This window comes from Podarcis erhardii (genome assembly GCF_964252035.2).
Source record: "Podarcis erhardii genome assembly, chromosome: 7".
NCBI lineage: Eukaryota > Metazoa > Chordata > Lepidosauria > Squamata > Lacertidae > Podarcis > Podarcis erhardii.
The window spans coordinates 25,515,207-25,578,651 of record NC_138511.1 but is presented as its reverse complement, the minus strand read 5'-3'; the positions used below and the strand labels follow the sequence as shown (position 1 = coordinate 25,578,651).

Here is a 63,445-nt window from a genome sequence, read left to right as displayed (position 1 = left end):
CTGATAGCCCGGGAAGTAGCATCTGGTTGGCTTGTGGCAGGAACAGGAGGTGGGGTTCATTACTTGCTGCCTTGAGATTTGTCGCTCCTCGGGGTATTGATCTGAATTGTTGTTGCTGTTGTTGTTGTTAATAATATAGCTCCCTTCATCACAATCTTTTAGGGCAGTTCACAAGATAACTTCTTATAGAAATTGGTTGTACCACTTGTATTGGAAAAGGAAAGAACACCTTTGGCGGTTGGTTTCCCTTGGGACTAATAGGCAGAAGGAGGAAGGAAGCCCAACGGTGGACAAAGGCATTGCCACCCCCTGATTGGTTGGTTATAAGTAAGAAGATACTTTGCTTGGCTCTGACAGAAGACAGTAGGAGATGAGTGGGGCATTGCCCCATTCACCCCAATGGCTCTCCCTTCACTGCTTGTCATCCTCTTGCCCCCTCCAAACACTTGTTTAGAGCTTTGTTTCCAGAAGAACTGTGAGTAGGCAAAGAAGTCTGGGTTGCCCCCAACAGCGTTTTGCCCAGAGCAGACCCACTGCAGTTAATAGACAGAAGTGAGCCATAGCCATTCATTTCAATGGGTATACTCTGAGTAGGAGCAGCAGTGGGTACACCCCTCTGTGTTTGCCAGCAGTTTCCTTCTTCCAGCCCTGAAAACCCTTCACAAGAGAACCGCTTCCAAAATATCTCCCAAAGTGGGGTTACTGGCTTTTGAGGGTTGAGAATAAAATATTGAAGGGGGTGGGGTGTTCCTAGGTGCTAATGTCACCCACTTTGGGGCTTCATTTGCTGAGAAGTTATTGTGTGGTATTTTTACCTGAGCTTTCTGCTCAGTTAAATCTTTGGTGTGTGTTAAATGAATGGTTCATTGTGGGTGTCTTCCAGTGTTAAGTTGACACTGTCCAGCCATTTGATTCAGTTTATGAATTACTTCCTACAAAACAGCACAAAGCAATTTAATAATAAACACACACACACACACACACACACAGAGAGAGAGAGAGAGTCATGTATAAAAACACAATGAAAACAAACAATTTCACACACACACACACACACACACACAAATCAAGTTTAGATATATAATGGATTTGGGGGGGTTTTTAAGAAAATAAAATCTCCACTTAAAAGGCTTGTTGAAAAAGTAGCCATGTGAAAATAAATTACACTCAGAGTAGGCCCATCGAAATTGATGAACTTAAGTTAGTCATGTCCATTAACATCCATTAACATCAGTGAGCCTACTCTAAGTAGAAATAGTATTGGATGGAACCCAGGTCTTCAACAGGTGACATTTATTGAACTCTTTATTATGTTTTATTGTTGTTTTTTTACTGCTTTGAGACTTCCTTGAAATTGTGAACTACTTTGAACACAACAAATTTCAATAGGGACAAATTTGAGGTTCTACACTTGGGCAGAAATAACCAGATGCCTAAATACAGGGTGAAGGACACCTGGCTTGACAGTAGTACATGGGGAAAGGATCTGGGGTTTTAGCAGACCACAAGTGTAACAGAGTCAACAGTGGATTCAGCAGCCAAAAAAAAAAAAAAAATTCCAATTCTAAGCTGCATCAGCAGAAATACAGTGTCCAGATCACGAGAACTAATAGTGCCACTCTATTCTGCCTTGGTCAGACCCCGCCTGGAGTCTGGTGTCCAGTTCTTCTATTCTTCTGTTATTGTAGCTAGGTGGTTGAAACAGGGGTGCAGACCCACCTCTCGCCATACCAAGTAACCCAAGCTGAGCAGAATTCATATCTGTTTGCGTTTCCAAGTGCTGGCAGCAGATTGATGTATTACTCTTTGTAGCAGTCGTGAGTCTGCAAATGTTCACTTCTAGCACTTTATGGAACACGACAGGGGCTGCTCCCCACCCCTTTATAATTGCAATGCATTAGCACAGCATTTCATAGCAATACAGTATATGGGAAGCAGCCTGGGAACTTCAGCTGCTACTTTGGTTTGCACACACCATATAGTTTGCACATTCAGGGTTACTATTTGATTGTTCTTGCCTGTGAGGAGTGGAATGTGTTCCTGTCTGCAGCGCTGGCATAGAATGCTCTATCAGCAGGAAGCTGCCTTGTACTGAGTCAGGCCATTGGTCCATCTAGCAGAGGTGGAGCTAGCTGATCCAGCACCCAGGGGCGGGGCTAGTCACCCACAGGGGTGGGGCAAGCATCCCAGGGGGCGCCACCCACGGTGAGCGTCCCAGGGTGGTTGGGTGGCAATGTCAACCCCCTCAGGGATGACACCCGGGGTAGACCACACCCACTGCACCACCCTTCATCTGCCAGTGCCATCTAGCTCAGTACTGTATGCACTGACTGGCAGGGGCTCTCCAAGATTTCTAGCAGGGAGTTTGTCCCAGCTTTGTATGGAAATGCAGGGGACTAAAGCTGGGACCTTATGCACACCAAGCAGGGTGTGTTTCCGAGCACAATTCAAAGTGTGGAGCACCTTTCAAGCCCTAAACGGCCTCAGCCCAGTATACCTGAAGGAGCATCTCCATCCCTATCGCTCAGCCTGAACGCTGAGGTCCTCCTCTGATGGTCTCCTGCTGGTTCCCTCACTTCAAGAAGTGAAGTTACAAGGAACCAGGCAGAGGGCCTTCTCGCTAGTGGCACCTGCCCTGTGGAACACCCTCCCGTCAGATGTCAAGGAAATAAATTTAGTATAACTTTTAGAAGACATCTGAGGGCATCCATACATAGGGAAGTTTTACATGTTTGATGTTTTACTGTGCTTTATGTTTTTAATTTGTTGGAAGCAACCAGACTGGCAGGGGCAACCCAGTCAGATGGGCAGCATAAAAATATTACTATTAGTATTGTAGTGTGAGCTCTCTGACAACCCATTCACGGCCTATGTTGTCTAAGCATGCTCAATCAGCTTTAGTTCACAAAACCAATCTTTGCGGTGGGAGTGGGGGGGGGGCGGGTTGGCTGGGCCACTGAAAGCAGCATAATTCCTTGACAGTGTGAACAAACTGCTAAGCGTCTGACGACAGCAGTTGACATTTGTCCATTGCAAAGGCAGAGTTTCACCTCTTTCGCTGCCACACGCCCTCCAAGACTTTGCAGGGGTAGCCCCCTTCTTGCACAGTCAAGGAAGAGTGCCCAAGGCTCCCCCATGGCATCCTTACGCACTGCTGAAGGCTCCGCTCTGCTTGCTTTTATCCACTTGCTCCGCAATCTCCTCTCCTCTGGCAAATCGAAAGCCAAGAGAGTCTAATTGTTTCTCTGGCTTAAAGACATACTACAAGCAGACAGACAGGCAGACAGGCACAACATGTCTGATTCCAAACAAACAAACAAACAAACATAATATGCCTCAGCATATGTTTCTCACAGTTCAGAATGAAACACACCAGCTCCGGGGGTGTTCATTCTTGTGCATTTCTATGCGCATCTTGCTAAAGACAAGATGTGTTTCAGAGAGAGAGAGGATGCTCCTTCAGATTATCGGTTCTTAAGCATTTATCCTGATTTGCTTACCATACTTTAAGACTAGAAAATCCAGACTAGAATGTATAAGACTAGAAATCCAGACCATGGGGAGCCCCAAGAAATTAATAAATAAAATTTGGACTGTAATTTGATCTTTTTTATTTCAGTTTTTTATTTTTTAATTGAAGTATTATGATTGGATATTTAATTGGAAAAATCAATAAAAATGTTTTTTTCAAAAAAAGACTAGAACTTTTTTTATTTAAAAATTATGTTCAGAATTGTGGGTCATCTTATACACGGATACAATATCCCCCCATTTTCTCAATTTGGAGTCCTCAAAAATAAGAGGCGTCTTATACATGGGGGCATGTTATACACAGAAAAATACAGCATGTGGTGGTTAGACCATGGGGTTGTAGCCAGTACCAGTCCTACTCAAGGAAGCCCCACTGAAATGAATGACTATGACTAGTTTGATAGACCCACTGAAATCATGGAACCACAGGATTATAGAACTGTTGAGATGGAAGGATGACCCTGAGGATCATTTAGTCCAGTATTTCGTAAACTTGGGTCTCCAGCTGCTTTTAGATTACAACTCCCATCCTCCCTAGCTAGCAAGACCAGTGGTCAGTACAGGAATAGGCAGCTGACCCATACGGGGCTCGAACCTGCAACCTTGGCGTTATCAGCACCTATTTGGCGATCACTCATAGCCGAGTAAAATTGTCTTCCATAAACACAGTTTGCTCTTAGCAAACTGAGCTGTGAAATGAACGAACCTAGGTTTGTCATGGTCATTCAGTTTCAGTGGGTCTACCCTGAGTAAGGTTAAAATTGGCTACAACCCCCGTGGTCTAAGAACCGCATAAGCTTTGTGCAAGCAAATCAGGATGAACGCACAAGCTTGTTTTCGGCAGTTTCGGAGGGTAGAAACCAGATGAATGGATTCAAATTACAAGTAAGGAGATTCAGAGCTAATACTGGGAAGAGCTTTCTGATGGCAAGGGCTGTTGGGCAGTGGAATGGGCTCCTTCGGAAGGTGATAAACTCTCCATCACTGGAGGTGTCTAAAGAGAAGCTGGATGGCCATCTATCAGGGGGTTTTTTGGCTCTGATTTCTGCATTGTGGGGATTGAACTAGATGACCCTTGGTGCAGCTTTCACCTCTAAAATTCAATGATTCTTTGACCTGTGGTCAAATAATCAAGAAAGCTTTGAGTAAGCAAATTAGAATGAATGCTCATTAAAGACCGGGCATAGGATTGTATTCAACAAAGGTTTACTCAGAATAGATCCAGTGAAATATTTGAACTTGTGTTGTAATGGAAGAATCTGTCCATTTTGGCCCTCTCACAATTTCTCACCCCCCCCATATTAAATTCAGTTATCTTTTTTAAAAAATAAAATAAAATAAACATAATTTTATCAGTCTAGATTTCCAAGGTAGCCTACAAAAGAGAACCATAAAACAAATATAAAACAGATCAAAAACATCAGAAACAAAAGCAGTTAATGTAGCAACAGTAAAAATACAAAAAGCAATAGATATAAAATCAGTTAAATTCAGTTATCCACATTTTGCAGCATAACCCCCCCCCCATGAAAATCCATTAGCGTTTTTGTGTGAATTTCTACTATTAAACACATATTTGTATGCACTTTTGATGTGTGATGCATTTTTGCACATTATTATTTTTACCAACATGCTCAATTTTGTGCACATTCTTCCGAATTTATGCCTTTAATTGTTTGGTTGGCGAACTGCATAGCAGAATTTGAATTTTTGCTGTGCAAATTTTGCGTTATAGCTGTGTTTCAGTTTACATATTCTTCTGAAAAGTGTGGATTTGATAGATTTGGCTTTAACTGAGTCCTGAATTGGATTTCATCCCTACCTCTGAGTAAAACTTAGATACAGTGGTACCTCGGGTTAAGTACTTAATCTGTTCTGGAGGTCTGTTCTTAACCTGAAACTGTTCTTAAGCTGAAGCACCACTTAACTAATGGGGCCTCCTGCTGCTATCGCGCTGCCGGAGCCCGATTTCTGTTCTTATCCTGAAGCAAAGTTCTTAACCTGAAGCACTATTTTTGGGTTAGCGGAGTGTGTAACCTGAAGCGTATGTAACCTGAAGCGTATGTAACCTGAAGCGTATGTAACCCAAGGTACCACTGTATAACTAAATCTTCATTCAGTTAGATACCAAGTCCAGTCTTCAATCAGCATCCATCCTAATTCAATTGTGGGGTGTTACTTCTTGTTAATTATTCTCTGAACCCACATTTTCCATTGCATTTTTTTTATTATTATTATTATTATTATTATTATTATTATTATTATTATTATTATTATTATTGATATTACATGCATGCCAAAAAATGAATACAGTTATACAGATAATACAAATTAGTGAATACCAAAAAACACGTAATAATAAGAAAAAAATACAAAAAAATACATATCGAAAAAGAAGGGGGGGAGGGAGAATTAGAAAAAAATTAAAAAGTCCAAAGAAAAATAGAAAAAGTTGACTTCAACCACTTTACAGTTTATATGATCTCATATCTTTAGTTGTCTGTAATCATTTTGCACTTAATGGAGAGACAATTTGTTTACCTGCGGGCTTTGGGGGAGGAAAGTGGTAGGGACTTTTTAGTCTAAACTAAGCCATTTATAATTTTGGGAACCGAGCAATGGGCTTAGTTTAGACTAAAAAGTCCCTACCGCTTTCCTCCCCCAGAGCCCACTTTTAAAAATGAACTCTTCCCAGACCACACCCCTCACCTGCCCTGCTCTGCAATGACCCCTGAGCATTTCTGCCTAGCTGGAATGTGTCCTTGAACCCTGATAGACTCTTGCTTGGCTGGAAAAGTGACATTTGTTTTCATTGCCCCGCCCACCTTTGCCTTTGATCCTGCCCATCATTGGCATGTGGCTCTTGAGAGGTTTTCCAGAAGGGAATCTGGCCCTCAGGCTGAAAGGGGTTCCCCACTCCTGGGCTGGAATATTTTGACCTGGTCTAAGGCAATATCCTATATATTCAGCTTGTACCGTATCTCCATCCTACAGGATTTCACGGGCCATTTCTCTCATTCCCTCCCGCAACCTCAAGGAGCAAACAGAATCACCTCTTCACGCAGAGGCCATCAATAATTACTGCACTGACATCTTTAGGCACCTGCATTCACCCCCCCCTGTGAACGGTGCAAACTTGCCTGGAGCTTGGATCCAGTTCTGAGTGAGTGCACACAGCAAATCTTTTCAGCCAGAGGGAACTGTCTTAAGGAATTCCTCCTGCCTCACCCTGCATTCAATTGCCCAGAGGAAACTTACACAGAGACATGCACACATACACACCAAGAGAGAGGAAGGGGAAGGGGGGGGCAGAATGGTGTTTGGTGACAGATCTCAACTTAGCAGTGACCGGCAGCTGCTGCTTCTCAGCTGCTGTCAAGAACGTATGGAAACGAGGAATCTGCCTGACACCGAGTCAGATCATTCCAACATTCACAGTCCTGCATGAAGATGTTGAGAATTGAACAACCTCCCATGGGAGGTTGTGGACTCTCCTTCTTTGAAGGTTTTTGGGCCACCTGTCATGGATGCTGTAGCTGAGATTCCTGCTTTGCAGGGGGTTGGATTAGATGGCACTCGTGTTCCCTTCCAACCCTACAAGTCTGCAAATCCATTGGCCTATCCAACTCAGCAATTCAGGCAAGGAAAATCCCCAGTGGAGATGCCAGGGATTGAACCGGGGACCTTCTGCATGCAAAGCAGATGCTCTACCACTGAGTTACTCCAGGTAGGGCTGGGAATGCCCAAAACACTGGAGTAGGTCAGCATATTTTGTCTGCTAGGTGCATGTTTTGGGGTGCACACTTCCCTCTAATTATATGCAATTTGGTGCATCTTATCTGGCTGGAAAAATGCACTGCAAAAATCAGAGGACCGTGGATTTCAAAGAATAGATGCATTTCAGTTCTTGCATTGTTTCTTTTCTTTTTCTTTGAAATAATTTTTATTTATTTTCTATTCTCAAAACAAATATCCAATATCATTGCTAAACATACACTTTCCAATTTTCCCCCTCCCTGTTGACTTCCCTCAACTACCATTTCTGGTTTATTACATCAGATGATACATTCTGCTGTTTATATATAATATTATGCTATCATGTTGTTGTACTTCTTGTTCTCTGTAAATAAAATGGTAAATGTTTATTCAAATCCTGCCAGCGAGACCACTTCTTTCTGTTGTTTCTGCAAATATATTGCAAAGGGTTCCCATTCTTTTTTCAAAGTTGCTATTGTCCTTTTCATGCAGTTTGTCCGTTAACTTTGCTAACTCTGCATGGTTCATCCACTTTTCTTGCCATTGTGCTTTCAATGGACTTCTCCGGTCTTCCAGTTTTGAGCTATTAAGATTCTTGTTCTCGCATTGTTTCGGGAAGTCCCAGCTGGGTTGGTTCACCTTAAATTGTGAACCAGATCCTCCATCCTGAGCCCTGGATCACTAAACACGCCACTCACCCTGCTGGTTCTCAGAGAAATGCACAGTTACCTTTTTATATCCAGTCTTTCTTATCATGCATCCCCAAGTGGCCTATATTCGTGTCCCATCCACTCTCTGCCCCTGGCTTTGGCAAGGTTGCTGTGATGTTTCCCTCTAGACTGTGGGAGTAGGAGTGCTGGACCTTGGGATCTTCACATGTCCAGGTAATGCTGGCAGTGTTTCATGTGGGATGGAGTCCTCTCTCTTCTGCAGGTCATCAGTTTGTCACTTCTGCCCTCTTGCCTCACTTCAGATGGACGGTGACTGAATGCAGCCTGACAGGTGAGCTACTCATCCATTCAGCCTGATGGATGGCATGCCATGTCTCCATCCCTAAGCTCACCTGCACAGCAGCAGGGCTGCTGGATGAGGAGGATTTCACAAAGCTGAATCAGGAGGGAGAGGTGGCCAGGCCAAAAGGTGAGGGGCAACATGTCAGATCCTGCAGTGGTCCAGGAAGAAAGGAAGGAAGAAAAATCCACATCAAAGCTGCCACCGCCTCCCTCACCTCCAGCATCTTTTCTGAAAATCCAGGTGTGTCAGACCCACCTCCTCTGACATGCCAGGCTTAGCACTTCCAGAACCTGTTGGATGGAATTAGAATTATTCTCATTGAAGTTTCTCTGCTTAAAACCACCGGTCATCATCACCACCGTCATGAAAGCAGAGCACATCCTTCTTTTAAGTCCCTTGCTCCCTGAGCATACATAAACAGCATGAAGATCTCCAAAATGAAAAGATCTCCAGAAGGAGATACAACCCCCGGGCTGTGGAAATTTATGCCTGAGTTTGTGGATTTGTGTGTGTGTTTGCTGATGTTGCATTTTCAAAAGCCGTTTTATACGTTTTGTTTCATCTTGATCTGCTAAAGGAAAACAGATCTCATCAAAATAATTCCTGTCAGCAATCCTTTCCAGACTTTTAGCCAAAAACCTATTCCTGGTGGGGGTGGGGGAGGGAACAGAATGGGCAACACAGTCTCTTTCTCTCTCTCTCTCTCTCTCTCTCTCTCTCTCTCTCTCTCTCTCTCTCTCTCTCCATTGATCTATGGTATAACTCCATCTGCTGCCATTACCTTATCTAAATATCTCATGGGCAATCTTTGGAAGATGAGATTCCCCTACCCCTTAATATTGAAAAACCCACCTCTTCTTTATGAGATTCCCAAGGATGCTTTCTCCATTTGTGATGAGGGATGAGGGAAGAATTTCAATTCAGTTCACACTTAATGGAGCATCTACCCAAATCACACTTTCGGAAGCAATATGTGAACTGAATTGTAGTTGTCCTTCCAAATTCAGGCCTCTCCCAATTTTGCAATGACGTTGTCCAGACAAGTCACCCATGCAAAAATGCATTCGCCAGCTAAAATGCATACATTATTGGGAATGGCATATGGAAATTCATTAGATAAATGAAAACTGCTTTGCATAAATACGTCTAAAATAATTTGTATATTAGGAGAACTTAGCACTAAAATGACCTTTTTTAAAAAAAGAAGAATTTGCTAATTGATGTTAAAATGTGAAGGCTGGGGGAAAGGACAAACTGAGTGCTTTTGCTTTTGCCACATCAACTCTTTAGTGCTAAATCAGAGCAAACACCAATCCAGAGAAAACCCGATTGATGTTTGCTCCAATTCAGCAGTAAGCAGCAGGTTTTCCCAGGCCAGGGAGATTCAGCAGGGCAAGCGGAAGTGTGGCTGTGTCTTTAGAGGCAGGATGCCTCTGAATATTGGTTTCTGGGAATCACAGGTAGGGAGAGTTGCTGTTTTACTCAGCTGCTGTTTGCTGGCTCCTCTTGAGCATCTGCTTGGTCCCTGTGAGAACCAGATGCTGGACTAGATGGGCCACTGGCCAGATCCTGCATGACTCTTCATCTGTGCCAAAACTGAGTTGTTATTTTTTTGCCTAACAATGGAGTAGTGAATTAGAACCTGGCCTATCAAACAGCCAAATTGGGGGAGAATGTGGCCAAGACAAGATAGATGAGCATCCCAAAGGTGAGGCATGCTAGATGTCATGCCCAACTTTCCAAGATCTCTGGCCAAAAAGCGCTCCATGGTCTGTTAAGAGCTGAGATCTTGTAAACTGGAGAGACCAGGAACTGAGCCATGGAGCCATGAGCCACACTAGGGTCCTCTCATGTTCTGACAGCTGTGCTCCATTCTCACTCAGGAGTGCGGAGCTCGTGGTCTTGCAGGTGCTGTTGAGCCACAGCTCCAACAACTCCTGGTCCCAGCAGGGCTCTTCTTATGATCTACCCTGGGCTGCAATGGGCTGCCAGCTTCCAGTGTGCCTTTCACTTATTCCCCTCCTTCCCCTCCAACTCTCTGCTCTCTCAGCCTGTTAAAACAACCACTTCCCTCCATGACTCGGCCTCCTCCCAGCCTGGCTTTCATTACCACAATGTTTGCTTATCTAATGCCACGACTGAACAGAGACACAGGAACTCACACACTTGCGGAGTCGCCTTGAAATTACTCGATTGCTTCCTGGCAAGCAATCCAGGACATCCTCTGCAAGCTACAGAGTCACCACGAAGGTGTGTTCCCCAGCCCAGCCTTGCTGAGCAGGGGGTGGAATGAACATCCTTAGGATAAGAACACCAGAAGAGCATGGCTAAAGGATCAGACCATTTTGTACAGAATCCTATTGTCTCAGTGGCCAAGCAGATGCTCATGGGGAGTCTGTAAGCAGCACCTGAGGCCAACAGTCCACTTGTAAATCCTTCTGCATGTAGTGCCATTTCACTGAGCCATGGCCATTACCCCCCTTCATGGAGAATCAGGCTATCAGTGGCTACTTGCCACTCTTTCCCTCAGGGATATATTGCCTCTGACATTGGAGGGAAAGCGTGGCAAGTAGCCACAGGTAGCCTGATTCTCCATGAAGGAGGATAATGGTCATGGCTCAGTGAAATGGCACTTCATGCAGAAGGTCCATTAATCATCATCCACTAATTTGTCTAAGGTCCGTATAGTTAAAGCTATGGTTTTCAAAGTAGTGGTGTATGGAAGTGAGAGCTGGACCATAAAGAAGGCTGATCGCCAAAGAATTGATGCTTTTGAATTATGGTGTTGGAGGAGACTCTTGAGAGTCCCATGGACTGCAAGAAGATCAAACCTATCCATTCTGAAGGAAATCAGCCCTGTGTGCTCACTGGAAGGATAGATCCTGAAGCTGAGGCTCCAGTACCTCATGAGAAGAGAAGACTCCCTGGAAAAGACCCTGATGTTGGGAAAGATGGAGGGCACAAGGAGAAGGATGAGATGGTTGGACAGGGTTCTTGAAGCTACCAGCATGAGTTTGACCAAACTGCGGAAGGCAGTGGAAGACAGGAGTGCCTGGTGTGCTCTGGTCCATGGGGTCACAAAGAGTCGGACACGACTAAACAACAACAACAAATTTGTCTAATCCCTCTCACAGAGCTACACTTCTCAAAGTGGCTTCACCCCTCTTCCAAGGGAACACTATCTAAGGGAGGCTGGAGTCGTAGTCCAAAACAGCCTCCGGAGGGTCACAGGATAACTACCCAAGCAACAGCCAAGTCAAGATCCTTGGCAATATTTCAAAAACTTGTGTTGGAGCCTTCTGAATTTGTAGCTGCTTTCCTGATTTGTTTGTTTGTGAGCTGGGGGTGAGGTGTGTGTGTGTGTGTGTGTAAACATTTCACTAGTTTTCTTTGAAGGAGTGTGAATGCTGTGGAGGTGTTTCTGGGCGCGCTTGTTGTTTCTGTAGCCCACCAGAACATTAAGCTGGTTGTTCGCTACGTTCAGTGCTTCTCTTCTAGAAAAAAATTAAGGTGCCAGTACTCACCATGAAGTTGCTACAGTAAATGAAACACATTTTTGCCAAATCATCTTTTTTTATTTTCCCAATTTTATCAAATCACGCCACTAATAAAAACAAATTTAATACAATTTTTCCAAAAAAATATATGGCTTCCTGCCCTCTCTTTTCGATATGCCCATAATTCCATCTTGTTGCTGCATGGTTTTCCCAATTATTTCTAATTCACATTCTGCTCCCTATAGGGAATATAATTAACCTTATATTGCAATCGTTTTCCGCTATTAAATGCCACCTTTTTAACCAGGGTTTTTCTTCTAGGGCAGTGTTTCTCAACCTGTGGGTCCCCAAATATTGTTGGACTACAACTCCCATCATCCCCGAGCTCTCGCCTTGCTAGCTAGGGGTGATGGGAGTTGTAGTTCAACAACATCTGGGGACCCAAGGTTGAGAAAGCCTGTTCGGGGGGGGGGGAGGTGCTGGTACTGCATACACTTGAGTACCCCCAGAAAAAAGCACTAGCTAACTTGATCTCGAGTTGTGGGGTGCATGTTTGGGGGCAGCACCTCAGCTGTCCTCTACGACCAACCCAGTCTGGCAGTGTCCGCCGCTTGGGCTTTGAGAAATAATAAAATAAAATAAAATAAAATAAAATAAAATAAAATAAAATAAAATAAAATAAAATAAAATAAAATAAAATAAAATAAAATAAAATAAAATAATAAAATAAAATAAAATAAAATAAAATAAAATAAAATAAAATAAAATAAAATAATAATAATAATACGGTGGTACCTCGGGTTAAGTACTTAATTCATTCCGGAAGTCCATTCTTAACCTGAAACTGCTCTTAACCTGAAGCACCACTTTAGCTAATGGGGCCTCCCGCTGCCGCTGCTGCGTGAGTTCTGTTCTGAAGCAAAGTTCTTAACCCGAGGTACTATTTCTGGGTTAGCGGAGTCTGTAACCTGAAACGTCTGTAACCTGAAGTGTATGTAACCCGAGGTACCACTGTAAAATAAAATAAATAAAATAAAATAAAATAATAAAATAGTTTCTGCATCTGTTGGAAGGAGCATTTCTGTGCATGAGAGATTTACTGGGTTCCTGGCCATCTTTGTGAGCAAAAGGTGCAAAGAGACCCCCACCCTACCCTGAGCGGAGAAGAGTGAAAAGCAATTTACACTCCAGGACCTATCTCTTCCCCCTCCCCCTGCTTCCCTCAAAGGAACTGGGACTATTATGCCCCCACCCCCCTCCTCCCCCCCACACCTTCCCCACCCCCTGGGAGAACTGTATTTATTATTTACCCCTGGGATCAGCAGGGTGACGTGGGGTGCCCATTCTTCTTCTTCCAGCCCGCTTCAGTTCTTTGAATGCCCTGGGCTTGTTTTTTTGTTTCCCGTGGACTGGGGAGGCGAACTCCATTGCGCTGCTTCCCCCTCGCCCGGGACTCTCTCCCTCTCCCTCTCCCTCGCCCAGCAGATGGGCCGCAACAAGAATACGCATACAGTCAGACCCCTAAGAGGATTTGCTTCAGGCCCCTTTTGAGCGCAAACGGGGCCTTTTGTGAGGCTCTCGGCGGCCGTGGGATGCCGCCGGAGCCGCGGGCTTTTCACTCTCCCATCTTCCACTCCGAGAAGAAAAGAACGCTCCCATAAAGGCCGTGTTTGTTCAGCTTGTTTAAGGGGAGCTGTATGGCCGGGCTGAGGGACCAGGCTTGACAGGATCGCCCCCTTTTGAGAAAGGAGATGGAGAGGGCCCTCCCGGGAGAGAGGGGGAGAGAGAGAGAGTCTGTGGCTGAGCCGAGCAGCTTAGCTTGCTTGTGGGAAATAAGAAAAGGGTTTCAGTTGCCATTACAATGCTCACTGATCCCTGAATCCCAGCTACTGTCCCGGCATGCTAACCTCGCAGTGTGGGCTGGGGGCTCGAAATCTCCTGGGAGAAGGGAGAAGGGGCCGCAGTAAGCAGAGGTTGCCAAGTGTGTAAGGCCAGGTAAACATTGACACTTCGGCTTACTTCTGAGTAAACACACACACTTGTGAGCTCTGGCCCTTAAGGGGTGATGTGCTGGGAGCCCAGTGCAATGGTAGATGAGAAGTTCAATTCAGTTGGCGTTGCAAAAAATTCCCCAACCTGCACTCCTCCAAAATGCAGCCATCCTTCAGTGTTCGCAATCATCTGAATTTTGCAATTCAGGTCTCAAGCCAAAGGAACATATACAGAAATGTGCAAGGTTGAAAAAGGCTGCATGGGCTCATAAAAATGGCATGCAAAAATGAATTCTATGGGGAGGGTGGGATGATTTTTCAAGAAAAGGTATTAGAAGAAATGGCGTAGAAATGTACATGTTGGGAGAAATTTGCACAAACCACTGGTGAATCTTCGGATGGACTTTTTAAAAATGGAATGTACAAACTGACGTGGAAATGTGGAGAAATGAACTTTTAATTGGAAAAACAAGAAAGTGAGAGAGACCAAAAATTGCCTCTCTCTAGCCCAGAATTGAAGGGAAGCACACTTGGGCCTTGCTCTTACCAATACTGGAACTCATCCATTGAAGATGGATGCTGGGAGATTCAAGACAGATGAAAGGAAGTGGTTTTCCACACAGTGGAATACTCTCCCACAGGAGGCAATGATGACCACCAACTTGGTTGACTTCAGAAGTGGATTTGACAAATTCAAGGAAGAGTTGGCTATCAGCAGCTACTTACAATGATAGCCACGTTCTCCCTCTGCTGTTAAAGGCAGGATGCATGTGAATACTGAATCCCAGTTTGGGCGAACATGTTACACTCAGGTGCTGCTTCTAGTCAACCACTGTGAGAACAGGATGTTGGACTTGATGGTTCTCCTTTACAAGATCTTGTAGACAGGCTTTCATTATGTTCTTACTGGTGTGCCAACTTGAGAAAACATATTGTGGGGGCCCAGGTAAGCTCCGCCCCACATAATTGATCATATGACACAGTGCGCAAGCACCATTTGAATGTGTGTGCCCATCAACTTTATTTGGGTGGGGCTCAGCCCCTCAAATATTTTATTGTGGGGGGCTTAGCCCCCACGGCTCCTAGGAGTTGGCTCCTATGTGTTCTTATCAAAGAGGAGAGCAACAGTCAGTGGGATAATATACTACCTACCTCCTAGGGTGAACATCATGGGAAGGAGGAGATCATCCATCTGCTAAAGCAGGGGTAGCCCTCTACATTTTGCTGAACTTCGACTCCCATCATTCCTGAGCACTGGCCACAATGGACAGGGCTGTTGATAGTTGGAGCTCAAAATTAAGGTTACCAGATTTTTTTCAATGAATCTGGGGACACTTATAACTTCAAAGGCTTTTGTATGGGGACTGATTGGTAAGTACGGGGACTGTCCCCAGGAAACAGGGACGTCTAGTAACCTTACTCAAAATCCAAAGGAAGCCGAAAAGACTTTTTATGTATGTGACTACGGCTGCATGGATGTTATTGGCCCAGAGATGGAAAAAAGATAAAGTCGCCACCAGACAAGAATGGCAGATCAAATTGATGGATTATGCCGAAATGGCTAAAATGACCCGAAGAATCAGAAATCAGGGAGACCAAAATTTTAATAAGGAATGGAGGGAATTTATAATCTATCTTAAAAACCATTGTAAGCAGTTAAAATCATTAGCATGATTGGAATTTCACTTGTAGCTAAATGGTGAATTTTGGACACAAGTGAGATGTAAAAGATTTGGATTATCATGAAAGATGCAGGAGGAAATGATTAACAATAGGACTCACAAAGGGGAGGGGGGAAGTCCAGGAGATTCCTTGGAATCTTGTTTTTATGTTGTATGTTCGATATGTGACGGTAAACTTTTAATCTGAAAAACCAAATAAATAAATTTATATATATTATAAAAAAGATAGTTGGAGCTCAACTGGAAGGCACCACACTGGTGGCGGCCTTGGGCTACAAAAGGAACAGTTGCAACATAGGATCAAAGGAAACTACATTATACTGAGTCAGACCACAGGACAATCTAGCTCAGTATTATCAATGCTAACCGGCAGAAACTATGCAGGATTTCAGGCAGGGCACATTTTCAGTCCTAACTGGAGATGCCAGGGATTTAACCTGGAACCTTTTCCATGAAAAGCAGATGCTCTACCATTCCTCCACTGGCGTTTCTGCAGGGAGTTTGCTTCCTCCTTCCTTCCTGCTCCAAGTATCAGATACCTGGAACTTCAGAGGTGAAGGGGGACAATGCTCAGGTCCCCAACCAGTCAGAGGGACAAATGGGTGTAAACAACCATCAGCATCGTAGTGCAGATTTCTCCTAACATACATACAGTACTGTTGTATGCAGTTTTGCCTAATGAGCACATTTTTGCAAAGCACATCCCCGCACCCCCCCCCACAGAATGCAATTTTCACAAATATATGCGTTTTTATGCAAACTTCTCCCTAGCACATGCAACACTTGGCTGGAGAAAGGCACTGGGAAATGCAGAGAAGTGCGAATTTCAAAGGATGGCTGTGTTTCGTTTTGCGTATTGTTTTGAAAAGTGTGAATTAGCTGTCAGGTTTGCCTTCAAGCTGTGAATCAAATTCCTGCCCCATCCCTAGTGACTAGGAAGAGGAAGTGGTAGCCCTGCTACAGATTCAGGAAGTTCCTTCATTAACAATATGTAGGTGCCAGATAAAAACTTTTATATTTACTAAGGTTTTTAAGCAATGGTTTTGCCGCTTATTATTCAGGGATCAGTCAATTCATCTTCTTCTTGACTGTTTCCTCCTGTTAGTTGTTTTGAAATTGAATAATTGATATTCAGGGCTTTTAAAAACAAACAAACAAACAACACTTTGTTTTAGTGTTGTGGTTATACATCACTCTAGGTCAGTGGAGCTGGTAAATTGTTTCCATAAATAGAAATGATTGCCTTTGTCTAGAAAAAAAAGCCTCCACCAGCATTTCTGGGCGCCTTCTATTAAAACAGAATCATACCATTGGAAGGTACATCAAAAATAATCTAACCTAACCCCCTTTAAATACAGGAAATCTGCTGCTAAAATATCCCTGATAAAGCTTCTGGTTCTATTCACACAGGTACAAGCTGCCTCTTAACATGTGCAAGTGATTGTGTAAATGTGTGCGCACTTACTTGTTTGCATGGCTCAGCTCCTCTGTAAGCATGTACACAGACTGTACACTCCTTGACCGCTACATATGAATAACTGTATGAGTGTACATCTGCTCAAGTATTTGTTTGTGTACACAAACACACAGGTTGTGCACTTGTTGAATGCAACATGTGAACACCCCTCTTAAAAGCCTCCAATGGGGGAGCTCACACTACTTTCTGGGACAATCTGTCCCCATTATTGTTCCAGCAGGAAGTTCTAATGCTTGGCTCCTTTATAAGTGGGATTTTTAAAACTGTATTTCAGTGTTTGATTTTTCATTTGTAATGGGTGTGTGTGTGTATATATATATATATATATCACAGACTATGTTGCTTTTCTGTTAATTGTGCTTCTTCACAAGCGAATCTTTACTGTATTTGATTTTCATTTGTAATGGGTTTTTTATATTCTGCAAAGTTACGTTTGATGTTTCAAGGATAGGGGGTTTACAACTTTCTTTCATTTTAATGTGAAGCACTGTTAGAAACAATTTAAATCAGGCATGGATTAGCTGGATCTGGCTGGCTGCCTCCTTCCTTTCCCCACCCTTCAGGGCCAGCTTTGACAGGTGAGAGTGGTCAGTCAGCTGATAACTTGGATTGGGCTGGCTTTCAAAGTTGGTTTGCAAGCAGTTTCAAAACAAGCCACTTGCAAACAGGCTTCAAAGCAATGGCAGCCACGCCTTCACCTGCCTCACACCTGATGTCATTGGGGCAGGTGGGTGGGGTTCAGTGAAAGTAGCCGAGCAGGCTAGATTAAGACCCCTGCTGGGCTGAATTACTTTTGTGGGCTTTCCTGCTTTTGGTCTTCCTACAAGGCATTGGGTTGGCTGCTGTGAATCCATCGATTTGGATCCTGCCCTCTGAAGCAGTAGAAAACAAGCTCGCTTCATCTTGCATCTCTAAGAACCTGTCACGGTCCAGTCTATGTGCGATCGAAGTCCTGGCTGAGGACGTCGGGACTGGAGGCAAGATGGCAGGTTGGGAGCAGGAACAAGAGTCCAGAAGCCAGGGGTCCGAGGGTCAAGAAGCAGGGAGTCACAAAGTCAAGGGTCCGAGGGTCGAGAAGCAAGGAGTCAAGAAGCCGAGGTCCGAGGATCAGGAAGCAAGAAGCCAAACGCAGCAAGGCAGGAAATGAGAGCCGAAGGGAAATGCTGACCTTATATCCCTTCCCGGCTCCTGCCACCAGGGGCAGTGAGTTACCAAGCGGCCTCTCCTGTGTGGCAGCGCCTTGCCTCTCCAGAACAAACTTAGGAAGGCCCAGTCCTGCGAAGCCCTACTGGTCATAGGGCTTGGCTCCTGCACGCACTCCTGACAGAACCCTCATAGTTTAAGGGTGCTGGGAAGAGCGACTGGTTGTTAAATGGAACTGGGAAATGTAGTCATGTCTCCTAACAACTCTCAGCACCCTACATGGGATTGCCTTGATTGTTTAAAGCGGTACAACACTGCTTCATAGTGCGGATGGAGCCTAAGCAGCTGTCGTCTTGTCGGTGAAGCATCAAGGCTCGGATTTCAACAGCATCACAAGATTCGAACCTCACTCCCCACCTGTTCCCACTCTCACTGTTGGCAAACCCATCCCCATCGCTGCAGCCGGTCCGGCCGAGGGGAGGGCACATTTGGGGGGGCCACACGGATCCTGCCCCATCCAGCCCCTCCTGCAAGGACAAAGGAGGCCATTTGTACAGAGAGGGAAAGCCAGAGTGGTGATGTGAAGGCCTCAAAGGAAACAGAGCGGAAGGAGTTGGGGCTGACAGCAAGGCATGCTGGGTAGGGATGCCTGGAGCTGAACACAGGCCAGGCACGCTGCTCTCTGGCCGTCCCCATGGTAACCTCGGCCTAGGGAGAGCAGCCACCCTTTATCTCGCCTTGGCAGCCGTGGCAGATTCTAGGTCACAGATGGCCTCTGCCGGTGCAATGGGCTTCAGAGGCTCCCAGTTGGCGGTCAAAGCTCTGGCCAGTTAGTGATGCAACTGGGCAGCGTCAGGCGGTTTGTGTGTCTGTTGAAGGGCAACCTGATGCTGAAGTTCTCCTGGTGGTCCTTCCCTTGTTCCTCCACACACAGAGAAGCAAAAGTTCGGTGGCCTGGCAGGGCAGGCTTATCCATGCAAGCGATGGAGCAGTTGTGAAGGATGTCTGGTGTTCCTCCCCTCCCCTTCTCCAAATACCCCCACTGGAAGCTGATTTTGGCCAGGACCGGCTTTCCTTTTCGAAGACGTTGCTTTCAATTTGGCAGGATTGACCTCGGGGCAGGAGGTGACAGGCAGCAGCACGTCAGCGGCGGTGGCCGGCGAGGGCTGACGAACCGCCTCAGGGACAGGACAAATATTTTATGAGTAATTTAATATCTGGAACACACAGGCGTGCTCATTCCCAGAGAGACAACGCTCCTTAAGACCCACAAAGCCTGCTTTTCATAAGGAAGCGGCTTGGCGGGCGAGTATGTGTATGTGTGTGTGTGTGTGTGTGTGTGTGTGCAAGGGAGTGTGTCGTCCCTGGATTAACCCCTCCATGTCCGTCTTCGCAATCGGCATGCACAGGAAAATGGGAGATGATTGTGGCTTTGGCCCCTCTCTCTGCAACTTCCCACCCTGTTGTCTCGTCCTGGAACCAAGGGATGAGACTGGGCCGAAATACACCCCCCTGAACCCCATTGCAAGACAGCCTCTTTCATTCAGCCCTTTTGAAAGGAAGGCTCCCCCACGAACAAACATCCTTACATCCCCAGAAGTGAAATTCGGAAAGACTCTCCCAGTGAGTGGTTGAAAAACCTGTCAATTTCTGTTTTTCTGCTTCTGTTTTTTCCCCAATCTCAGCTTACATTTTCCACATTTCTGCAACACTTTGTATTTTTTTCTTTAAAAATCTTTATGAATCTTAGTGTGTAGTTTCAAGATACATATTTTAGCACAATTTTACACTTCCACTAATATACAGTGGTACCTCGGGTTAAGAACTTAATTCGTTCTGGAGGTCCGAACTTAACCTGAAATTGTTCTTAACCTGAAGCACCACTTTAGCTAATGGGGCCTCCCGCTGCTGCCGTGCCTCTAAAACACGATTTCTGTTCTCATCCTGAAGCAAAGTTCTTAACCCAAGGTACTATTTCTGGGTTAGGGGAGTCTGTAACCTGAAGCGTCTGTAACCTGAGATACCACTGTATGCATTTTTGCATGCTATTCTTATTAATGAATGCCTTCTTATGCACACTTCCTCATACACACACCCCTTGCTTTGGTCAATGAACTAAATTACAAAGTTCAGAGAGCTTTGGATTTCGAAGGAGAGATGAGTTTCGGTTTGCGTGCTGCTTCAGGAAGTGGAAAGCAGGCAAGGCTGCATGGAAATGTGAACCAAACCCAATTCCCCCCCCCTCTCTCTCTCTCTCTCCCTCCCTCCCCTCCCCTCCCCTTCCCTGCTGGTCCAGAGTGGAGCAGCTCTTTAGCCCTGATGACCAGAAGAACAATGATGTGAGAAAAGGGATTCATTGCAGGCAGTAGCGCAGAAAGAGGAAGGGAGATGAAGTGAGACCTAAGCCAGGAAAATGCCACCCCCAGCAGCACCCCAAGGGTGACAATGGTCCCATCTGCACCATACATTTAAAGCTATATTGGATCGCTTTAAACAGTCATGGATGCTTACCCCAAAGCATCCTGGGAACTGTAGTTTGTTAAGGGTTCTGAGAGTTGTTAGGGCATCTCTGTTCCCCTTCGAGAGCTACCATTCCCAGAGTGGTTTATTGATCCCTCTTCCCAGGGAACTCAGGGAATTGTGGCTCTGTGACGGGATTTCTAGGCCGTGTTGAATGAGGATGAAAGCTGATATACCCTGTGCATTTTTACTAGGAAGGAAGTTCTACTGAATTCAATGGGTCTTGCATTTTAAAAACCATGCACACTGCTTTGAGCTCCTTGGAGAAAAAAGTTGGCATAGCAATGCAATAAATAAACAAATAAATAGATAATATGACATCAGGTATGGGGTCGGTGGGTGTGGTTTGAGAGAAATGGCCTTGTAAGCCAAATTGGAGAACCTGGGTGTGTGTGTGCAGGTTTGTCCAACAAACCAGACATTGCCCATCCCCAAACTATAAGGAAAGGGAGAATAGGAAAATGTGAAGCTGCATTATATGGAGTAACACCTTTGGTTCATCTAGTTCAGTACTGTCTACACTGACCGGCAGCAGTTCTCTGGGATTTTAGGCACAGTTCTTTTTCCACCTGGAGCTCCTGGGGATCGAAGTTCAAACCTTCTGCATGCAAAGTAGATGTTCTACCACTGAGGTACAGTTCTTCCCTGAAGGGGAGTGTGTTTGGGTCAGGAGCTTTGGAGATGGGGTTTGTGTGCAGTGGTGACTCCTCTGGTGCCAAAGCCAGAGGTGATCTTAGTGACTTTTCTAAGCTTCCCTTGGTTCTGAGGTCAATTTTAATGAACCTCTGAAAGTTGGTTTCCAAGCCCCTCTTGATTGAACTTTCCAGATGTCCTTATCCGGAATAACATCACATCCAGACCCTTCAGAGAAAGGAACTGCAGAAATGTGCTTCCCACGAAATTCACTGACTGAAAATGAGGCAGTGAATCGGGGGGGGGGGGGGTCAGGGGGTTTTTGGGGAGAGGGGAGGAGTGGGTTTTGTGACAGCTCTAAAAGAAATAAAGGCTTCCCCCACCCCAGCCATAGTACTGTTTATGTTAGGATCTAGAGTATATAAATTCCTTTTCTTGGAAACTTTCTTCCTGGCCAAGGCTTGCTAGATAGCAAGTGGGGTCAGCTATCCCTAGGTATCTGCTGCCACCTCGTGGTGACCAACAAAGCAACGTCTCTTATCCTTCCTTATGCAATCAACAATAACTCTCCAAACCAAAGCACAAGTGATTGTTTATTTGTTTACAAAGTTACAGCAGAGACCTCTTGTGATGGGGTTTTTCTTTTGAGGGTGTAGGGGGTTTGAAAAGGTCGAGTGGTTATTGAAAGAACCTATCAATGATCACCCATTAAGGCTGCACCATTTCAGAGAGGCAAGGGCATTGCAGTTCCCATACCTTGTGCTCCATCCCTGGCCGGCAGTTTCCGAAGACCAGACCTGCAGCAGAGGGTGGAGTCTGGTGGAGAGAGCAAGCAGGAAAGCAGGTCCCCGGGTTCCTCTAGCTAAATGGGGAACAGTAAGAACCCGGAGAAGATGCTGTCTGCCCCTTCTGTGCCCCCGATGAGCGAGTTCTTCTCTGTAGGCTCTAACCAGACCGACTCGCCCCTTTGCACGCGGAGAACCACACCGCCCGTGGTGACCTGGAAGGCATTGTAGACGTAGTCACAGAAGGCTACGATCCTCTCGCCCCGGCTGCCTTGCCCTTTCTTGATCTGGACACACAGGTTGCCCCGGGAGGTTACGTGATAGGTGAAGTAGTAAATCCCGGTGATGTTGGAGACAAAACGCCCATAGCGGCTCTCATAGTGGCCATTGACGTTGGTGTGGACGCGGTCGAAGCGGATGGGCTGCGCACGCCGAGGCAGCATGGAGATTCCCCGGGAGGCCGAGAAGGCGGATTTGAGCGAGGTCTTGTAGTCACCAGATTCTCCTTTGGCTCCTTGTGGGCCAGGAGATCCTGGGGGGCCTTTGAACCCTGCTGGTCCTCTGGGCCCGACTTTGCCAGGGTAACCAGGCTCTCCTGGCTCCCCTGGTTCTCCAGAATCCCTGTTTGCTTCAACACCCCCAGGAGGACCTATGAGAAGTAGGAAAGAAGAAGGCAGAGGTGTTAAGTAGAATTGCTTAATGTACGTTGAAATGGAAAACACATCTATAATGTGCCTCTGTAGCACTGTGAAGCATGGCAGGAAATTTACATTGAAGCTGAAGAAGAGCCTGACAGGTTAATCATTAATGGAGTTGCAACATGGAACTGTATCTTTGTGCTTAAAGTCACAGGAAAGAGAGAGTATTACAGGTCTATGCATATGCTAATCTGTAGGCATCAGTCTCGGGTGGAGTGCTCTCTTTGTTCCAAGCTAGTGAAGAGAATGGACATGTGAATTTCTGTCTCCCACAAACAGCCTGAGGCTAATGGAGGCTGCGATGGAGAAGAGATGGAGCTTTGATTTTAAGCTCAAAATTCAAGATATTTGTAATCTATGGCATTATGCCTTTTGCTGGGATCAGTATAAGAAATTATGAATGTAACATTTATCATTTTAAATTGTTTGGAAAAGAAAAGCTTTTGAACCATATTTTTGGACTGGAATTTTTTTTTATTTCAACACAAGAGCCAGTTTTCATTCATCCAACGGCTTCCAGGTGCACAATATTCACCATCCCATTAAGAGGTGTGGTGTGTGTGGAGAAACCTGTGTTATAAACTTGGTCAGGCCTGGCCCAGCATTTGAATCCCCACTCAGCCACGAAGCTCACTGGGTGACCTTGGGCCTGTTACTGGGCACCCTCAGCCTGACCAGTCTCATGGGTTTTTTTGTGAGGATAAAATGGGGAAGGAGAAAATTGTACACACTGCCTTGGCCTCCTTGCAGGAAAGGTGGGGTATCAATGTCATAGATAAGGGAACTGTTTGTATGTGGAACTCCCAACCCCACTAACTGATAAATTAGAGCTGAGCCGAGAGCTCTCAAAAAGTAATTTTAGCCAGTGGGTAAACCCATTGAAATAAATGTGCATGGCTCACATAGGTTTCTTAATTGCAGTGGGGTCTGCTCTGTCTCCGAGTAGGACTTGGTTGGATATAACTCTCTCTTTCTATCTCAAGCTGCTCCTGTGATGTTGAGAGAATGTGGCTCATGTCCTGGGAAATCACCATCAGCATGCCCTTCACAACAGAGGGTTATTAGTAAGGACCCCTCCTCAAAACCCCCTCCCTCCCTTGCTGCTTCCCTGCCTCCCCGTCATGCAATAGATTGGCTCCCTGATAGGTTGGGACAGATTTCCAGCTCAGATACTCATGTTACATTGTGGACGAGAACCATAGTGAGAAAGAAAGCATGCCCCACGCCAAGTGAATGCCCCCTTACCTCGTTCACCCTTACTCCCTGGCACTCCATCGCTGCCATCAGGGCCTGGGGCACCTGGCATGCCTGGAGTTCCTGGGATGAGCTGGGGCCCCCGGCAACTGTCAGCACCAACCAGCCAGGCTGCATTCAGGCACATCAGCAGTGCCCATGCCAACCTCTTGGGACTCAGCATCCTGGAAAGGCAAAGGGAGAAAGCAGGAGCAACCAGCTGGGAGACCAGCAACGCACAAAGGCAAGAATAACTAGAGGCACAAATATAGGATGGGGGACACCTGCCTTGATGGTGTAAAAAGGAATCTTAGGGCTCTTAGGATTAGCCTGGAAAAGAGGAGATAGTCACCTTCAAATATCTATCTCTCACATGGAAGATGGAGCAAGCTTGTTTTCTGTGGCTCCAGGGGGTAGGGGCTGAACCAATGGTTTCAAATGACAAGGAAGGAGATTCCAACTTAACATCAAGAAGAACACCCTCACATACCCTCCAGAATTTCTCAGATGAAAATAGGGACGTTATAAGAAAAAGTGGCACATTCTGGGATCAAATCAGAAATGGGGACAGCTTCTGTAAATGCAGGGCTGTTCCTGGAAAATAGGGACTCCTGGAGGGTCTGCAGGTGTGCTTCCTCCATTAGCTCAGTACTCTAACTGGGAAAGGCTTGGTGGCAGAGCATCTGCCTTGCATGCAGAAGGTCCCAGGTTCAATCCTTGGCATTTTCAGGTCGGGCTGGGAATGCCATGTGCTTGAAACCCTAGAGAGTGGCTTCCAGTCGGTGTGAACGCTAATGGGCTTGATGGACTAATGCTCCCTGACTCAGTCTAAGGCAGCTTCCTGTGTTCCTATTATTTAGGAGGTGGCATTGTCTGTAGAGGAAATCTCTTCCCAGGCACATCAATTCCCTGGTGTCAACCCAGCTTTGCAAAATAAGCCTCTTCAGAGTCTCATCCCCTTTCCTTGACCACAGCAGTGACATCCCAAGGGTTATTGATGCTGCTGGATGAAATGAAGCATGGATCCTCACACAAGCTATCTGTCCTCTGCTGAACTAGCTTTCTTGTTTCTAAACTGGTGCTACCCTTTTGGACCATCTCAATCCATCACCGAGAGAACCCTTCTGGTTGCCAATTTCTAAATTCAGAGTGCTGACATTTCCATTTTAGAAAGCCATGCCTTATAGAAACCCTTTTCCTGTATGAACAACAGAGAGAGACATTCTAGCACGGTGCTGCTCTGTGTGCTTTAGTGTTGTAGTCATCGGTGGTAGAGAACCTGCTTTGCATGCAGAAGGTCCTGGGTTCAATCTCCTGCATTGCCAGGTAGTGCTGGGAGAGACTCCTGGTCTGAAATCCTGGAAAGACGCTGCCAATCAGTGTAGGCACTACTGAGCTAGATGGACTAGTGGTCTGACTTGGGGTGAGGCAGCTTCCTATCTACCAGTGCCCTCTTTGGATCTCCCTCTGGAGATGTTCTGGCCAGCAACCATCCATTCCTCACCCCTCCAAAGGCTGGTCTGGAATGCAAGGGGAAATAATTCAGTGAACGCCTTTCTCTTACCTTGCAGCTTCTCAAAGAACCTCTAGACAGCAAGACTCGCCACGCTCCAGGCCCACACTGAGGACACTCACACAGCAGAGACAGGAAGAAACACCTCCCCCCATGAGTTATGTGGTATCTGCCTCCCTCCTATCTCCCAGGGTTTGCAACAAAAGGGAAATTGGAGTTTGCTTCCCTTTTTTTCCATTTGGCTCCCCTCCTTCTCCCTCCTTCCACAAACACACCAGTACTTTCACATCCACACAGCACAGGGAAGTGCGGTGCTATTTCTGGGGGACCTTTGTGCAAGCTGCGCAAGAAATATGGGGAACCTGCCCTTGCCTGGTCAGCCGTTTTCCGAGCAAAGGCATTTTCCCAATGGCTTGTGGTTTGGCGGAAACCCACAAGGGCACAGCTGGTGCTTCTGGGCTTGAGGATGCTCTGTGCTAGTCTCCTGGGTGTCAGCACTCTTTTCAGCCATGAGAACGTAAGGAGAGTTGTGCTGGATTTGGCCAAAGGACCAACTTGTACACTAACCTGCTCAGAGTGGCCAACCAGATGCCTCAATAGGAAGACAACAAATAGGATCTGAGTGCAACAGCAACTCTCCCCACCAGTGATTCCAAACAACAGGTACTCAGAGGCCTACTGCTTCTGACAGTGGAGGGGTAACATAGTCACTTTGTTGTTGTTTAGTTGTTTAGTCGTGTCCGACTCTTTGTGACCCCATGGACCAGAGCAGGCCAGGCACTCCTGTCTTCCACTGCCTCCCGCAGTTTGGTCAAACTCATGCTGGTAGCTTCCAGAACACTGTCCAATCATCTCGTCCTCTGTCATCCCCTTCTCCTTGTGCCCTCCATCTTTCCCAAAATCAGGATCTTTTCCAGGGAGTCTTCTCCTCTCATGAGATGGCCAAAGTATTGGAGCTGAGGCTCCAAACTTTATGTACCTCTTAACTGAGTTTTTATCCACTAATCCAAGTTAGAGACCATCACTGCCTCTTGTGGGAGACCACACCCTCCTTGTGTGAACATTTTTTTGTCTTACCTGAATCAGCCAACATTTGGCTTCATTGGGTGTTCTCAAGTCCCAAGGTAGAATTCTAGAATTGTAGAATGGGAAGGGGCCCCAGGATTGTCTGACCCAATACAGGAACCACAGCTAAATAATCCCTGACAGGTGACCATCCAACTTCTGCTTAAAAACCTCCAGCAGTTTGGGTCATACCCTCTGGAGCAGCAGAAAACATGCTTGCTCCACCTTCCATGTGGGAACCCATCAGATATCAGGAGAAATTTGCTCTAAAATGCTGGTGAATTCTTATGAGGACTTTTTTTAAAGAAAAGAAAAGAAGAAAGGATTGAAAGCTGATGTGTAAATGCGGAGAACGGGATTTATTGGGGAAGAGAGGAACAAAACCAAAATAGACTCACCTCTCCCTCCTTCTAAGTAGAGGTGTATAGGGTTGTACCATAAACATAGTATTGTTAGGTTGCCAAATGTATTGTGAAGGCCTGGGAAATTGCTTTTGTATTTTCTTTATTTGTTTATTGAAAACCACCCTAAAGCTATTTATTTAGTTTCTGGGCCCAATTCAAAGTGCTGGTTTTGACCTATAAAACCTTAAGTGGTTCAGGACTGCAATACCTCAAGGACTGCCTCTTTCCATATGAACCTACCCAGTCCCTGAGATCACCTTCTGAGGCCCTTCTTTGTGTGCTTCCTCCTCGAGAGGTCTGGAGGGTGGCAACATGAGAATGGGCCTTCTCAGCAGTGGCTCCCTGCCTGTGGGATGCTTCCCCAGGGAAGTTCTCCTGGAGCCTTCATTATACAACCTTGTTCCTTTTTAACCAGGCCTTTGGTTGATCTGATTTACATCCTATGCCCTTTTAAAATGTGTTTTTTGTGTGGAGCGGAGCTATGGGGTTGTTGTTTTTATTTTTATTATGTATTTTGTGGTTTTATATCTTGATTTTGTTCTGCGAACCGCCCTGAAATCCCCAGGTATAGGGCGATATATAACTAAAATAAAATAAAATAAAGCTATGTGTATATTGTTGTTCTGTTATGACCTGAATGGGCTTCTGCAGAAGTCACAGCTAAAGGATCCCAAACAGATGGTCACCCAAACTCTGTTTAAAAAAAACAGGAGAGTCTACCACCTTTCACTGTTAAACAGCTCTTGCCATCAGAAAGTTCTTCCTAATGTTTAGCATGAATCTGACCTAAGCTTGATGGACTAAGGGTCTGACTCTGTATAAAGCAGCTTCCTCTGTTCCTATGTGCTAACTGTTCTGATGATGAAAAATGAGGCAGTGTGGTTTGAAGGGGTAAAATCCTAGAATTGTAGAGTTGGAACCGTCTAGTCCAAGGACCACCTAGTCCAACAGCCTACAATGAAGGAATCACAGCTAAAGAACCCCTGACAGATAGCCATCCAATGTCTGTTTAAAAACCTCCAGAGGACAGCCCACCATCCACCATTATTCTACTGACAAATAGCTTTGTCAGAAAGTTCTCCTTAATGTTTAGTTGGATCTCCTTTCTTGTAACTTGAATCCATTGGTCCTACCCTCTGGAGCAGCAGAAAACAAGCTGGCTCCACCTTCCATGGGACAGCCCTTCAGATACTTGAAGATCACCATCGAGCCACCTCTCAATCTTCTCTTCTGCATTCTAAATATACCCAACTCCCAAACCTACACAGCTCACTAGCCCCTTTTCCTCTTAGCCAGCGGATGGGATCACAGTGGGCTTTGCTTCAGCTCTGAAGTTCTAGTGCAATTGACACTTAGAGCAAAGTTCTCCTTCTGGACAGGGTGGTGGTGGAAGGAAGATCCCTGCAGCTGCTCCTTCTCTGGTTGATAGATAGGGCCAGACTGGTCTTCTCCTTGCATTGGTGCTCTTACTAAGAGGCAGGAGATGCAACCTTATAGTGGCTCTTCCACCTTTAGCTGTTGGCAGAGTCCAAAGCATGCTTCCCTTCCACTTTGGAATGCCAGGACACTTAGCAGTACAAACTAGATCAGAACTGCATCACACTTGCAGCAGGTTCAAACCAGTGACAGTCAACCGGTGGCCCTCCAGCTGCTTTTGGGTCCAAACTCCCATCAGCCCCAGCCGGCATGGCTCAGTGCTCAGGGATGATGGGAGTCACAGTCCAAAAGCATCGGCAGGCTGTCAGGTTGGGGAAGGCTGGTTCAAACCTTTTCTCTTAACAACATTTTTTGGAGAGGTGCTTCAACACACTTCTCCAAATTCTAGTGTGAGGCCAGGTTTAGAGTCAGACTAGGAGTTGGAAGGCCAGAGTTCAAATCCCGCACTTGGCCATGAAGCTCATGGGGAGAAATTGGGCCAGTTGCTGCCTCTCAACCTAACCTACCTCACAGGGTTGTTGTGAGGATTAAATTAGGAGTGTTGGAGAGCTTTGTGCACTACCCTGAGCTCCTTGGAGAAAACGGTGGGATGCAAATGCGATAAATAAACCAATATTTGACCTAGGGGACACTAGAAAGGTACTTTTCCAGTAGTACAGTCCTATCAATTTAGAAGCAAGTCCCATTGTGTTCAGTGTTAACTCCCTCTGGAAACTCCCAAACTGAAAAGGCAAAGCTGTGATTTGGTTGTGGCTGATTTCTCATTTTTATTTTCATTTCTTTTTATTTCAGTGGCATGCTTTGAGTCTTTGGGGAAAGCAGCCAGAAGATAATAGAGACCTGTTTTGAATTAATAAGCCTTTGTTTCAAAAGCGGACACAAACCTTTTATATCCATTTTGAATCCTGCTGACTGTTTTAGAGTGTTTTAAAAATTCACACATTCATAAATATGAAGCTTAAAAAAGAATTGTTTTATTGAGCATGTTTTTCTTTCTTTCACAGCAGTTAAGACATGGTGGAACAAGGATGAAGAATAAGAATGATAAAAGTCATTGCACATCAAAGCTTGGGGGAAGACTCATAGCATTGCAGAGTTGGAAAGTATCCCACCTAGTCCCTCTACAATGTGTTGTAGCTTCTGGTGGGGAAGCTATCAGATAAACATTCTGGAGAGAAGTGGAGGACCTGGAAAGGGTTAAGCACTCAAATGATTTGGGTGTGGGGAAGCTGCTGGCCCAGAAAGGGTTAAGCACATTGCCTCCCCATGCTGAATTTAAGACTGGAAAAATGAGACACCTAGAAACTTTAAAGAAAATGTCCATCCCAAGCTTGAAGGCATGGAAGGAAAACTGTGCTCATCTGCTCCACCAAGAATCTAGTCTGGAAAAAGCAGGAAGCCTGAGAAGACACTATCCGATCCCCCAATACCCACCATGCCATTGTAGTCATTGACTGCCAGCCACACCTGGTGCCCCTGCCGCATCTGAAGCAGGATGCCACCCGAGCTGACTTGCTTGTCGTTGGACATGTGGTCACAGAAGCTGGCCACCTTGTCCCGGTTCAGGTACATGTTGACGCAGAGGTTGGCTGTCTGGGACGTGTGGTAGGTGAAGTAGTAGAGGCCAGGGATACGACATGTGAACTTGCCGTTGTTGAGGTCGTAGTCCTGGTTAATGTTGGTGATGGCCCTGTTGAAGATGACGGGGGCGTTCTTGGCAGGGTACTGGGCCGTCTGACGCATCACCGTGAAGGCTGACTGGTGGTTCCGCTTGTAGCCACCCGGCTCCCCTGGTTCACCCCTGTCTCCCTTGGGGCCGGGCTCCCCTGGAGGTCCAGCAGCACCTCGAGGCCCATTCTTCCCCACATGACCAGGAGCTCCAGGTTCTCCTTCCTCTCCCTTGGGACCTCGACTTCCAGGAATGGCTGGTGGGCCTGCAGGGGACCAAATGAGTGCAGGTCGTGATTGGAGAAAGGAAAGAAAGGATGAATCAAGAGGATGGGGATGAAGGACACAACCATCCCTTCTACCACACTGCTTCCTGTCCATGCCAAATCTGGGGCTGCCATACACACTCAGCTTCTTATGGAGCAAAATGTGCTTTCAAAGCTCCCTAGCTGGATGGGAGGGATGTTCCAGGGATGTTCCAACTAGTGAAGATAAAAGGAAGACACATGGGCTGCTTGATCTGATCATGGGCTGTCTTTTCCTCATGGAGGGCTATTATTATTTTTAATTGCATTTATATCCCACCTTTTTCTCCAAGGGTCCCTGTTCCTCATTTAATCCCCACAACAACCCTGTGAGGTAGGTTAGGCTGAGAGGCCCAAAATCACACCCAGTGAACTTCTTGGCCAAGTGAAAATTTGAACCCTGGTCTCCTGGTTCTAATCCAACACTCTAACCACTACACCACACTGGTTCTCACTGGCTCACTAGGTGTACTGTTACAGAAGCTGGTACTCCAGGGAGCTTGCCATGTTACCCTCTTATGGGCAATATCCTCTCCCTCTCCCATCTTGACTTGAAGTTAAGGTGATGGAATGTTGTCTTAAATAGCCATTTCTCCTCTCTATGGCTGTCCCATGGAATAGGGTGGGGAGCTAGATCCAGCCTGACAACGTTATGAAGTCTAGTGACAACTTCTGGTTGTCACACTTGCAAGAGGAGAAAAAAAAGAGCCTTGCTGTCAGTGCCAGTCAGCTGATTGCACGCTGACAGTGAGCCCTGCTTTGTCCTTTTACAGTTGTGACTTGGAGTCAAATCATCCCTGCAAATGGATGTTTCTTCCCCTCTACAGACTGGCAAAGCTCCCTGCAAAGGAAAATAAGTTTCTTTGCAGGTGCACTTTGAATCAAAACTCTGCACGACTTGTTGTCAGCACCGATCAGTTGATCGACTCTGTCAGCAAGCAATGCTTGCCAAGGAACAACCAGGAATACACATTAAGCGCCTGATTGTTTCTTCTCAGCAGAGTCTTTCTCTTCCAAACACCTGCCAATATATATGACTCAGGGTGTGGGGCCAGTGAAAGTGTTTTAGAGAAAAGGACCACATGGTCCAAATCAAGAACCCTGGCTTACCTTAATTAGGCCCATAGACCATGGGGGGAGGAGGAAGAGGAGGAGGATGGAAAGGAGAAGGAAGAAGATGCTTACCTGGCTCTCCCTTGGATCCTTTCAGCCCATCTCTGCCATCCTTTCCCGGAGGGCCAGGCACACCAGGAAGTCCTGGTGCTCCGTAGCAGAAGTGTGGAGGATCAGCTCCTGTAGATGATTCCATCAGTATCGAGAAAAGGAGGAGGCACCCCCAGCTGAAGAACCTCCCCGCTTCCATCTTTGTTCTGCAGAGGCAAGCAAAAGAAGCAGCAGGAGGCAAGGCTTAGGGTCACAGATGCCTCACTAGGCTGGATAAGAAGGAAAGAAGGGGTCCCTTGGCAGTGCAACATCCTTAAAACTTTCATAAAAAGAAAACACTGTCCCTGTTATCTCCAGCAGACCTCATCCAGGGGATAGTGAACATCGGGTTTAGGCAGGAGGAAGGTGGGGGAATGTGGCCATTCAAGCAGTTCTATCTGGCCCTTAATACTCTGCTCAGGGCATGCATCCCTCTCAGGCCACATCCTTCCCTGGCTGTTGGCTTTACCTGGCTGAATGTATCATTGAAGTGTGATAATGCCTCTTGCTTTCCTGGATGGAGGATGGTGTGTGTGTGTGTGTGACTACACCCATCACTGGTGTGCAGCCCCCAGAAACCTGTCATTGAGAGAAAGTGGCCCATGGACTGAAAAAGTCTCTCCACTCCTGCCTTACCCAGCCACTCGGCAAAAGATGCAAGCAGCTTGTTCATCATACCAATTAATTATCTATTGTGCCTTGTATTTTCAACAGAAACAATTACAGGGGAAAAAATGGGTCAAAGCAGGCTAGTGGAAGGAGCTTCTCTCCCCCTCCTTCCTTTTCCTCCTCTCATGGAATCTAAAAGAAAGTTGCCAAATGACTGGAAAAAGCCAGTCTGGACTGCTCTTGTGTTTTCAGCATCAGCCTGATCTTTAGAAATGTGCCGGACAGTGATGTTTATTTCCAACATGCTGCAGAAGAAATTTTGCCTGTTTGCTCCTGTATATCAAACTGCTTTTGATCCAACTCAGAAGCTGGCACCTCTGCACCCCAAAAGTTGGAAGGAGGCAGGCAGGCAGGCTGGCTGGCTGGCTGGCTAGCTGGAGGAAAGGTCTTCTCACCCTCATCTTCTCTCCTTTGGCTGAGCTTGAGGTCTTGGTTACTCTCTGCAGACTGCCTGTGTTTTCATTTTATCTAACTGCTTCAGAAGGGTTAACCTTGGAGTGCAGAAGCAGAAGGGGAGCATGTTTAACCCTTTCCAGGCCTGCAGCTTCTCCCCCTCAAGTCTTTTCAGCTGCTCTTCAAGATCTTCATTCAAGAACTTCCCCAAATCCTGCTGTTAGGGCTGGGTGGATCTGGCCATTTTGGTTTCTCCTAGTCTCTCATTTTCCCAATTCTAAATCCACTTCTCCATCTCTGTCTAGACCTCCCTAGCCCTTCCAGTGCCCAATGCTTTCCTCTGGGACTCCCCCAGCCCTCCAAGGACATCCCAGGGGGTCAATGCTGTTTCTGGAGAAGCCCTGAGATGACCACTCTTACCTCATTGGGTTCCAACTGGACTCTCGCAGCCTGAAGGCAACTTGGAGGTGTCAGAGAGCTGCAGGCCAACTCGGTGTGGAGTAGAGCACTCCGTTTGCAACATCACCACCCGCAACAGGGAAGTTGGTGGCCTGGGAGAATTAGGAAGTAGACCATCCCCTTTCCTGGTTTCATGGCATTCATCTGCAAACTCTCTGGTCAACAATTCTTTTAAAAAAACAAAGCCCAAAACACAGATCCAGCATTTTTTAAATTAAGAGTCCTATTTTCTTTTAGAGAGGAACATAAGAATCTTCATTATGTCCACTTGATCCTTTTGTCCATCTAGCCCAGAGTTGACTACACTGACAGTCAATGGCTTCCCAGAGTTTCAGAAGGGTCCCCAGTCCTGCATAATGCAGGGTCATTCTGTTTGAAAAGTGCATGCTTTACCACCAACCCATAACCCTTTCATTAAGACATGAGAGGGAACCTCAGGTCTAGGAACCCAAGGTAGCCTTCCAGGTCTCTCTACTTGATCCTCAGAACTCTCCCTAGGCAACAAGCCCTTTCCCTAGGCTTCAGCCCTCACTTGTCCTGCTTTGTACGCTAATTGTTTTCCATGCTTGCAAGGTGGTCAAGGTGTGCTTGAGAGTGTCCTTTGGTTCATCCTATAAATGATAATGCCTCTTGTTTGCATGAGTGCCGGGGTGTGTGAGTGTGTGAACAAATTAGCCTAATGGGCAAAGTAACACACACACACACACACACACACACACACATATCCTGCTCACATTTGCCTCTAGCCCTGCCCACCAATGGCATGTGACCTCCAGAAGGTTGCCCAAAAAGGAACCCACCCTTGGGCTTAAAAGGGTTCCCCACTGGTGCATGAAGACATAGTTTTCTCTAGCTCAGTTTGGTAGACTGTGATGCTGATAATGCCAGGGCTGCAGGTTTGATCCCCATAAGGGACAGCTGCATATCCTCAGGGTCCCACCCAATCCAACCCTACAATTCTGTGATTTCTATGAATACAAGAAGCTGCCTTAACAGTGTGTGTGTGTGTGTGTGCATGCACACAGAGATACTCTTTATATAAATTTGAATAATAGAACCATCGAATTGTAAAGATGGAAGGGATTACAGGAGTCATCTAGTCCAGCCCTGCTCAATGCAAGAATCTTTTGCCCAACAGGGGGCTTGAAACAATGACCCCGAGATTAAGAGTTCTATGCTCCACCATCTGAGCTTACTAGCAACTCTCCAGGGTTTCAGACAGGACCTCCCGCTCCGCCGAAAATTGCTCCCGCTTTTCTCCTGCAATCATTCTCCATCAATTTTTGAATTAAGAAATTGCATTCAGAAATCATGAAAACAGAGAGGTAATGTCAGTGACATTCTATGGGGCAGAGGATAGAAAGAGGAAGAGAAATGGATGCCTCTTTTGCAGGAGAAGAAAACTGCTGAGAAATTGAAGGACAGGTTTCAGCAGAAAGCAGCCCCCATGGCCATACCTGGAGATGCTGGGAATTGTGGCATGTAGTGCATGACAGTCCCTTCGCTAAATAGAGTGGTTAAAAGCACCCCACAAAACTTTGCAGTGAATTGTGGGTGGGGAAGCTGTGACCCCCCAGATGTTGGACTCCAGATGTTGGACTCTCATTAGACCCAGGCAAGCAGGGCCAGCAGATAGGGATGGTGTTGGGAGTTTTAATCCTACAACATCTGCAGGGCCACAGGTTGCGCGCACCAACAAACATGCCATTATTCATTGATGGACTATATATCTCTATCATCTTGTCACTCCTTAAGACGAGTTCTGTGGGCATCTCTCAAAGGCCTGCACAAAGGTCTGTGGTCCATCTAACTTCAAACGTGCAAAATGGTTGTTTGATGTTTCCCGAATGAATCATGAGAAGATTTCCTGACCCTTCCGGGGGCAGCCTTGCTCTTGGATGAGAGAACGCTGGAGACTGATGCTGCCTTTGTAATTTTTGCTTTGTTTTCAAATATGCAAGCAAAGCATTAAGCAGAAGCAAAGCAGCGGATCCACCACGGACAAGATCTTGCACCCTCAATTGCCTCCGGCCCTTAATGGGAGAGGTGGGGAACCATTTTCAGCCCGAGGGCCACATTCTCTTCTGGTCAACCTTCTAGAGGCCACATTCCACTGGTGGAAGCAACAGATGTAAATTTTGCTGCACTCATATGCCCCTCTCTGTGATCTACCCAGGCAAGTCAGATGCATGATCAGAATTCATGGACTCATTCCAGTCAGATAAAAATATTCAGACAGATTACAGAGTAGGACCACAGAGGGACGTGATGTGGGGAGACGATGAGTGGCCGGGACACAATTCTGAGGGCCACGTTGGGGTGTGTGGAGATTCCCCACATCTCCCCACATCTACTTCTGTTTCCTCCAAACTTAGGAATGGGGGTTGGGGGGGTACCATTCATCCTAGAGCTGTGCCCAAGAGGCACGTTGCAATTCCCCACTCTATCTGTTGGCAAAGCAATTAGGCAATCACTAAATTTCTCCATTTTTGCAGGAGTGGGGCTTGCCCAGGGCCAGACCAATACACTTTGGTCCCTCAGGCAAAACACAAATGGAGCCACCCTCCCTGCAAGGGCTGTGTGAAGATCTACATTAGGAGCAAGTGGGGAATGAAGATCTAAAATCAGGATCTGCTGCCTGGTGGGTCCTACTGCCTGAGGTGGTTGCCTCAGTTTGCCTCATGGGTGGGCCAGTCCTGGGCTTGCCATTAAGCAGTGGGAATAGCACAGCTTCTCTTTCCTTTTTTCCTCCCCCCCCCCTCTTTTTTTGGCTGATTCTGCAAAGTTGCATCCTCCACAATGTCCCAAACCTAGCACTGAGTGGGGCAGTATGCGTGTATGCATGGGACAGGAAGTGGTGACTACTTCAAAAATTGATCAAAAATAGCCAGAGGAAGTTCTGCAAAGTGGACCCTTTTTTTTTGATGGGCTGCTATGAGAAGAAGATGCAGGACTAGATGGGCTGCTGGCTGAATCCAGCAGGGTTTGTTTTACGTTCTTGTGTTCTTCTGTTTGTAAGGGGTGAGATAAAGAAAAACAAACAAACTCAGAAATTTTCAACAGCAACAATGCCTTGCAAGAAATTTTGACTCAGTTGTAGTTCACACACAAAACTACTCAGAGTAGACCCATTGTTGTTTTGTCATTTTTATTTGTGGTTCAGCTATTGCAAGCAGCTTGAAAAGCAGCACAGAAGCAATTCAAATAAAAAAGTCGTAATTATTCGTAGGAAGTCCCATTGTCCACCAATGTGCTCCAAAATTTACAAAGCGTACATGCATTCTCAAGAGGTCCGAACAATTAAGCAAAAAACTCATCCATATTAAGTGATCCTGAAAATGCAGCTTGGCTTAAGGATGCTAGAAATGTGTGGCTGAAACAGGCCAGAACAAGGTGTGCCCAGTCCATTATTCTTATATTTTCAACAAGGATTGGAAAAACTTTGCAGCCTGAGGGTCACCTTCCATTTCTGGGCAACATCCCAGGAGCCTCATGCCATTGGCAATAGGGGCCAGAATCAAAAGGAGATGGAGCAATGAATACACACTTTGTATATTAGACTTGCTTCTACATACAATTACACACACCTCTATTCTCCATCCAGGCATTATCAGAGTTCAAGACATAAAAACACCCAAGGAGAATGCAAAGTAGGGACAGGGAAGAGCATGGTTTGGGGAGAGTCCTGAGGGCCTGGTAGAAAGTTCTGGAGGGACACATCTGGCACCCCTGTCCTGAGGTTCCCCATCCATTCTTTGCAGGGGTTGTCTCCAACCCTAGTCCTACTCAGAATAGACCAAGTGAAGGTCACACTCATAGCTGACTTGGGCTGTTGATTTCCAGTGGGTTTACTCTGGTTAGGGCTTTGTTGCAGACAACCCAGTGTCCTCAGCCATCCAGTCAATGCAGATCTACAACCTCCATCATCCTTGGCCATCGGCCATCCTTCCTGCTTAGGATATGAGCAGCCACCAAGGATGTTCAAGTTGCAAGGCGGGCTTGCCACAGTGATGTCAGTCTCTTGGAGCAGGAGCTCTGCTGCCTGCATTTTTTGGAGGGAAGGGGGTGGATCACATGGAGGTAGCTTAGCAGCTTATTGGCTGGGCGATGTGTGTCCTACATTCTAGGGACTGTGATCTGGGAGCCTTCTGATCTTTCTTCGCTGCCTGGGGCTACCCAACATGAGTTGTAAATGGGTAGCAAGTGGCAAAAACATTAAAAATGCAAACGATCATCTAATGTGTGATTGCTATGCTGCTTGGCACATGCGAAGATGCAAGGAGGGGAATTTTAATTCACAGAACACAGCAGAGAAAAAGTGGGGGGAAATTCCACCTGTAAGAAAAAAACAAAACCCATGTGTACCAACCCTATTTGGAATTCTCCTTTCAACAAAATTGACTGATATAGATTGCAACACTGGGCAAAGCAGACCCTCCTGGCTTGTCTGTGTGCATGCTCTCTCCTAGGAAAGAGGAAGAGTCATAGCTGGGGAAAGGCCCTTCTCCTAAACAGAGGAAGCTGTATACTGAACCAGACCATTGATCACTGGTCCAGCAAGCTCACTAGTGTCTACATTGGCTGACAGCAGCTCTCCAGGTTTTTAGGTAAGGGCTCTCTCTCAGCCCTACCTGGAAATGCTGGGAGTTGAACCTGGAACCTCCTGCATGCCCTTCCCTAAGACATTAAGGTAAATGTAAAGGGACCCCTGACCATTAGGTCCAGTCATGGCCGACTCTGGGGTTGCGGCGCTCATCTCGCTTTATTGGCTGAGGGAGCCGGCTTACAGCTTCCAGGTCATGTGGCCAGCATGACTAAATCGCTTCTGGCGAACCAGAGCAGCACACGGAAACGCTGTTTACCTTCCCGCCAGAGCAGTACCTATTTATCTACTTGCATGTTGATGTGCTTTCGAACTGCTAGGTTGACAGGAGCAGGAACTGAGCAACGGGAGCTCACCCGGTCACGGGGATTCGAACTGTCGACCTTCTGATCAGCAAGTCCTAGGCTCTGTGGTTTAACCCACAGCGCCACCCGCGTCCCATTCCCTAAGACATAGGAACATGGAAATCTGCCTTCTACTTGACCCACTGATCAATATAGCTCAGTATTATTTGCTGTGATGGTAGTGGCTTTCTAGTTTTTCCAGACAGGGGGCAATCCAAGCCAGATGTAGGGATGCGAGGAATTGGATAGATCAGGGACCATTGGCCTGATTCAGTAGCTAGGCCCTTCTGAGTTGTGCTTCTTGGGAAATCTGATTTCCATTGCCATCCTTCCTTGAGTGAACCCTTCCCCTCGCTTCTCTGTCACCACCACTGACCACTTGCTTGCATTATCTTCTGGGTCCAATTGGCAGCACCACCCCGAGGGACATTCTATCTCACTGCCCAGTTTCCCTGCCTGGATTCTCAGGAAGTGCTGTTGCCTCCATCCATGTTCACTGAAGAATCAGGAAGGCAGACGTCAGGGCAGCCCCTGCTTTGGATATTTCCCCTTTTGAGTTGTTTATGCAAAGTATTTTTGGCTACATTAAAAAAAAAGTGTCTCAGCACAAAGAAACTCACTGAACAACCCAGTTTCAAAATTCTGAATATTTATTCATTGCCAAGTAGGAACAAGACTGAATGTCCCAGGCTGCGTGGTCTGGGAACACATGAGGTCATCACTTTGCTGAAGCTGAGCAGGTCTGGGTCTGGTCAGTGCTGGGATGGGATGGGTTGGGATGGGAGACCTGTTTGGAGCCACCTCTTTGACCACTTTGGGTGCCATGATGGAAGGAAGGTGGGAATCTCAATGTATTTGAATGCAGAAGTGGGCTAGCAATGGATAAATCTTTTTTAATTCCCCTCACTTTCTCATTTTTCCATACGTAAGTGCCATTCACCCCCTTTCCCCACAGATTGCAAACTTTAAAAAATCAACATCAAAAAGTCGTCATGAAGGTTTGTACACATTTTGGTGTACATTCCTTCGGATATGCCCATTTTTGCAAGCACGTGTATCCTAATACAATGCAGTTGCATACATTACTTCCACTAATTTCCACTAATGGTGTTCAGGTCTTCTAATACACACCTTTTCATGTTCAACTTTGCTAAATATACCCCTTTTCGCAAGCAAGGTTTCCCCGTTATAATGCTATTTTCTACATCATTTTCACTTGTGTGCACAGTTCCCATTATGCTGTTTGGGGCAGTTTCTTTTCAGGGAAAGGCAAAGCAAAATCTGCTGGAGTGCAAATTTCAGAGGCTAACTGAGCTTCCGTATTGGGGTGTGTGTGTGTGTGTGTGTGTGTGTGTGTGTGTGTGTGTGTGTGAATTGGGTGGCTTCCCCTCAAATTTCAAACTCTGTGGCTTTCTCCCCCAACCCCCAGGAAGCAGACATTTATATATGCAGTTACATTGATCTGGAAAAAGCGTCCCTGTGGTTGTAGCTTTGTAGCAAGAGGGAGGTGGGTTTGGGGGAGAAGGGGTGGCTTTGTCTTCCTCCCTGTCCCTCAGGCACCCGACGGGAAAAGCAAGAAGCCACTGAACACGCTGTCTGCATCGCTGCTGACATTGATGTTGTTCCCACCCTGCGGGTCAGTCTCCAGCCATACGCTCTCACCCTTAGCCAGGTACAGGACACTCCCTCCTGAGTTGACCTGCAGGAGGCCTTGCTTGTTGTTGTCACAGAAGGTGGCTACTTGGTTGCCTTGGTGCATGAGGCGAAGGCACAGGTTGCCATTGGAAATCACCTGGAAAGAGAAGTAGTAGTACCCAGCATCCTTGCAGGTAAATTTGCCCGTCTGGAGGTCGTAACCATCGTCCTGGTTGGTGATGACATTGTCAAATACCACTACATTGCCAATAGGCTTGTGGTTCTTCAGAGAGGCTGAGAAAGCGGCTCGGGGTTGCTTCATGCTGTCACCAACCTGCCCCTTCTGGCCTTTGTCTCCTTCTTCACCAGGAGGGCCTGGGGGGCCATCGGGGCCTCGGTAGCCCTGGTTACCTGGCGTGCCTGGTGGGCCTGGCTGCCCTGGGTCGCCTTTGGGTCCCTGTATGCCTGTGCTCCTTGATGCCCTCCCTGAAAGAGAAGCAGAAAAACATGTGTGTTTCTTGTCACAGCTCAAGGGAAGAAGACCAGCCCAGGCATTGCCAAGGCTTGTCTCCAATGTTACTCAGAATAGACCCATTGAAATAAATGAACACAGCTAGCTGAGGTTCATTAATTTCAATGGGTCTACTCTGGGTAAATGTTAGTTGGACAGAATGGACTATGCTAAAATAAGGGAACTTAATGATGGCTGTTTTATGGAAGAATGAAAGCCTTTTCAGACTATTTAAATAAATATTATTATATGAATTCGTGAGCAGGATTGGAACTATGAGCAACAGAAATAATTAGAGATTATTGTATTATGGTTATGCTATAAAAGAGTGAAGATAGGGTGCAGCAAGGAGATAGAATATATATATTAAAAAACCACCATGGAAAATGGGATAGGATGCTGATAAAAATAAAGAAAAAATTATCATGTATTGGAATTTTATGTGAAATTGTGGGGATATATAGTTAGTTAGTTAGTTAGTTAGTTAGTTAGTTAGTTAGTTAGTTAGTTAGTTAGTTAGTGTCAGGATGCTGTCAGCAACTCCTGGCTGGTTATAAAGACAAGGAAAAGTTTCTTACCGTCCTTTTTTATTTCAGTCTTTACAGAGAGAGCCTCTTGGAAAGTGGTGTTGCCCTGAGTGAATCTCCAACCACCGTCTCTCCTACTTCCTCATTCATCGTCTGCTCTACAGGTGCCGCTAAGCGCCCTCTGTCTTTGAGCTCTTTGCTCTCCTACTTTTAAGGCTCACTGGGTTCTGGGAAATGGTGGGTCTGGAATGCTTTCTAATGACGTGTCAGCCAGGTGTTGTCCCGGCTCTCTCATGATTTCCCAGCTTTCCCCCTCTTCTGCCTCTGAGCTGTGACCTCCCTCAAACCTCTGTTCTAAATCTATACTGTCTTCCTCTTCCCCTGGAAGGGTCAGGATGGGGAGGCGGTCTCCACCATTCCTCTGCTGCCCAGTCCCTGATAGTTAGTTAGTTAGTTAGTTAGTTAGTTAGTTAGTTAGTTACAAACTTAGGTCTTGCAGCCATATCTGCTCTGCTCTCTCCCATTCAGGGTATTACTACTACTACTACTAATCATTTTCATTCATCAATTGCCTTAACAAAATGACCTACAATGATAGTACAAAACAAAATGAAAAGCACAACAGTGGTGAAACAATTCAAGTCACAGGGAACCGGGCAGAGGGCCTTCTCGGTAGTGGCACCCGCTCTGTGGAACACCCTCCCACCAGATGTCAAAGAGAACAACAACTACCAGACTTTTAGATGACATCTGAAGGCAGCCCTGTTTAGACAAGCTTTTAATATTTGATGCATTACTGTATTTTAATATTTTGTTGGAAGCTGCCCAGAGTAGCCGGGGAAGCCCAGCCAGATGGGCTGGGTATAAATAAATTATTATTATTATTATTATTATTATTATTATTATTATTATTATTATTATTATTACAAGCAAACTAAAGACCACCCTTGCAACAATTTGACAGTGAAATTTCTTAGAAGGCCATTTCCTCTCTTCCTGTGAAGCCACTCCCTTCTCCAGTCTCTCCAGTGACATCTTACCTGACTCGCCAATATCTCCTTTCTGTCCTGGGCGCCCAGCCCTGCCTGGAGTCCCTGGGTGTCCATCTCTGCCAGCGGCTGCTTGGCACACCGTGTCCTGAGGAGCCACAACATCCAGAATCAGAGCCAGCGCACAAGCCACCAGCCACAATCTGCTCGCCATCCTGCCTCTGTGGACATAAGCACAGGACCATATGATAATTCTTTCACTACCCCACTTCTCATCCTCTTCTTACTTCTCAATGGGACTTACCTGACCCCCAAACCCTGACTTTTCTGAGGCTTTTCTTACATTCTGAAGGAAGGAAGAACTATCACTCAGTGGATGAGCAATTGCATTCCTCAGCACCTCCACTTTAAAGGTTAAGGCAGCATGGGACCAGAAGCTCCTGTAAGAGCTGCTGCCAGTCAGAGTAAACAAAGCTGTACTAGATGGAGAACTGATCTAATTCAGGGCTAGGGGACCCCTGTCTCCCTCCAGATGTTGCTGGACAACCAGCAGCCAGGGAATAGAGGGGGAGGGGGCTTGGCAGGTTGTCTGAAGCCTGGTGTAGGTTAAATGCCACAGGGCAGGCCTGAATAAGAGACACTCAATACTCCACAGGCAAGAGCTAAAAGTGCAAGTTTGCTTATCTGCTATTCCAACCTCAGGCAGAGTAAAACAACCAAAATGCAAAAAGGCTTGGCTTAGCTTGGCTTGCGGTTCCTGTTGATGTACAGAATACCTACAATAGATTGGGAAGGAAACAACAATCCTACCAAATGTACAAATAGATTGCAGGTCAAACTTTGTAGACAGTAGCCACCCCTGAGGAATAATGCTGGGACAGAGTTGCGGGGCAGGGGACAGGGTGGGGACAACACTCAATAAGGCCAGAATCCCATGACATGATCTTCTGAAGAGCTGGAAGGGGGCATCAGAAAATCCTTCCTCCCAAAATGCAGGTTACATCAACCCCACTCCTGCAAACTCCTTTACTTTGGTCCCTTGAAGCCTAGTGATCCAGCAATGTTATCCACAACTAAGAGGGGGAAAACAAGCTGTATTCTTGCAGCTGAGACTTGGGCACTTAAAAGAATGAATCCAGGTTTGTCCTAATCTTGATCTCCATTAGGGGAGTCAGTGTATAAAATACCTTGTTGTTTTTTTTGAAAGTTACATGCATTTCCCACCCAACTGGATATTGAGAATTGCAACTAGAATAATTGGCTTTATCATCCAAATTTTGCACTGCTGCCATAAAACTAAGGGAACAAGCTGTGCTATTACAAAGACTAAGGCCTCAGATGCAAACTCTAGATAATAGTTTAGAGACTAATACCTAAACCACATTTCTAATGGCTGTCATATTTGTATTGCTTACTGTCATATTAGATTGTTAATTCAAACTTAATTCTATTGTGTTTTATGTTCGCTTAGTATGGTATGTGAATCTGGTCTGGGACCGTAATAAATTTCATTCATTTCATTCAGCTACTGGCTTTTTCTCCCCGCTTCATCTTGATTTGATATCAGAAAGGAACCAACCAACCCATCATCCTGTGAGATGCTCTGAACAGCAGGAAGAGGGGCCTCACAGTTTTTATATGATGCACAGAATAGTCAAGCTGCATTGTGGACCGTGAAGACAGCAGAATAGAAAAAATCAAGAAGAAAAGGTACTTAAGGAAGATTGGAAAATGTTTGCAGAATATCTGACGAACAGAGGGAGGGAGCAGTACCAATGAAGGAGGAGTGGCAGGTGAAAATGACAGGATATGCAGAATTGGCAAATCTAAGCAGCAGAACAAGAGATCAAGAAGAAGGGGTATTTAAAGAAGATTGGGAAATGCTTGTAGAATACCTGACGAAACATTGCAAACAGGTTGAAACATTAGCAGGATGAGAGTAATTCAGCAGTTATAATTATGTTGAGATAGAAACGAGAAAGGGGGGGAAAGGAGTAACTAGAATATGCAGCAGTAAGGGGTAATCAGAAGGAAAAATGGAAGGGAGGAGAGGAAGTCAATGTTTAATTTAATGTTTTGTTTGTTTATGTGATTATGAAAGATTATAAATGAAATTCATTTTAAAAAATGAATTTAGAGGAATAAAATTGGAATATTATCAAGCAGTTAGTTATAAGAAAAATGTCCCAGGGAGGGTCACTTACCTCCTTGAAAGAAATCCTTCTCCACCAGCTACTTTGGGAAGCAGAATGTCTCTTTTTGGGCCCGCACAGAAAGGAGGAAGAACGGGGATGGTGGGGAGGGGGTTGGGTTTGGCTGAGTCACAGAAAATGTAGTTTCCCTTCCTCCCTTCCTCCTTTTGATAGCTTCCTCTTGCTCTGTCCACTCTCTGAGCTCAGAACAAGCCGTGAAGCCCAAAGAGCTTCAGTATCTTTCCCACTATTTCATAGAATCATAGAATTGTAGAGTTGGAAGGGACCCTGAGGGTCATCTAGTCCAACCCCCTGCTATGCAGGAATCACAGCTAAAGAATCCCTGACTAATGGCCATCCGACCTCCTTTTAAAAACTTCCAGTTAAGGAGAGTCCACTGTCCAGTCCACTGTCAAACAGACATTACTGTCAGAATCATCTTGGGGAATGAAACTGGGAGTTGCTCACTCCAAACTAATCCCATACATCATTTTCCTCTGATTTCTGCTGGAGGGCCTGAGATCTAGCTTCCAGGTGCTGCCCATTTTCTGCCCCTCTCCTTCTGTTTTGCATTGGTTAATTTCCCCCAGGCTGACCACACACTAGTACATATGAATGCTGTAGATTCATAGTTCTTTGTGTTTTGGGATAAAGCAAGTGAGAGAGAAATTGAGCAGCCCTGACTAATGGTCAGAGTACCACAGCCTGGTTGTGTATTTGCTGAGATGATTTTCTTCTTCTTCTGAATATGCAGACTGCATGGAGAACTTGCCCAATGCACAATTCAGCTGTCGAAAGAAGAAGAATCTTTGGGTGGGGGGCAGCCCAGTGCAGCCTGCACATGTTGTGCTATGAAGTGCCCTGAGATCTTCGGGTGAAGGGTGATATACAAATTAAATAAATAAAATAAATATGACACAGTGCAAATGCGGACACAACAACTAAGCCCAGCTGCAGCACAGAATGCAGGAGTCAGCTGAGTTGCATCTGATGTGCAATTGGCTTATGTCAGGGATAGCCAGTGGAATACTCTCCAGTTCCCATAAGCCCCAGACAATCTTCTGGAATGAAGTGAGTTGGAGCCTAGCAACATCTGGAGGCCCCCACACTGGCTCTCCTTGTCCTGCACTATAAAGGTGGGTGTCGTTTTCACTCCCAAGGGCCACCTTCCCTTGTAGGAAACTGGTCAGGAGCTTCACAGCAAGAATGGTGGGCAGAGCCAAAAATGAAAGTGATAGGGCCCCAAAAGCATGGACATAAACTCACATTCATTCTGTCCTCCCTCTCTCTCAGGGCTGCTGGATCAGGCCACAGACTCATCTAATCCAGTATCCCCTTCTCACAGTGGCCACAAAGGAAAGTCTGTGTGCAGTACCTTAGTGCCATATTTCAAAAAGCATAATTCCTGACACCCACAAAGTTGTTGAGCTTTATTAGAAATCTGCCAAAATTGTTAAGCTTTTGGGGGGAGACCTAACCCTCAAATAATGATTTTAAGCTTTTGGGGCTGTTTTTGATGCTTTTCCCAGCGCGTTGCCATACATCCCAGTTTTCCAAGACATTTTGCCAATTAGGCAAAATTACCCCAGACGCCATTTTTACACCCCAGAACCAAGACATGTCAGGAATTTCCCTGACATATGCCAAGTCTAGTGCAATAGCAACTCGCCCCACTTTTGATTGCCACCCCACTGCCTCTGATATCAGAGATAAGTAGCCATTGATGATCTTATTCCCTTCATCCTTCTTCCCTCTCTTTCCTTCATTGATCTGTAATTCCTCCAACACCACCTCCTCCTCCTCCTCCTCCTCCTCCCTCCCTCTCTCTCTCTCTCTCTCTCTCTCTCTCTCTCTCACACACACACACATTGTGCAGTAGGCATAGGAGAGGACTGGGCACTAGATGGCGCCATCACACAAAACATGCTCCTTCCTTTCACATTGAACAATGGACAAATGGTTTCCTGTTGCGTGGATTCACGATCCAGTGTAGTCTCTGAGGTCCAGCCAAACATAGCCGTGGTTCTGTTCATGTGTCAGGAACCAACAGAGCTGGCAGACAGGAACCTACAAAACTGCTGGAGCAAGAAGCTCACTAGGAGCTGTCCATAGTGCTGAAACCTACAGCTACCCTTGCCGCTGTCCCTTCTGGGTCCCAACTACAGACAGATCAGAAGAGGAGTTTCCTCTCCAGGGAAGCCCATCAGAGTTCATTGATGACCTTCTTCCTGTTAACGGGCAAAAGGTCTTTTTATTTAGGTCTATTTATTTAGACAGGACCTTGGACAAAAGGCCATTTAAAAGTCCTTTGGAGCTTTGAACTGGCCTTAACTGGTTGCTGCTCCGTTTTAGTGTGAAATATTATATGAGACTGTTTTCATGGTCTTTGATGTGTTGCTTAACATTGTTCTTGTTTTAATTGCATTCACTTTATTTACTTTTTCTGAGCTGCATTCAGCATTAGTTCCATTCAGAGCAGAATTATTGAAACGAATGGACATAACTAAGATAACTTTTATCTCTGTTGGAAGCCGCCCAGAGTGGCTGGGGAAATCCAGCCAGATGGGCGGGGTACAAATAATAAATTATTATTATTATTATTATTATAAGTAAGGTCCATTTGTTTCCGTGGGTCTGCTTTGAGTAGTACCAATGTTGAATGCAACCCATTGGTTACACACACACACACACACACACACACACACACACACACACACCTGGTCTGGTGCTAATGTAAAAGAGATGTGTGTCCTGAGTCCCAAAGTATTGCAGGCTCAGTCATGAAGTGGCTGCTGGAGATGGACAAGGAAGGAGGAGAAGAGGAGAAAATGGGGAGAGGATGGAACTGAGAGTGGGGAACGGTGACTGGAGGAGGCATGTTCTTCTGCCTCCCAGGATATGGCTGCTCTGGATGTAGAAGAAGGACTGCCACTTCCCTCCTTCTCTCCTGGGAAGAGGAGAGCACCCACAGAATCTAGGAAGGGCATCAACCAAACACTGGGAGTGGAGGCACCAGAGTCAGAAGGGCAAGGCACAACCTGGTCTCCCAGGGCCTGGTGGTGCTCATGTCACTGGGAAAAGACCCATTCTCCCTGATGTAGTGTGCAGTCTCATGAGTAAGCTTGCTTTTCCCTGCCTTGAAAAGCTTGGTGGGTGGACATGCCAACCCACTGAGACAGGTCTCTTGCTTCCACACAGTTCTGATCTCCTTGCCCCCAGCTTGGACTGCTTAAATCTGAACAGCTGCTTTTAGCCCAGTTGGTCTTATGGTCCTTTCTTTTCACCTAACCTGAGCGTTGAGGCTTCTGTGACTCACTACCTGTTGCACCTTTACTCTGCCTCAAAAAAACCCTCTTCCTTATTCTCAGTGATGAACGTCTGTTTTTGTGGTCTGAGTGGGAACCAGGAGACTGTGGCCCTGCAGAAGTTGTTAGACTCCAGCTCCCATAAGCCCCAGTCACCATGGATAATCAATGAGATAGTTGAAGTTCAGCATCACCTGGGGAGCCACTGCTTGCCCACCCCTCATTTGTTCTCTCTTGCATTTTGAGCTCCTCCCCTACAAGCCAAGGTGGAAGCCCTTAACTGCAGCAGCCAAAGTCCAACTGCGGCAAAACTCACTTTTAGAAAACGGCAGGGTGCAAATTGTCTGTCTAGAGGTGGGAAGCATCTGCTTTTGTCCCCCCCCCCCTTTTTAGTAGTGATCCAACAAGATAACACATGTCATTTAGCTATTCCAGACTTGTAAACAATGTGATTCAAATCATTAAGATACAGGTTATTAAAAATTTATCTTCCCTGCCGGCAAATGCAGGCTGATTTGGAATTCCTAGGTTTTGTGTCCTGTTTCTGAACAGATTAAAGGTGTTGTTGTTTTTAAGTCATAAAGTCTCCTCTGCCTCTCATTTCTCCTTCAAGCACATTCTCTCCATCCATAGCATTCCTTCTTGCATTCAGAGCTTCTGTGCTGACAACAGCCTCATCTCTCAGTTCTTGATCTGTTTGTCTCCCTTTGATTCCCTCTTGTCTCTTCATTTCCCTTTACTGGGTGTCTGCACCATCACAGAGCCAGAACTCACTCACCTTTAATGATATATTTATTATTGCATTTATACCCCATGTTCCTCCCTCCCCCCACACCCTCCGGAGGTCAAGGTGGTGCACATGGTTCTTCCCCTCCTCATTTAATCCCCACAGTAGGTGCCAACTCCCTGGGGCCCTGGGAAATTCCCCATGAAGGGGCCAGGCAGCCACAAATTTTGGTGCCAGGGCTGTGTGACACCCATGGCCCTGGGCACCCATGGTAGCAGGGCCAAGCTTGCACTCCTGACACCCAGTGAGCTTCATGGTTGAGTTGAGATTCGAAACCTGGTCTCTGGGGTCCTAGTTCAACACTCGAACTGCTATGTCACACTGGTTCCTTTCTTCTGGGATTCCTTCCACCTATTCCTTCCTCACTTCTCTTGTGTGGAGGAAGACAGAAATAACATGGCAATACAAAGGGGCAAAAGAAAAGGGGGGGAGCATCCTGGTCCATTCAAATTGAAATCAAGTCCACATTTGTCAAAAGATGTTGGCTTATAGCCAACTAAATTTCACTCTTAATAGACCCACTCAATTAATGTGTTTAAATCAGCCATTACCATTACTTAAAAGAGGTCTACTCTGATTAGGACTAGCATTGGATACAATCTAATGTTTCTTGAGATTCCTTCCTTCCTTCCTTCCTTCCTTCCTTCCTTCCTTCCTTCCTTCCTTCCTTCCCTCCTTCCTTCCTTCCTCTTTCCCTGGTAAAAAGGGCACTTTGTGAAATTTTATGCACACACACCCTTGCAATTTCCCACCCACCAAAATATTAGGAATTTGCCTTACGCACTATTTGTCCATCTAGTGCAATATTCTTTTCTCTGACTGGCAGCTTCTCTGCAGGGTTTCAGTCAGGAGACATTCCCAGCCCTAACTGGAGATGCCAGGGATTGAACTTGGAATCCTCTGCATGCAAAGCTGATGCTCTACCCATGAACTATGGCTCTTCTTCCATTGATCTATGGATATTCTGGAATGAAGCTATCCCAGTGCATTGTAGAAGGTGCAAATTGGTTGGCAGTACTTTGACTGTGCTACTAGCCCTGAGAAGTCATTGGAGAATTTCTACTTCCCCCAATGAAATGTGCAACATATACAGTGGTACCTCGGGTTAAGTACTTAATTCGTTCCGGAGGTCCGTTCTTAACCTGAAACTGTTCTTAACCTGAAGCACCACTTTAGCTAATGGGGCCTCCTGCTGCTGCCGGGCCACCGGAGCATGATTTCTGTTCTCATCCTGAAGCAAAGTTCTTAACCTGAGGTACTATTTCTGGGTTAGCAGAGTCTGTAACCTGCAACATCTGTAACCTGCAGCATATGTAACCCGAGGTACCACTGTAGTTTGACCCTGCCATTCTCCCGCTTCTTATTCCCAGTCTCAACTTCTGTCTCATTCTCAGCCCATTACATTTTCCCGCAAACAGAGGGAGCCATTTCCCCAATCTAGCTGGTGCTGAAGCATTCTGAACAGTTCCAAACCATTTTTTTTAATGTTCTGTTTCTAGGGAGTTTCCCCTCCCCTCCCCTTGTGGATTCCCTGCAGGATTCCATAATGGGGAATCGTTAGATTCAGAATTAAAATATCCTCAAAGAGGGGCATTAGGCAGAGAAAGGCTGGCCTCCGACCTCCTTTGCAAAGCATGTTCTCTTTTCATAATTAGCCGCATTCCTGCCCAGCTAAATGCAAAGTTTGCTGGGTTGTAGCAGGGAGGCGGGACACGTCTGCTCCACAGCAGAGGGTGCTGGCACCCTGGGGAACAAAGAGAAGTGGCTGAGCCCTGCAAGCTGCTTTATAGAACTCTCTATCCTCCATCCAGGCAAGCAAAAGGCATTGCCAGAGTTCAAGGATGCATTTTCCAAGCAGGCAAATTGTATCCAAGGAGAGTGCAAAGCAAGGTCATTGAGGAGTATGGTTTGGGGATAAGGGGTGATATTCCCAAGGACCAGATAGAGATGCTTTTGGGGGTGGGTGGGGGTGGGGGTGAATGCATTTGGCCCTGGGCTCCAGGTTCCCCACCTTCTGTATGCAGTTATTTCTATTGCTCCCTGTAGCTGACCTTGGCTTCCCAAAGACCTGGTTGACTTTGAGAGGAGCTTGGCCAATTTTTGTGGTCCTGCAGAAAGTTATGCCATTGGCAAGGTGTCAGTATGAGGTTATAAAAGTAGCCTTCTAATCTTTCCAGGATATTGAAAAGACAGATAGAAATAGGAGGACGGGTAGCTAGGGATGTCAAATAACGTGAGAGAAGACTACTGCAAGACTTTTGCTTTAGGCAAAACCCCCAGGTCTTCTCTCCAGGTGAGACTTTGCAAATTCAATTGATGTCTGGCCATTCAGGCAACTGCAGGTTTCTTTCTGCATTAGTATGCATTGGCATGGCCCATCGTTGCTTTTAACTGGGGTGGGGAGGACAGACACTTCCCCTCATTATGAGAAAACCTGCCCCCAAACTAAAGGATGAGCTGTGCCACCTCAGAAATATGGGGGAGAGTGGCAGGGTGTCTTTTCAGAAGCATGCATATGCTTTTGATTGTCAGAGGCCCTGGGAAGCAGATGCCAGTCAATGCATGTAGACCAGAGGTGGCTACTCTGTGGATCTCCAGATGTTCGACTAATGGATACCATCAGCCCTTGCCAATATGACCCATGGTCAGGGAAGATGGGATTTGTCATTCAGCAACATCTGAAGGGCCACAACTTCCCCAAACCTGGTGTAGTCAGTACTAAGATAGCTAGAGCAATATTCTTGATACATAGGAACTCAAGCGGTGGGTGAGATTCAACTGAAATCAGAATCTTGAACCAAACTGGACTCATTCAGGGTGTATTCAGAGATGAGGAATATTGCATTAGATTTTTTTTTATGGTCATGCTAGGGCTTCCGTCCTGTTTTCTAAGATTCCTTTCACACTGCAGCACCTGTTGAATTATGGATCTGTCAGAGCTATTGGCACGTCATGCTAAATTTCATTCACACCAGTGGGCGCAATGTGGCATAACAATGAATGTCATTGGACAATGTCACTTCTCCGACACCCTTTCTGCACATGCCCACTTCTGTTGCACCCCCACAATTCACCCATGAAAATGTTAGGAAATAACTGTGCACCTGAAAAGCTCCCCAAATTTTGACACTTTAGACCTGCAACTAAGGAGGCTGCAAAGAGATTTTGGCTGGAATAAGATAACGTGGAAATGAGTGCTAAACATGCACCATATTCAATTAGATTTCCGGAAGTGGCTTTTATGTCATGCAAAATTTCAAAAATAACAGAAATTTAGGGAAATGTAATGAACGGCAGCATGAATGTGGCTTCCGGGAGATCTGGGCTTTGGGTGAGTCCAGTGGAGACAACCCTGAATTGGGTCAGGCTGCCTAGAGTGATCCAGGGATGTGAGGGGGCAGGACATAAGGTTGAAAGAAGGAGAAGCAGTCCCTTCTGCAGAGTATATTCTGCAGAGAACATGCTGGGGAGCAGACAAGCCCAACAGGGGTTGGTCTAGATGACTCTTATGTCCCTTCCAACTCTACAATTCTGTGATTCCAGATGGTGAGTGGAAGATGCAATCCTGCTGGCTGCAGGGTGCTCTTCCACAAGGGCCTCCTTCTGCAGGGAAGATACTTGCAGAGACGCACACCGCAGGATTGAACCCTGCTGCTCACAGAGGATTTCAGAGCGTCTCTCTGACACTGCATCTCCCCCATCACCCTCCCAAACATATGTTTAATTAAGGTCCTCCCCTCCCTTGATTCGGGAACATATCTGAGTCAGGTTGGTTGCTCCCTAGGTTGGTCCAGGGTGGGGTGGTGAACTGTGCACAGCCTAATAGCAAGTGTCCAACACAGAGTCAGATCATAGACCCAATTCACTTGGTATGATTTACACCAGGGCTGAGGTCCAGCAGTTCCTGGATTTCAAAATTTCAGAATTGACCACTGCACAATTGATGGTGCTCAGGCCATCTCTTCAGAAACAGAACCAGCTTTGAGTTCCCCAATACCTCACTGTTTCCAGAAGACATTCCCTTGCTCCACAGTGTGATAAAGAATTTCCCCAGTTTCTGAGCTTCTAAAGTCACAGATACCCAATCCCAGCAGATGCAATTGATGGTGGGGTGATGGCTAGGGATGGATGCTTCTGAAATTCCCCTCATCCCAAAGTCTCCAGGCCAGAGCAGGGAAATCACAAAGCAGGGAATCTTTAAAATCCACATCATGTAATATTTATACTGGTGTCTTAAGTACACAAATGATATGATGAAATACTTGCAGTCATCTTAATGGAAAGAAAGAGGTAAACAAGGTTTCCTTGGCTGGGTTGGTTCCTTTTCTTTGCTCCCTTGCTAGGCAATTTGCTCGTTGCTTTTTCCAAGTCATATTTGCCGAAGGACCCCCTACTTTCTTAGAATCATAGAATTGTAGAATTGGAGGGGGAAATGAGGGTCATCTCGCCCAGCCACCTGCAATGCAGGAATCTCAACATGCAGTGCTTGAAAGGTTGAAGAGCAAGAGGGGGCTTTCACAACTGCAGGCAGAACCAGAGATGGAGATCTGGTTACGTCAAAAGGTGAGCAGAATCCCATAGTCAGAATGGCCCTTTCCTGTCACCCCCAGTCCGCTCACCCCCCTGCCAAAAATGCTGAGGACTGAGTGTACATAGCAATGGTAATGTATGCATTGACAAAGAATTGGAAGAGCATTACTGGAGTGGGGGAATAGATTTGCATGCAATATGCATAGGCTGATTTTTTTAAAAATATAATTTTTTTATTAAAGATTTCTTAGTTTACAAAAGTACGCACCTTGTCTCTTTTTTCAAGTTGTGTTTTCTACAGATTCGTTTCATTTGTTGTGAGACATTAGTGTTGCATATAGTGTTAGGTTAGGAAGAAAAGAGGGGGAAAGAGGGGGAGTGGTGAGTGGGGTAGGGTGGGGTCGGGTGACAATACTTCTATTCTTCTACTTAGTGTATGTGTGGGGTTTTGTGTCAGCGTGATTTCCTTGGTGGTGAGAGAGGTTGGTGGCCTAGGGTGTGGTTGGTTGTCTTTTTAATCTTTGTTGGAAGCCGCCCAGAGTGGCTGGGGAAACTCAGCCAGATGGGCGGGGTACAAATATATTATTATTATTATTATTATTATTATTATTATTATTATTATTATTATGTTTTTGTATGTGAGTGGTTTGTGTGTGTGTGTGTGTGTGTGTGTGTGTGTGTGTTTGGATCAGGTTAGCCAAATTGATTTGTATGCTTTCGGTGGTTTCTTCTTGTTGTCTTGTTGGGCTGTGTATGTGATAAAGGAGAGCTACACCGGGGTGAAGGCATCTTCTTCTATTTGTTCTGACAGGATTTACATTGACCAAAAATATTTAAGGCTTGAGAAAAGGCATTCATAAACAGAAAACAAAGGGACGCGGGTGGCGCTGTGGGTTAAATCACAGAGCCTAGGACTTGCCGATCAGAAGGTGAAGGTCGGCAGTTCAAATCCCCGCAACGGGGTGAGCTCCCATTGCTCGGTCCCTGCTCCTGCCAACCTAGCAGTTCAAAAGCATGTCAAAGTGCAAGCAGATAAAGGTAAACAGCAGTAAGGTAAACAGTGTTTCCGTGTGCTGCTCTGGTTCGCCAGAAGCGGCTTAGTCATGCTGGCCACAAGACCCGGAAGCTGTCTGCGGACAAACGCCGGCTCCCTTGGCCAATAAAGTGAGATGAGCACCACAACCCCAGAGTCTGTTACGACTGGACCTAATGGTCAGGGGTCCCTTTACCTCTACCTTTAAACAGAAAATAAAAACCTAATTTACTTTGAAATGTCATTTTTTTTATGTGCAATACTTAAACATTAACAAGATATGGGATGAGAACAAAGAACATAGACAAAAACAAGTTTGTAGGAAGCAAAAACACACTTCAACACCTTTCTTAAGCATCTGAAAGTCTTGCCCTCAAATGAACTTCCTGAGCTCTCCCAATGGAGACAAGCAGAAGTTTAAATTGGAATGATAAGGAACTTTCCTAGCCCAAATGCCAAGGAGGTGGTGGTCAAGGTAACTAATTTACTCAATGGATTTATAGAGACTTCTGATGGAATTATGTATCATAGCTAACAGTGAAATACAGTCAGCATCCCTTAACAAACTATTGATTTTATCCAAATTCTCAGCTGTGATCTGCAAATGATATTTATTTCCCAGCTGCTTCCAAGCAACAGATTTATTTTGATATTCCAAAACAAAATACTGAACTTTTTTAGATTACAGTTGTGTTCCCTTCCTTTGATCCCCATTGTCTTGGTGCAGCCTAACCATGAGTTACTTTAAATGTTGTTTCCTCTTATAAATACTATCTCATCTCCATTCATTTTTGTCACCTGCTGGAAACCTTATTTAGATAAATCTTCCCAAAGGGATGATCTCAGACACGCTGCTTACTAATTCTCAGGTTTGTTTAAAAATGTGTACCTTGCATCGTTTTTTCCTGGAAAACCTTTTGTACATTGCTTTGAAATAATTCGGAATACGCAGCGAGTAATGAATCCCATTTAAAATATTCACAGTACTATCTTTACCAACTAATCAGAGAGATTTCCTCTAAACTCCTTATCTAAGAATAGAAGAGGAGCCTTGCTGCATCTGGGCAGTGGCCCATCTAGTCCAATCATCCTGTTCTCACAGAGGCTGCCCAGAAGCCTATGGGAAACCAGAAAACAGGATCCAAGCACAGCAGCACTCTCCCCTTTCTGTGGTTTGCAGCAACTGCTATTCAGAAGCATTATTGAATCTGACCCTGGAGGCAGAGTGTAACCACTGTGGCCAGTAGCCATCGATAGCCGTGTCCTACATAAATTTGTCCAGCTCTCTTTTCAAGCCATTCAAGTCGGTGACCATCTCTGCCTCCTATGATGCAGTGTGTTGTCTTTTCCTGAGCCCAAGAATAAATGGCAAAGTGTATCAGTTCTGTGTGCACCCAAAATTACAAAGGAGAATTGGGTCATTCAAGGGAGGTCCTCATCTTCCTGAATTACATTGCGCTGTTACAAAGGCGCCTTGAAGCAATGCAGGGGCTTCCTCGACTTTCAAATAGCTTTGTCACCATTGCTATGAAAAACTGTGCCCATACCCTGCAGGAAATGAGACTGAGTTGACTGGGGAAATGTGCAGAGCTCAAGAAGGGATGGGGAGATTTTAGAGGTGGTGGTGTCTTTCAGTTTGACAGACAGGTTTGGCTTTTAACCACAGTAAACAATTTCTCCAGTGTACTCCAATCAGAGTGATTTGAGGGAGTGGTTTGAAACTGCACTTTCCCTGTGGGCAAGAGATTTCCATTGTATTCCAAAAATCCATCTGGGGGACAGCAACCCCTCCTCAACCTTGGGGTAGCAAGGTCTTAGTTGGAGTGGTCACATTCACTCCCCTCCCCATTCCAGTCTTTCCTGGGAATATCTGCTATTTTCCCAACACCATCCCCACCTATGCAAATCAATGGAGAGAGATCTCCCGGGGAATAGAGTCTGTATCCCTGAAATCCATGGGTGGAAGAAGTCAACCACAACAAATGACTCTTGAGGAAACAGAACCTTTACTTGGAGCTGATATTTTACCCACCCCTTAAGGTCCACAAATGACAACACTTTGGAAGTCACAAGTCACAAGGTGGTTAGATTGGTCTCAACTAGGACCAGGGCCTTTTCAGTACTGGCCCCGACTTGGTGGAACGCTCTGTCACAAGAGACTAGGGTCCTGTGGGACTTGACATCTTTCTGCAGGGCCTGCAAGACACAGCTGTTCTGCCTGGCCTTTGGTATGGACTCCCCTTATGGTTTTGATCTATGGGCTACTATTAAAATGAGGCTGCATTTTAATTTGTATTTTTCTCCCTCCCCCCCCCCATTATGTTTTTATTGTAATTTTACTGGTGTTAGCCACCCTGAGCCCATCTCTGGCCGGGGAGGGTGGGGTATAAATAAATTATTATTATTATTATTATTATTATTATTATTATTATTATTATTCACCCCAATGGGGCAGCCTCCACTGGGTATACAGACTAAAAAAGTTCTGGTGCTGACAGCTAAAAAACAAAGTGAAAAGGGCATATATGGAGTTGGGGGAAGAATCATAAGATTGAATTGAGCTTATAGCCAAGAATAAATCCGCCCCATTTTTGCATACTTTCTTCTAGGCAAATAATAATAAGGCAGGCTGTTTACATATCCCATCTTGCAAGATTCAGACCTGCACAAGATGGCATTGTTTGAATTCCTGAACAAGAAGGCAAAGGCTTCTGTGGCTGAAATGAATCTATTTTCCTCTAGTATCCATGGCATTTTGTTATTGCCCCAACGCCAGAGACCCTAGTAAAAGCACCCAGCACCCCATGCCTGGCCAGTCAATTTTCCCATATGGCTTAGACATCCCCACCCTCGGAATCCCACCTGGTCAATCCAAGCCTATCAAATTATATCCCCCCGGTTCCTCCTCTTAAATGGATTGGGGAGAAAAAGGAGCGTCAGCAGTGCCTTTGAAGGACCCAGCAGCCGGCCGCCAAGGCAATCAGGGCTGCCTAAATGACAAGGCGATGCCTTCCAAATTGAGCCGACGTGAGGAGTGAGATGCAACTTGGTATCGATCAAGCTGCCAAGGTCACTTGGAGGGAAGGAGGAAACCCGTCGGGAAGCACGTGGCCACTATCATCTCCAGCCAGGGCTGACTTCCAACTGCTCCTGTGACCCAGTTACTGCCGGAGCTTGAGGTTGCAAAACATGAAATGAAATAAAAGCAAGGAGGGGAGAAAATCCTGCCGTTCGCTTGCAACTTGGCTCAGAGGGAAAGCAGCCCTCTGGCATAGAATCAGTCTGAGGCTGTGTAGACAGTGCGCCATACATTTTAAAACACATTTGTTCCCCCAAAGGATCCTGGAAGTTGTAGTTTACCCCCCCCCCCGAGCTACCATTCCCAGCACCCTTAGCAATGATTGGCGAGGTGTTGTGTGCTGTAATAAATGTTTATTTTAGATGTGTGTTCTCAGTGCATATGCAGTCAGGGGGAAATGACAACACTTCCTGCCTTGCCTCTCCCCAACCTCTGCCATTGCCATGACTCTGTTCAATCACTATGCACACCTCCACTATGCCTTGCCTAACACAGTGCCCTTCCGTTGCTTTTGACCACACCTCCCATCATCCTTGATAATTGGCAGTGCTGGCTGGGGCTGCTGGGAATCAGCGTCCAAAGCATCTGGGGGGGGCACCAGGTTGGGGAAGGCCTGCTTCGCTGTTCCTCTGGGTCTTTCTTCAATCCTGTTCTAAATTCTCCTTTTTCAGACGATTTCTAAAACTAATTCCTAAACTAGAACATGGCCCAGTTGGGTAGAGGTGTTAGACCCACTGGTTTTCTTCTAGAGCGGAGCTGAAATTTCTCTGGGGTTTCAGGTAGGGGATATTCCCAGCCTTACTTGGAGAGGTCATCAGGAATTGGACTTGGGACTTACATGCAAAGCAGGTAGGGGCTCTCAACCACTGAGCTACGGCTCTTTCCCTTTCTTGCCCTTGCAAGAAAACCACCATTTTCAGAAGCTATCCTTAAATTTGCCAAGATTCATTCCATCAGAAGAGGTGGCCTTAGACACCCCCCAAGTTTTAGATGTCACACACACACACCACAAAACCTGCAGGACCTATTTGCCTGTATTTTTGGTAGGCTATATTACTAGGGAGGGGCTACCATGCTTGCAAATATCATCCACTTCTGCCAGAAAATTCATCCACTTTTCACAGCAGCCAATGAGACACTTATGAGAAACCCCCAGAAAAAGTCAGGGTGCCTAGGTGCCAACTCCCTGGGGCCCTGGGTGCCTGAGCCCCCACAAAATTCCCCATTAAGGGGCTGGGCACCCACAAATTCTAGTACCAGGGCCATACATGCTACACAACACCCACGGTCCTGGGCACCCACAGTTGCAGGGCCAAGCTGGCACTCTTGCCATGTGCAACAGCACCCTCACCATTTGTAATGCCCAGAAACTGACATTCAGAGGCATACTGGTTTTGAAAGTGATGGGAGAGTGTAGCCATTGTGGCTAGTAGCCACCAAGAGCTCTATCAGGTTAGGGGCCACCTTGCTGGGCATGCAGTTGCGAGGACTTGCAGGCTCAGGGCTCCCCTTCCTGGGCAAATTGCTTTTCCGAGGCACTCCTGTCTGGGGATCCTCATTGAGCATTCACACTCCATGCTGCCTGCTTGCCTGCTTCAAGACAGGCTGATGGGAACCAAAGCAGCACACAGAGGTGGAGAGGGATGGGGAGAGGGGAGAGCCGCTTGCCTTTCATGCCCGCTTCTCTCTTCCGCAGTTTCCTTTGCACTCGCCTCCTCCTCCTCCTCGGCTCTCCCCACCCACCCCATCCGCTGCGGTATTACGGACCCAGTGGGATATGCAACCCATCAAGTTGCTTAAGTATCAAAATAGCAAATTACAAAGATGCAGATTAATAAGGGGGTTTGAAATCTTTCTGACGGGCACTTTGCACACACTGTGTGTGGAATTCCCAGGCATGATGAGAATGTAAATGTTCACTCCCCGACGTGCCAACGTGTCCCAGTTGCCGGATTCAAAAGTTCACACTGGCTCTCCTGGTAACAGGGACGATAAAAATCACTGGGAACATAGGATGGAAGTCCTCTCTCCTCCTGCTCTCCGGCACCTTAGGAACATATGAAGTCACCTCCTGCTGAGTCACCTCTATGGTTCCATTTCTTGTAATTAAACTAAGGAGCCCACAATGCCCCATGGTGTGGGAATGTTCTGGGGTGCAGGAGAGGATATATTGACTAATTATATCCTTATCCAACTTGTACTAACAAGTTCCCAAAATATCAGCAGAGTTTATAGACATTCCCCTTTAAGTTCGCAACGGTAACGCTTGCACAGGTTCGCTAGAACCTCTATAATAATTACTCTGGTAATTTCCCCTTTGTTCCCTCTTAAAATACAAGACACGACACAGTCTTTATAAAAGTATAAAAGAGTTTACTCACGTTCTGTTCACAATATGATCCCAGAAGGTAGGCAGGCTTAAAAAGGTTACATGCAGTTAGAATCTATCTTGTAGCAAGATAGTACTGTCCTCTCTTGGCTGGGAGCCAAGAGGGCATGTTGCTCCTTCAGAAGATGAAGATGGCAGAGAGGCAAGAGAGCAAGAGAGAGAGTGGCTGGCTGCCCTGTGCTTTTATCATTACCTGCACAGGTGAGGCCACACCCACCTCTGGTCACATGCGGAGGAAGTCCGTCCCCAGGAAGTTTACCTGCTTGCTGGACAGACATCCCTCCCCATGTTCTAACATGTACACTCTAGGAATGTTGTCATTGACTGCTCCTGTGTTTACATCCCACATACCCCTTCTCAGGCAATACAACATACACAAAACATAAACAACTTTATTCAACCACCCAGAGTCCCAGCTTGACACGTAGATTCTGGAAACTCTCTCTTGGTAGGGGTTTCGTCAGGATGTCAGCAGTCATCTCTTGGGTGCTGCAGTAGGATAGTTCCACAAGTCCATCCTGGATCATCTGGCGTATGTAGTGGTATTTAACCCCAATGTGTTTTGTTCTGGCCAGGAACTTCTCACTCTGCGTCAGCTTCAGGCAACTTTGATTGTCCTCTAGCAAGCTGACAGGCCCTTTTCTCACCAACCCAAAGTCCTTTATGAGTTGATCAAGCCAGGCGATCTCTCTGCAGGCTTCTGTTGCTGCAACGTATTCTGATTCTGTGGAAGATAATGCTACACAGCTCTGTTTATAACTGCCCCATGAAACAGGTCCATCACCAAACATGAAAACATGACCACTTGTTGATTTATAATCAGCATTATCCCCAGCCCAATCCGCATCAGTATACCCAACCAACTTAGGGTCTCTGACGGCTGGTAACCTTAATTTACAATTCATGGTACCCTTCAAATATCGCACCACCCTCTTTACACCTGCCCAATCATGCTCAGTGGGAGAATTCACTTTTCTGCTAAGAATCCCCACAGCATTTGCTAAGTCAGGTCTACATGTGGTAACTAAATACAAAAGTTTACCAATCGCCGACCTGTAGTCATTGTTGTCTGGCAACTGCTTCGAATCCTGCTGATTCTTCAGGAAGTCAGTAGCCATCGGTGTAGCAACTGGATGTGCGTCTTGCATCTGCATGTGCTCAATCAGCTCGTGGATCTTCTGTCTTTGGCTGAGAAGAAATGAGCCGTCCTCTTCTCTTTCCACCTGGATCCCGAGGTAGTACTGGACATCTCCTAGCTCCTTGACCTCCACCTCTTTGCTAAGGTGTTTTACTATCTGTGTATAGTCTTTCTCACTTGCTGTGGCAATAATCAGGTCATCAACAAATGCTAAGATATATGAGAACTGTCCATTATTTGACTTACTGTACAAGCACTTGTCAGCGTCGCCTTGCTTGTACCCAAGTTGCGTCAGCATTTTATGCAACTTCTGGTTCCAGGCTCTAGCAGCCTGTTTAAGTCCATAAAGTCCTTTCTGCAGTTTGCACACTAAATGTGCCTCATGTGGTTTCACAAAACCTTTGGGCTGTTTCATATAGATTTCTTCAGAAATCTGCCCGTGTAGAAAAGCGGTAGCAATGTCTATGTGTTTCACTCTCATTTTCTTGGAGGCTGCAATGCTTAAAAGCATTCTTACGCTGCTGTACCTCACGGTTGGTGCAAAAACTTCATCATAATCTTCACCAAAACGCTGTGAAAATCCCTGTGCTACAAGTCTAGCTTTGTAGCGCTGCACTTCTCCTTCTGACCCCTTCTTAACCTTGAAAACCCATTTACTGCCAATGGCCTTCTTACCGGGAGGCAGCTCAGTGAGTGTCCAGGTCTTGTTCTGATGCAGTGCATCCATCTCCTCCTGCGCGGCCTTCCTCCAGAGACTGGCTTCTGCAGCTGGCATCTCCTGTATCTCTTCCCAAGTGGAAGGTTCTTGTGGAAACGCCGACCCTGCAAAGTAGGACAACCGTAATGGTGGGACACCTTTGTTGGTTCTGGACGAGCGCCTGACCTCTGGTTCTGCGACCGCATCAGCTTCCTCATCCTCCTCCAACGCAGGCATGTCCCCATCTGAGTCCTCATCTTCGTCTCTGGTGCCGCCAGGGTTCTGGTCCTCTGCGTCTTCTGGTGCGTCGCCTGTAGGGGGCGCTGTAACACTCGAAGGCAGATTAGTACTTTGTGGGGTCTCAAAAGGGAAATATACAAATTCTTGAGTCCTTTCTGACTCATCTGAAGAATCCACAACAGTGTTCTTAGTGTCTACCTTTCCATATTCATCAACATAAACCGCATGGTATGCATTTGTCTTACCAGTTTGTAAGTCCATAATTCTATATCCTTTGCCTCCAGAGGCGTATCCCACAAGGATACCTGCTTTTGCCCTGGAGTCAAGCTTGTGTCTGTGTTCCTTGGGCACGTGGAAGTAACACGGACTTCCAAACACACGTATGTGCGACAGATTGGGAGCTTTCCCATGCCAAAGTTCAAATGGTGTGCGCTCTGCACCTTTAGTTGGCAGTCTATTCTGCAAATAGACCGACGTGTACACTCCTTCGGCCCACAGCTTCTGTGGCAAACATGCATCCTTTAGCATGCACCTTGTCATGTCCATAATGGACCTAAACTTTCTCTCAGCTATGGCATTCTGCTGTGGTGTGTAAGGAATTGTGGTTACGTGTGCAATTCCTTCCTTGGCCAGGAGAGCCTGCATTTCATTTGAGCAGTACTCACCTCCATTGTCGCTCATTAACACAGCTGGAGCTCTCTGGAATTTGTTCTTGACCATGGCAATGTGTTCCTGGAGCTTGTCCACTGTCTCACTCTTCTCTTTGAGGAAATACACAACACAAAATCTTGAAAAGTCATCCAGAAATATTAAAATATATCTATTCTTTCCCAGTGAGGGAACACTCATGGGTCCACATATGTCAGTGTGCACTATGTCAAGCACTTTGTTGCTTCTTTGTTCTGCACAACGTGGAAATGAAGGTTTTACAGCCTTCTCAGTAATACAGCTTATGCACTTTGCTGGAGCTTTGTTGCTCTGCTTTACCTGCAAACCTCTTACAAGATCTCTTTTCTGTAGATCCAGAATGACGTTGGTGTCTCTATGTCCAAGCCTTCTGTGCCACAGGTCCAGATCTGCTTCATCCTTCTGGCTGGAATGTGCCACCTTTGCAGACTGATTCTCTGAAAAATCAAGCTCATATACACCATTGATTAGCTCTGCTTGAGCAAACACTTTGCCATTTCTAGTCACCTTGCATACTCCATTTCCAAATGTGATCTGGAAACCTTTCTTGTCCAAAGTGGACACGCTGATTAAATTGCAGCTCAGCTCTGGTACATACAAAACTCTAGAGATTGTGTTCTCAATGCATTCATTGTTTATATTGCATTTCAGACTCATGGAACCTGCACCTTTTGCTTTAACAATGTTCCCATCTGCAATTTCAATTTCAGATCCTTCTTCATCATTTATCTCATTAAAATAGTCCTTTTTATATGAAAAATGTGAGCTGGCACCTGAATCTAAAATCCATTTATTACGTTTATTCTCACGATTCTGGACAGTTAAATTCCTTTCTTGCAGTAGCCATGTGCATTCACATTTCCCCTTCTTTTCTCCTTTTGGCTGAAAGGGGTGGGGTTTCTTGGCTTTAGGAGCCCTGCAATTCTTTGCAATGTGTCCTTCTTTGTTACAATTGAAACAAATCACTTTCTTAGGCATCTCTTTGGACTTTGTAAATTGCCTAGATGCATAACTACTGTCTTTGCTTCTAGCATTTCTCACTGGAGATTCAGCTCTATCTCTGCATTCTTCTTTTAAATAACCAATCAAGTCTTTAAAAGTCAGACCTTGTCTATGATCCATCAAACTTACAAATGCGCTAAAGCGTGGTCCAAGTGATGATAACAAAAATGCTATCTTTGTATCTTCATCAAAAGCTTTGGGAGTCAAATCAATTCTTTGAATAATCTCAGTGAACTTGTTGATGTGCTCTGTGAATTCCTCTTTTGAATTCATCCTCACTCTGGTTAATTTACACACCAAGTTTCTGAAGCAGTTTATGCTAGATTCTCCATACACACGCTCAATATCTCTTAAGATTTGAGATGCATCATCTGTACTATTTATTAATGATAGCTGCTCATCACGAAGTCCACTCAAAATTATGTGTCTAGCTTCGCTGTTCATGCGTTTCCAAGCACTTATCTTGGCTAAAGCTTCCTCAGACGATCCCGTAGGTTGAGGGTTTAAAGCTTCCAAAATGTGCTTATAATCTAAACATGCTATCAAGCGCTGCTTCCAGTGTATGAAATTGTGTTCATTCAGCACAGGCATTCCTAGCTTTGCATCACTATCAAAAGCTGCTCTAGCCATCTTAAAATCCAAAAATTTGAAGATTCTTCAAAATTTCAAAATTTCTCAAAA

The 63,445-nt window shown here is 45.9% G+C and overlaps 3 protein-coding genes across 3 annotated transcripts; all 3 read right to left on the bottom strand.

Moving 5' to 3' along the window:
- Positions 1 to 21,819: 21,819 nt before the first annotated feature.
- Positions 21,820 to 25,683, bottom strand: C1QB (complement C1q B chain). The gene is made up of 3 exons (XM_081871360.1): positions 25,525 to 25,683; positions 23,973 to 24,145; positions 21,820 to 22,678 (listed from the first exon to the last, which is right to left on the bottom strand). The coding sequence occupies exons 2-3, from the start codon at positions 24,142 to 24,144 to the stop codon at positions 22,107 to 22,109; spliced, it is 744 nt and encodes a 247-aa protein (XP_081727486.1). The 5' UTR covers position 24,145; positions 25,525 to 25,683; the 3' UTR covers positions 21,820 to 22,106.
- A 3,648-nt stretch (positions 25,684 to 29,331) lies between these two features.
- Positions 29,332 to 33,182, bottom strand: C1QC (complement C1q C chain). Its single transcript, XM_081871359.1, has 3 exons — positions 33,038 to 33,182; positions 31,538 to 31,722; positions 29,332 to 30,313 (listed from the first exon to the last, which is right to left on the bottom strand). Exons 1-3 carry the CDS (start codon positions 33,040 to 33,042, stop codon positions 29,757 to 29,759), a joined length of 747 nt encoding a protein of 248 aa, XP_081727485.1. The 5' UTR covers positions 33,043 to 33,182; the 3' UTR covers positions 29,332 to 29,756.
- Positions 33,183 to 38,655: 5,473 nt separating this feature from the next.
- Positions 38,656 to 44,020, bottom strand: C1QA (complement C1q A chain). Its single transcript, XM_081871361.1, has 3 exons — positions 43,890 to 44,020; positions 41,737 to 41,906; positions 38,656 to 40,144 (listed from the first exon to the last, which is right to left on the bottom strand). Exons 2-3 carry the CDS (start codon positions 41,897 to 41,899, stop codon positions 39,576 to 39,578), a joined length of 732 nt encoding a protein of 243 aa, XP_081727487.1. The 5' UTR covers positions 41,900 to 41,906; positions 43,890 to 44,020; the 3' UTR covers positions 38,656 to 39,575.
- Positions 44,021 to 63,445: the final 19,425 nt, after the last annotated feature.

What these genes read in the sequence shown, in the direction of transcription:
- C1QA (XM_081871361.1), bottom strand. Translation starts at nt 41,899, where the DNA reads ATGGCGAGCAGATTGTGGCTGGTGGCTTGTGCGCTGGCTCTGATTCTG. An exon ending in AGGAGATATTGGCGAGTCAG is followed by an intron (nt 40,145 to 41,736) that starts GTAAGATGTCAC and finishes CTTCTCTTTCAG; the next exon opens with GGAGGGCATCAAGGAGCACA.
- C1QC (XM_081871359.1), bottom strand. An exon ending in AGGATCCAAGGGAGAGCCAG is followed by an intron (nt 30,314 to 31,537) that starts GTAAGCATCTTC and finishes GGTCCCCTGCAG; the next exon opens with GCCCACCAGCCATTCCTGGA.
- C1QB (XM_081871360.1), bottom strand. Translation starts at nt 24,144, where the DNA reads ATGCTGAGTCCCAAGAGGTTGGCATGGGCACTGCTGATGTGCCTGAAT. An exon ending in AGGGAGTAAGGGTGAACGAG is followed by an intron (nt 22,679 to 23,972) that starts GTAAGGGGGCAT and finishes TACTTCTCATAG; the next exon opens with GTCCTCCTGGGGGTGTTGAA.